Source organism: Cupressus sempervirens, chromosome 3, assembly GCF_028749045.1.
Source record: "Cupressus sempervirens isolate cs-2001-9-10 chromosome 3, ASM2874904v1, whole genome shotgun sequence".
Taxonomy (NCBI): Eukaryota; Viridiplantae; Streptophyta; class Pinopsida; order Cupressales; family Cupressaceae; genus Cupressus; species Cupressus sempervirens.
The window spans coordinates 125956974-126029062 of NC_143120.1; positions in this window are offsets into that span (position 1 = coordinate 125956974).

Consider the following 72089-nt stretch of genomic DNA (forward strand, 5'->3'; position numbering starts at 1 on the left):
ATCACTTTATCTTGTCAATGTCTAACTAATTAAGTGGCCATTGTAGTTTCTTCTCAAAACTCAACCTTTCCTCTAGGTGCTTTTGTTATGACCAAATTGTCAAATCCTCTTCATCAATAATCTAGATATGAAACTCAAATAAGATAGAAAACTATCTTTTCAATAAGGTTTGACATCAATGAAAACATAACAATTTTTCTAATTGTAGTTTCTAAAACTTATGTCTAGTAGGGTTTAACCATGGAGGAAACTCCGTAGTTACACACGATCAAGTTGGAGTAGTACTAGGATGGGTGACCTCTCAAGAAGTCCTAATGCTTCACCCCTATGAGCATCACCTAGATCCAATGAGTGCTAAATGTTCCATTTATTCTCATGAGAGATGTATTCATGTTGAATCACTACTCATGAAACATGGGTCAATGAGTTTGACTCAAAATCACACAGTTAAATCTTGATAACAATATCATAATTTGACTTTCTATGGAAAATATCTCCTACTTATTAGCCATTGGCTTGCTAACTAGCCTTGAATTAACCATCACAAAGGTTTTTAGTATCTCCTTGATGTATTTGGATTGAGTAATATAGATACCTTTCTTCATCTAATATATTTGTAAACCAAAAAAGAATTTGACTTCCCCAAACATAGATATTTCAAATTCATTTTCATTCTTATTAAAAAATGATTTTCATATTTATGTTGTCCTCCAAATTTGATATCATCCACAAATATTTTATCTAATAGTACCCCTTTACCACCTTCAATTTTCAAGTACAAATTACTATTATCATTCATTCTTGCAAAACTATTTTTTACCAAATAATTGTGTACCATTTCGTACAATGCTCTAGGGGCTTATTTCAATTCTATAGAACTTTGTGCAGATTACATACCATGTTCTTCTTGCTAGGATCAAAAAATCCTTATGGTTTTTCAATGCAAACCTCTTCTTCTAGTATTCCATTTAGAAATAAAAATTTGACATCCATTTGATAAACTTTAAATCCATTATAAGCAGAATATGCAAGTAAAGTTCTAACTCCATCCAATCTTGCAACTAGTAAAAATGATTATGCATAGTCAATTTCTTCTTCTTGTGCATATCCTTTGCATACCAATCTAGCCTTTTTCCTTAGGACCTCACCTTTTTCATTCAGTTTGTTCCCAAATAACCACTTTAATACAATAACATTCTCATCTTTTGGTCTAGGTACTAGTGACCAGGTTTTGTTCTTCTTATTGACATTAAGGTCAATTTGTCTATCAGCGACTCAACACTTAGTCAAATGGTTACATTACTACTAAGCTCTACAATTTATACCAAGCCTATTATTCAGTTTGTAGAGTTAACAAAGTGATTCAATTGCTCCCAAGCCAAGTAGTCAAATAGTGTCAACTGAGAACCTAAGTTAGTTTGTAGTGTTTTCTGAGCTACACAGTGATTGGTGAGCTCCATACAAAATGTACAGTACAAACTGAGCATAGTAGAAGCTACCTAGCTATTCCATAGAAGTGAATAACATTATAGTGTTAATTGAGCTATGGTATGTTAACCAAGTTATACTTTGTCTACCAAGCTTGTGATGTTAATAGTGCGAATCTAGTGTTGACAGAATCATGCAGTGTCAACCGAGTGATTCAACAACTACCAAGTTTCTTAGTGTTCATCGAGTCACATAGTGCTAACTGAGTTCAAGCTACTTGGAAGTGATTAGTATGGACTGAGCTTCAAGTTTAACTGAGTGCTAAAGATTGTTGAGCATTGACAGTGTTTTTTGTGTATCAAAACATCATCAAGTATGTCTTCAGAACCCGAGCTATAGTAGTTGGGCCGACTTTGTGAATTATGATGAAATTGGTATTGTAGTTGACTCTAGTAAGTCATGATTTAGATTGGCATATATGTAATGCATTATATAATATCTAAGAATATATGTGAAGAGGTATAATGAGAAGGAGTGAGAATTGAGTAAGGCTATAAGTAGTATGAGGGATAACAAAGATTTATCTATCATAGTTAAGTGATCATTGTAATACAAGAAATCTCATTTAGCAAATTAGAGTTGTAGATCAGAGATTAGCCACTGGTTCATCCTAATAGGTGCATCAATCAAATCCATTAACAGGGTAGACTTAATAGTCTTTTGCTAAATTTCCTAACTGAGTGCATACTTCATTATATGTTTGTAAATCTTTTAACAAGGTGGATCTCGAAGTCCTTATTGCTCCTAATAGGGAAGATCACTAGAAGTGGTTAATTGTAAGTATTAATAGGTTAACTTTATATTGTAGTACTAAAGCTTGTGGGTATCATCCTTACCCCAATTTTACTTTCTAATTGGAAGGTTTCTAGGTTATCATATCTTTTGTCAAAGTGTTATGAATATTTATTTGCTTTCATTCTTTCTTGCATGGAATTAGATCAACATATTATATGAAGGATTAATTGGTGAAGTAAGATAAAGTTTTATTGGTTCCTGATTCACCCCTCCTATCTCACTAACCTTTCCTACCTTATATTTCCAACAATTGGTATTAGATATTTTCAGGTTCTCACATCAAAAGTTTAACACCTTGAGACAAGATTAGAGGCAATAGAGGTATACAAGCTAGATAAGGCTATTGACAATGAAAATTTGGATCTAGAATTGGCTATTAGACAACTCAAGAAAGAAAAGGAGCAACTCTCTCAATCATTGAAAAGAAGGAAAGATCTTGTAGAGCAAATGAATGAAAATATCTACACTAAAGAAATAATTGAAGACATATGTCCAAAAAGAAATTTAGATGAAGCTGATGAAGCAATCAAAGATCTATTAGAAAAGAATTACAATCTTCAAGAAGAAGTCAGAAAGTTGAAAAGAGAACAAAAAATCCAATTAGTGAGATTATGTGAAGTCATGGAAGAAAAAGACAAAGCCAAATAAGATATAAAAGAAAAGAACAATGAAATTCAACAACTATCCCTTCAGCAAGGAGACTTCATTGATCAACTCACTAATGCAAATTAAGAGCTTATGAATCTAAGATCAGAGAATGAAAGATTATGTAATGATCTCAACATTGAAAAATAAACCTACTAAGGAATGATGAAATCTTAGGAAAACATGAATCAATTGAATGAACAAAGTCAATATAGACACAAAGGAAAAGTTGGAATAGGATACACAAAACAAGGCGAATCATCTCAGCAATGAGCTCAAAAGAATAAAAGACCTACTTGTAATCATTGTGGTAAGATAGGTCATACATCAAATATATTTTGGAGTAATGGTAAAGCAAAATTCAATTGAAAGTGTTACATTTACAATAAGTATGGTCATAGAGAAGGTAAATGCAAAGAGAAACCTAAGTTTGAAGGTAAATGTTACAATTGCAAGAAACAAGGACACAAATCTTTAGAGTACAAAACCAAGTAGTGAAACCCAATAGAACAAATTTTGAAAGAAATATTTGGATTAGACTACAACACATGGTGTAGATGTCACTATTGTGGTGAATTTGGGCACATTGGAGAAAACTGTGTGAAACATCATATGAGGAAAATAGATTCTATAAAAAAAAGTTTTATTTTTTTAGAACTTAGACATCTTGGTAAGAACTATATGAACAAAGGTAGAATAAAAAATGATAAGAAAGCCAAAGTTGACAATATTAGAAAGAAAATGAGGTAGATATAGTTACCAAAATCTCTAAAGAATGCAAACCAAGATGATGAAGTGAATGACACCCAAGTCAATGAGTTGGGTGACTCAATCATTTCAACTTAGTTCATTATGGAGATCACTAGAACTGTGATACATAAAAGGTCATCCATGATCAATTCCAACTAGCAAGTAGAATGATCCAATAAACATTCAAGATGCACAAGGATTATGGAGTATGATGGAAAGCAAGAGACCTTATCAAACAAGGTCGGGTCGTAAGACCTTACCAAGCAAGGTCGGGTCACAAGACCTTACCAAGCAAGGTACGGTTGCGTATTGTTTTTGGTTACAGAAATAGAGTTGGTAGTTCCTACCAAGTGTTGGTGACTCTACCGAGCTATAGATTTCTCTCGAGCATTAAAGATTAAATTGAGTGAAGGACAACTTGTCTTCCTAATGAACTTAGGTGGGGAATAAAACCTTGATGGGAAAATGCATAGAAGAATACCAAGGACATTTATGAGTAGGCCTTGAAGCAACTCATGCCAAATCTTAGTAAGAAGGAGATAAAGAAATCCTTGAAGAAAAATGAGAAGAAGTTCACTCTCAAGTTAAACACTTGTATGATATTGCTGAAGGGCATTAAATATGTGGTGAATACAACTAAAACTACATGGAAAAACACCTATCAGTTGCATCAACCCAGTGAATTTGTTGTACATGTTAACGACAAAGATGATGGAGGTGAGGAAGACGATGTAAAAATAAAAGATGATGAGTTAGATGATGTCAATCTAGATGATGAGGAGGAAGAATAGGGAGCTACTAGAAGAAGTCTTCCAGAGATACAAAGCATTGAGAAAAGTGATGCTGAGAAAATTGAAGCAACGGTCATGACCTCATTTCCTCACTCTCTGAGCACAACCTTAGCACACTATGGCTTAGAGAAAGCTTGTACTGAGTTGGTTGTGGATACCACTACTATACCAAGCACCCAACCAAGCTTTGGCTCTATTCTACTCAGTGTTTCATTGATTCACCTGCCAAACAAAAAGGTCCTCCATCATCAAGCTTGACCGAGCAACAACAAGATATTCTTATTGTTGGTACCATTTCAACATTTGTTTCTAGTCCATCATTTTCCTCAATTATTTCTATTCTATGTGTATCCATAGCTAGTACAATGGTAGTTGATAACCAGTCTCAACCAAGCACTGAAGTCTTAAATAAGGGAAAGAAAATTGTTTGTATCATTTTAAAGGACAAGGACAATGGAAAAAAAGCAATTGATTTGGATGAGGATATAGTTATTCCAAATTGGGATATCTCCACCCTCACCCCTAATCAAATGATATCATGGGTGAACTACTAAAGAATAGAGCCAAGTCACAAAAGCTTAGAGAAGAGAAGAAGAAAGAAAATCAAGTTCTTGAAGGCATATTTAGAGCATATTTGTTGATGCTCTGAGTATTGAGGTTGATAGTTAAAAAACCCATTCTGGATGAGTTAGAACAAAGTTTTCACAAATACAATGAAGAATTGAATGGACAAGATAAACTACTGCAAAGAGCTAAAATAAAATTTGATAAGAGAGTGTTGGAACAAATTGTACCAAGAATTGCAATAGATCAAGTAGAGTTAGCTACTATTCTTGGTTCACTAGAAACATTTGTTAATAATGTTGTTTCATTATTTGTCAAGTGACACATCTATCTTTACAAGGGAAATCAAGGATAAGCTATCCAAGATAGATGAAGACATAAAGGAAAGTGCACACCAATTGTCACTTGACCCAAGCCATAGTTCTACACATTACACAAAGATCAAATATCTGAAAATCTATAGGCAAAATTATTAAAGGAAGAAGCTAGGATCCGAGCCACACTTCTAGAAACCCAAGGCATGATTCTTCCAAACATGGATGCATTGCAGAAACACATTGTACATGCAAAGGTACTCATCCATGATGAAAAATTCTCCATAGTTGATCACATGATGGAATTATCTACAAAAGTTTAGATTGCATTGCATTCAAGTAAGGTACTTCAGGAGAATTGAAACAAGAAAATGGTACTTATTTTGAAGGTACATTTTGATTTCTTGTCACATTTTGGAATTAACATATAGATGTAATACACCTTTGGCATTTATGTCAAAAGGGGGAGAAGTATTATGTAAAGGAGGAAAAGTATACTATACTCCATTTGTATGTATATAGGAAAGATATATGTATGGCGGAGTAGTATAGTATCATAATGATACTTGTATAGATAAGAAAAAAATATCTTTACAAAAAATATTTTGAAAATTCAAAAAAATAGAGTATTTTACTAAGCTATAACTTTAGGAATTCAAAACCAAGTTGAAGAAACTAGATGATGGCAAAGGAAGTTTTTGACTTATAGTTTTGAAGTTCAGATTTTTGGTTTGATAAGTATTTTTATCAATAATGCCAAAGGGTAAGATTATTGACATTAAGGTCAATTTGTCTATCAGTAACTCAATAGTTAGTCAAATGGTTACATTGATACTAAGCTCTACAATTTCTATTGAGCCTATCATTTACTTTATAGTGTTAACCAAGTGATTTAGTTGCTTCTTGTTAACCTCATAATGGTTTTTGACACTTGAGTGCCAATAAACTTAACCACTTTCTATATTGGAGCCGAGTACACCATGTATGCTGAGTCACAATATGAGCCGAGTGATCTTCAGGTGCCAAGTAGCCTTCAGGTGTCGAGTGAAGATCAGGTGCCAAGTGAAGTTCAAGTGCCGAATGACTTTAGGTGTCGAGCATGATACAAGTGCTGAGTGATATTTAAGTGTTGAGTCATAGATGATGCCGAGTAATACATAAATGCAACAGGAGTTGAGTAAGCTAGTTTGTTATTAGTGCCGAGCATTTGGAATCAGCAAGTGTCGAGTAACACAGAATGTACATATGAGTTTGTAACTTCATTGATTCATATGTAAACCATTTTCATGGCTGATATATGATGAATCTCGAAGGATTAAATGATAAGATCCAATATTTTGTATTTCCTATGCAATATACATGCAGCCAATAAGAAAAATGGAGAAGGCATGCAACCAATAAGAAAAGTGCAAGGAATGAGTGGGAAGAAAAGATTCAATATGGATCATAGATCCATACCTAACCCTAAGTCTTTGAATGTCTTTATAAAGAAGAAAAAATCTCATTAGAAGAAGAAGTGGATGTACAAGGGTGTGAAAGGAAAACTATTTCAGAGTAAAGAGTATCAGATCTCAGAGGATCAAGATCAAAGAAAGCAGATCAAGTGCCTGTATTCAACAATCAAAGGATTGTAAGCTATTAGGTTTATTGTACCTAATACTCTCTAGCAATTGTATTAGAATGAAAACCCTATGGTGATAGTTTAGCTTAACAAATATTTTGTAGATCCTTTAAATAGGTGATTAAATCCTTTAACAGGGTGACACTTCATGTAAAGTGTTTGTAAATTATTTAACCAGGTCACTATTGATATAGTGTAAAGCCTTTAACTGGGAAGGCCTTTAACAGAGTAGACCATCAAAAGTGGTTAAAACTTTATTGCTGCAGTAAATTTTTTGGGTATCATTCCCACCCTAGTTTTACCTTCTTATTTCTGGAGGGTTTCTGGGTTACCAAAATCTCAAGTGTTATGTGGTGATGCTTATGTGTTTCTCATAATTGTTTGATATATTTATATGCATGCAATCTACTTTCAGTTAAAAAGTTTTAATGGTCAAGATATAGTACTTCTGATTCACACCCCCCCCCCTCCCCCTCAGAAGCATTCTTTCTATTTGAATATTCCAACACTTCTGAGCCAAGTAGTCAGAATATAGTCTCTACTGAGCACCTGATTCAGTTTGTAGTATTTTCCAAGCTACACAGTGTTTACTGAGCTACACAATATTTATCAAGCTTCATAAACAATGTGTAGTGCAAATTGAGCATAGAAAAAGCTATTGAGCTATTCATTGGAAGTGAAGAAGATCATAGTGTTAACTGAGCTATAGTATGTTAAGCAAGTTATATTGTGTCTACCAAGCTTGTAGTATTAACAATATGAATTTAGTGTTGACCGAGTCATGCAGTGTCAACCAAGTGATTCAACAACTATCGAGTTTCTCAATGTTCACCAAGTCATATAGTGCTGACCAAGTTTGAGATACTTGGAAGTGATTGGTATGGACTGAGCTTCAAGTTCAACTAGGTGTCAAAGATTGTCGAGCATTGACAATGTTTGTCATGTATTAGAACATCTCCAAATTTGTTTTCAGAACTTGAGCTACAACACTTGGGCCAACTTTGTGAATTATGATGAAATTGGTATTATAGTTGACTCTAGTAAGTTATGATTTGGATTGGTATATATGTAGTGCATTATATTATATCCAAGAATATATGTGAATAGGTATAATGAGGAGTGTGAATTGAGTAAGGCTACAAGCAATATAAGGGATAATAGAGATTTATGTATCATAGCCAGGTGATCATTGTAATACAAGGAATCTCATTAAGAAAATTAGAGTTGTAGATCAAAGATCAACCCCTAGTTCATCCTAATAGGTGCATCAGTCAAATCCTATAATAGAGTAGACTTAACAATCTTTTGCTAAATCTCCTAACTGAGCGCATACTTTATTGTATGTTTGTAAATCCTTTAACAAGGTGGACCTCAAAATCATTGCTTTGTCTATTAGGGAAGATCACCAGAAGTGGTCAATTATAAGCCTTAACAAGTTAACTTTATACTGCAGTACTAAAGCTTGCGGGTATCATCACCACCCCAGTTTTACTTTCTAATTGGAAGGTTTTTGGGTTATCATATCTTGTGTCAAAGTGTTATGAATTTTTATTTGCTTTCACTCTTTCACGCATGCAATTAGATCATAATATTATATGAAGGATTAATTGGTGAAGTAAGATATTGTTTTATTGGTTCCCGATTCACCTCTTCCCTCTTAGTAACCTTGCCTACCTTATATTTTCAACACTTCTCTATTTGTTTAATTTCTTCATTCATTGCTTGAATCCAATCTTCATTATCCAAAGCATCTTTTATTTTTTTAGGCTCAAAATTACAAATAAAACATGTATCACTTCTTGGTATTTTCCTTGCATGGCTCTAGAGTCTCAAATACATGATCTCTTCTCATATATTTTGCTAGTATAGGTTCTTTTCTTGTTTCTTCTTCTTCAAACTCATCTTGAAAATTTATTTTAAGTTCATTTTGCATCTTTTCTTGAGTTTCTAGTTACTCTACACTAGCTTCCTAGTGTTCAACATCTTCTTCTCATAACTTGACATCAATTTGCTATTGCTTGACACCTTCAATTTTTTGTTCGACAACTATTGTCTTGAATTTTGTCACCAAAAAATGTAGGTAATAGTACAAAAATTTTCCCAGATATTTTTTTATTTCTCTAAGCTTATTTCATTATTTAACTAGTTTGTATTGATCAATCAAATGACATCACTTGATATAACAAATCATTTTACTAAAGGCTTTCGTCAAGTCTTTTTCATTTTTCTGATTGTCGAGCCTATGCTTGATTTTTGAGGCCTTCATCATACTTTATTTCTTTTTTGAATGTGTGTTTGTTGGTTTTTAGTCCTTTGGTTTTTCTCAAATCATTACTTTTGGTTTCCCCTTCGATTTGAGTTAACCTAGAGCTTAATTAGAGTTGTCAGTCAAAAGATATGACCATTTTAGTGCCCAAAATGTAGACCTTTTTGATGCAATAACACAGATTAAAAATATCATGTTATATTTTTAATTTGACATTCACTTTTGAAAAATATAACTTAAATTCGCTTTATGTTATGTTTTTAAGATACTTTATCAACTAGCACTTGCACCCAAAAGAAGCTGCAAGGGTAGCTGATAGATTTTTTATTTGAAAGAATAATTAATTCAATAGTTTAATTCAGAAAAAAATCTAAATATATAAAAAATCATTAAGTAAAAAACTACGTCTACTCTTATTAAACTATTATGTATGTAATGCTATTCTTGATTTTGAATCTGACAAAGTGCCAATTTTTTTTAATTTTTTGAATGAATAAACAAAAACAATGCTAATTTCTAGAGTTTCCCTGAAATAGTCACAGGTAAATAATAAAGTACATTTCTAGTTAGAGGATCAAAATGAATTTTATGGGTCACATCCTTGCTAAATCCAACATTCAATAGGGTAACTATTGAAATTTTAGTCAAGTTTGTTTATTAGTGGCACACACACTTATTCAAATGGTTAGCAACTACTAATCTTATTGTATAGTTAATAGTATTAACCAAGAAATTTAGGCTTTACCAACTCCTACAGTTTCTATCAAGTTCAAGGAACATCATTCATTTCACTCCGAACAATATCTACTAGGTAGGTAATTATCAGTGTAAACTAAGATTTATAATGTTTACTGAGTTTCTTAGTACAAATTGAGTTGTATAGTGCTTACTGAATTTGTAGCTTTAGTAATGTGAATTTAATGTTGACCAAGCTATACAACGTCAACCAAGTAATTTAGTTTATATCAAGCTTGTAGTGATAGTGCTTACTGAGCTATGCAGTGTCAACCAAGTGATTCATTTTATAAGCCAAGTTTCATAGTATTCACTAAGTCACTAGTGTAGACCATGTTCAAACTACTTAGAAGTGATTAGTATGAGTCGAGCTTCTATGTCTACTAAGTGCATGACAATGCCAAGCAATTGACAATGATTGCCAAGTGTTAGAACCTCAGTGAGTTTGGCTTCAAAATCTAAGCACCTGTAATTGGGCCAACTTTGATGAACTATAAATTGTATTGGTATATATGTAATATATTGTATCACATCTAAATATATATAGCAAGTATGGAAAGAAGATTCTTAAGTAGAAGTGTGAAGTAAAAAGGCTACAACAGTATAAGGAGTAGCAAATATTTATCTATCATAGCAAGGTGATCATTACACTCAAAGGAATCTCATTCAACAAATCAAGTTGTAGATCAAAGATCAACCATTAGTTCATCCTAATAGGTGGAATAGTTAAATCCATTCACAAGGTAGACTTAACAATCTTTTGTAAATCTCTTTATCAAGTGCATACTTCATTGTACTTTCGTAAATCCTTTTGCAAGGTGGACCTAGTAGTCCTTATTACTCCTAACAGGATAGATCATTAGAAGTGATCACTGTAAGCCTTAATAAGCCAACTTTATACTATAGTACTAAATCTTGTGGGTATCATCCCCACCCTAGTTTTACTTTCTATTTGGAAGGTTTCTGGGTTACCATATTGTGTGTCAAAGTGTTATGAATGTTAAATGCTTTTAGTTTATCATGCTTGCAAATAGATCAGTATACATATGAAGGATTAATTAGTGAATAAAGAATAAGTTTTATAAGTTACTGATTCACCCCTCCCCTCTTAGTATTTTAGCTTATCATATATTTCCAACAATTGGTATCAGAGCTTTTTAGTTCTCAAAGAAAATTTTTAACAACTTGAGCAAAGATCAGAGGCAATGGAGGTATTTAGACTTGATAAGGTTATTGATAATGAAAAGCTAGATTTGGAATTGGCTATTGGGCAACTCACAAAAGTAAAGAAGCAACTCTCTCAATCCTTGAAAAGAAGAAAAGATCTTGTAATACAAATGAATGAAAAACTCTACATTGAAGAAAGAATTGAAGATATCCATTTAGAAAGTAATTTAGATGAAGCTAATGAAGCAATCAGAGAAATATTAGAAAAGAATGATGCACTTAAGGAAGAAGTAAGAAAGTTGAAAAGAGAACAAGAAATCCAGTCAGTAAGATTATGTGAAGTAATGGAAGAGAAAAGAAAGATAAAAGAAGAATTAGAAGGAAAGAAAAATGAAATTTAGCATCTATTCCTTCAACAAGAAGACTTTATTGATCAGCTTACTAATGAAAATGAAGAAATCATGAATCTAAGACAAGAGAATTAAAGATTGCAAAATGATCTACACACTGAAAAGAAAATCAATAAGAGGATGATGAAATCTTAAGAAGACATGAATCAATTGAATGAGAAAAGTCAATATAGACAAAATGGAAAAGCAAGAATTGGATATATAGAAGAAGGTGAATCATCCAGGCAAGGAGCTTAAAAGAATCAAAGACCTACTTATAGTCATTATGGTAAGTCAGGTCATACATCAAACAAATGTTGGATAAATGGTAAAGATAAATTCAATGTAAAATGCCACAATTTCAATAAGCATGGTCATAGAGCTAATAAATACAAAGAGAAACCTAAATTTGAGGGCAAATGTCACAAATACAAGAAGCATGGGCACAAATCTTCTGAATGTAAAACTAAGATATTGAATCCAAAAGAGTAGATTGTAAAAGCTATATTTGGTTGGGACTACAACACATGGTACATATGTCATTACTGTGAAGAATTTGGACACATTGGAATAAATTGTGTAAAACATCACATGAGGACAAGAGACACCACTAAAAGATGTTTCATTTGTTCATAACTTGGTCATCTTGCCAATAATTGTATGAATACCAGAAGAATTGAAGATGAAAATAAAGCCAAGGCTGATAACATCATAAAGGAAATGAGACAATAATAGATGTCAAAATCTTCTGAGAATGCAAGTCCAAGAAATGAAGTGTCACTCAAGAATTGGGCGACTCAAGCATTTCTACTTGATCTCCCACAAGGATAACTAGAACTAAGATTCTAAAGAAGACACCTTACATCAATTCTAGTCAGCTGGAAGGAAAGGTCCATATCAGCATTCAAGATGCAAAGGGATCACTGAGTATCTATAGAAATTCTGGACATTACTGAGCAAGGTTAGGTTGCAAGACTCTATTGAGCATTGGGAGTAACTAAGTTGTTGTATGGACACTAAGTCATGAATGACTTTGTTGAGAAATTAATTCAAGCTGAGTGGAAGATAGTCTATCATTAACCAAGCAATCATACAAAGCATTTATGGCAATTGAAAGGCAAAATTTGTTAAAAAGGAAAAAATCAAATTCATTTGTCACCATGAATTTTTAAGAGCTATTTTTTAAGAGCGATTTCTGTTCATCTGAGTGTTCTGTGCAAATTATTGTTAAAGTTTTCCATATTTTCAAAAACCTCACCTAGCAATAGCATCCTCCAGTAGCAAGAAAAAGAAAGGGTTTGAGATGTTAGTTCAAGGAGTCAAATGGAAAGCACTAGATTTCAAATTGAGTCTCTATTGCAAAAAACTCTTGATCCAACTGGAGCTTGGTCTCAAATTCCATCCAAGGTACTATTGGTTAATGATATTTCCTTGTATTTTTTATGTTTGATTCAAGATATAGAAACCATAGAAATTGATGAAACTTTGGAGAAATTGTGTGTGAATGGTATTATAAAACCCGAGCATCAACACTTGGAAACCAAGGGTTTAACCCACATTGCTCACATGCCCTAAGATTTCAGATTAAGTTTATAAGGTTTATCCTTTTTCATGTGTACAATGGGTATCTATGGTTGGAGCAACCTATTCCCATAACAAAGAACATGATTCATTGGATCATAGGGCTCCCGATGCTAGCCAAGGCAAAAACCACCAAAACCCTAAGTTAGGTAGAACTAGAGAATGGAGCTAAAATTTAGAATTCATGTAATTGCACACAAGATATACAACTCCATTTGAGTCAATAGTGTATCATGTGAAGCAGTGGATCTTGCTTTCAAAGTGGTCAAGAACAACATGTCCTTTGACCTTGTTGAGTTGATGTTGAACCAGTTCAGCAAAAATATGGAAAGCATAAAAAATTCAAAGAATCACCCTTGTAAGTTTGGTTCACTTTTAACCTATTTATTTTTCTTTATACAAAAGTTTTTCCTCCCAAAAGGTACAATTATATGGAGAAAAGATGTGCCTATTCTTTATCAAATCAATGAGTATAGGACAAACATTTTGATGCATTCAAGGATAAGATGAATAACAGATTTAGAATTCTAAAGAAACTTGTACTAGACTATAAGGATGATATTTTTTTATGATGGATTGTGACAAAGTGTATATACAAGCAATCAAACTGAGAATTGTATAGGTCAAGCCACTAGGTTATGAAGTTAATATTGATGACAACATGGATATTATTAAGGCATTATTAAATGAACCTATGGATCCAAAGGTTACATACTTTGGTACATTTGATGAAGCTAAAGAAAAAATTGAATTAGAGATACAACTTTCTTAGTCTATCAACAAAGGAAAGAAAATGATAGCTAAATTGAGACAAACTAGCTCTACTCTCATATTGATAGAAGGTAAAGGGGATGATATAGAAGAAAATGATGCAGAAGATGAGGAAAAATTAGAAGAAGAAGAACCAGTCAAGAAGAAAGGTACAATTATCATAACCAAACCTACCAAGTCATCTAATACAGTGTTTACAAGAAGGGCATCTAGAAAGAAACTGAAATTGGGTGAAGAAGCAGTAGATGTGATTTTCAAATGCCCCCAACCACATTCCAAGAAAAAATGAAAGAAATTGGTTCTAGAGTTGGCATGGAAAATTTCAAATCATTAATGTATGAGACCAGAACTATAGAAGAGAATAAGCAAGTTGAAGACATGGTTGTGTCTAAGATAGGTAAATGGAAATATTCTCCAGACCAATTTGCACAACAGATTCCCAATCAATTAATAGAGAAAATTAACCCAAGATGGGATCATGCCATGAAAACTGCCAAAGACATATATGAGTAGACTCTGAGGCAACTCATGCCAAGTCTAAGTGATAAAGAAGTGAAAGAGTCCATCAAGTAGAATGAAGGGAAACTTAATTTGAAATTTAACACTTATCTAATATTGATCAACAACATTGAACATGTGGTAAGGAATGCCACTAACACATGGAAGAATATTTATAATCTTCATAAGAAAAGTGATTTTTTTGTTCATGTTAGTGATTAGGATGATGATGGTGAAGATGCTGAGGAAGAAAAAGGCAAAGATGATGAAGAAGAAACAAATGATGAGAATAAAGATGATTAGGAACAAGAATAGGAAGCCACCAAGGAGAATCTCCCTGAGATTCAAAGCATTGAGGAAATTGACCCTAAGAAGATTGCAACAGTGGTTATAGCCTCACTTCCTCACTCTCTAAGAAAAGATTTAAGGCCATCTAACTTAGAGAAAGCTACTACCGAGTTGGTTGTGTCAAACACTAGAAATCCAAGCACTCAACCAATCTTAACACCTGGTTAGCTCAGTACTTCATTGACTAATGTGACCAACACTTCATCTACCAAGTAGTCAGTGCTTCCTTCATCAATTTTGGTCACTCAGCAACAAGGTATTTCTTCAATAAGTGCAATATCTACTTTTACTACTAGTCCTTTCATTTCCACTATTGTTATAATTTTGAGCATGCAAATAATAAGTACTAAGATAATTGAGAGCAAGCCTCAACCGAGTACAAAATTTCCTAGTAGAGGCAAAGAGAAGGAAGAAGACATTGATCTTGATGAGGATATAGTTATCCTAAGTTAGGATATCTATACTCTAAATCTTGATCAAATGCACATAGTAGGTGAGCTATTATAGGAAAAAGCTAAGCAATAGAGGCTTAGAGAAGAAAGAAGTAGAGAGCATCAAGTGCTTGAAGATGCAAAGAACATTCTTGCAGAGGAAATTAGCATTGAGGTTGATACTTCTCAACCTATTTTGGCTTAGTTAGAAGAAGTGGTCCAAAAATTCAATGAAGATTTGAATGGACACAAGAAATTGTTGCAAAGAGTAGAGAGGAAATTTGAAAATAAAGTATTGGAGCTAGTAGTACAAAATATTTCACTATACCAAGTAGACTTGTCTACCATTTTAGGCTTATTGGAAACCTCTGCCAACAATGTCACTTCTCTATTCGATAAACTCTGTGATACATCCATCGTCACATAGGAAATCAAAGATAAAATCTCCAAGATAGACAAAGATCTAAAGGAAAGTGCACACCAGCTATCACTTGATCTGAGCTATAGTTTTGCTCATTATACTAAGATCAGATTTTTGATTGATTTACAAGTAGAATTGCTAAGGGAAGAAGCCAAGATAAGGGCTACACTTGTAGATATACAAGACATGATTCTTTTGAACATGGATGCATTGGCAAAAAACATTACACATGCTATGATTCTCATCTATGATAAAAACTTCTCTATTGCTGATCACATGATGGAATTATCAATAGAAGTTCAGATTGCATTGCATGCAAGCAAGGTGTTCCAAGAAAACTAGGACAAGACAATGTCACTAATTCTAAAGGTACATTATGATTAATTGTCACATTATGGCATTACCATGTAGCATACACCTTTGATATTTATGTCAAAAAGGGGGAGAAGATGTATACATCATGTAAAGCATAAGGGGGAGAAGATGCAATATAAGATGTGATATAAAAAGGGAGAAGATGAGAAGATGTATATAGCATGTAAAGTAGATTGAATATATATGTATGGGGGAGCATCATAATATTATACATGTACAAATATTCAGTTAAACATCTCTTACAATTTTTTTTTTGAAAAATCTAATAAATAGAGTATGTCACCGAGTTGAAGACACAAGATGGAAACTAAAGATTATTTTGAACTTTTTGAGAATTTAGTTTTAATTGATAAGTTTTTTTGTCACTAATTCCAAAGTGGGAGATTGTTGACATTTCAATCAAGTTGGTTTATTAGTGAGACACACACTTATTCAAATGATTAGTAGCTACCGAGCTTATTGTATAGTTAACAATGTTAACCAAGTAATTTAGGCTTTATAGAGTCCTACAGTTGCTATCGAGTTCAAGGAACATCATTCAGTTCACATCGAGTAGTATCTACCAAGTTGGTGATTGTTGGTGTAAACCAAGATTCATAATGTTCACCAAGTTTCTCAATGCAAACTAAGTTGTACAGTGCTTATCGAGTTCATAAGTTTAGTAATATGAATCTAGTATTGACCGAGCTATACAATGTCAACCAAGTGATTTAGTTTATATTGAGCTTGTAGTGATAGTGTTGATCGAGCTATGTAGTGTCAACCAAGTGATTTAGTTTATATGCTAAGTTTCACAGTATTCACTAAGTCACTAGTGCAGGCCAAGTTCAGACTACTTGGAAGTGATTAGTATGAACCCAGTTTCTACATCTACTAAGTGCATGACAATGCCGAGCGATTGACAATGGTTTCTGAGTGTCAAAACCTCACTGAATTTTTCTTTAGAACTCAAGTACCTAAAATTGGGCCAACTTTGTGTATTTGGTGAAACTTGTATTGTAGCCAAATTTGATGAATTGTAAATTGGATTGGTATATATGTAATTTATTGTATCACATCCAAATATATATAACAAGTATGAAAAGAAGATTTTTAAGAAGAAGTGAAAAGTAAAAAGGCTACAAAATATAAGGAAAAGAAAAGATTTATCTATCATAGCAAGGTGATCATTACAGTCAAAGGAATCTCATTCAACAAATCAAGTTGTAAATCAGAGATCAACCACTAGTTCATCCTAACAAGTGGAACAGTTAGTTCCTTTCACAAGGTAGACTTAATAATCTTTTGTAAATCTCTTTACCGAGTGCATACTTCATTGTATGTTTGTAAATCCTTTTGCAAGATGGACCTAATAGTCCTTATTGCTCCTAACAAAGAAGATCATAAGAAGTGATCATTGTAAGCCTTAACAAGCCAACCTTATACTGGAGTACTAAAGCTTGTGGGTATCATCCCCACCCCAATTTTACTTTCTATTTGGAAGGTTTTTGGGTTACCATATTATGTTTCAAAGTATTATGAATGTTTTAATGCTTTTAATTTATCATGCATGAAATTAGATCAATATACATATGAAGGATTAATTGGTGAATAGAGAATATGTTTTATAAGTTACTGATTCACCCATCTCCTCTTAGTAACTTAGCCTATCATATATTTCCAATAGTAACATTATAAAGTTTAATTGGCATTGACAATATTAATTTACCTCCCAACAAAGTGATTATAGTTGCCTCTTATTCTGCAATGACTTTTCCAATTAGTAAAAGATGCTCTTGAAATTGCAAAAATAATAACCAAATATCAAGTTATTGATATCACAGAACTCAGAAAGTCACATTCACATTAGTGTTAACTACTCAAAAAAACAATATAAATAAAATATAAATATCACAATGAACATATATTCAATGCCAACAAAACTCCTGGATCAACCATAGAGCTACAATAATAATAAATATATGATAGAAATTTATAAATTAATTAATAGCAGAAAACATAGCTCTCTATCAAGGAATGCATTGACAATGATATTAGTAGGAGGCCAGAATGCAAAACAAGGGCAAAAAAATAGCTCATGTGGGCTATAGCTTCCCTAAAGTGAAGTACAATAAAGCATATTTCTAGTTATTTTTAAACCTACTATATTATAGCAAGAATTTTCCCTAGTTGATGTTGAATCCTCTTACTTGCCATTGTAAGTCAACTTTCCTTGAGTATTTGAAGTGTATTTTATGTGGCTATATGAGTTTGCAACCTACCTAATGGGATTATAGGGATGTAATCAATTGATCACAAATACATAAAATCACAAAAAATGGAAAAATATCATAAAACATAGACATGGAACACCAAATAGTAAACTAGGAAAGAGACTAAATCTTTCACAATAAGCAGGCATTGTAGTAAGCCTAAGATTAAATCTATAGGGCATAAGACAAGAATTCTAATACTTTGAGAAGCACTATGATCCTTGTTCCCCATCCACCACTTAAAATTTTTTTACAATGATTTGTTTTCTCCAACTTAGCACATTAAAAATTAAAATAAACTACATGTTGAATTGTTGTGTGTTAGTTGGCACAATTCAAAAGTCTATTGTTGCTAAAATATAAATCAACACCCTATACCAATTTATACCTAAATACCAACCAGATTTAGGCAACATATTATAGACTCTACATGCCCTTATATGTTTTAAAAATTTTACACATAAGCACAAACATGCAAAAAAAAAAAAAAAAAAATGTTTAAGCAAATAAAATTGGGTTGTAGAAAATCAATGTTATGCTTGTAAAAAAGGAAATAAACCTATGAACAACAAAGTGGAGTCTTTGCCTCCTGAAAGCATGATCTTTAGAATATCTATTTGCAGAATGTGGGTTTGAAACAATTGAATTCAAGTGAGTCTTATTAAAAAGCATAATGTGGAACAATTTCGTCAAAATTACAGGCTCAGATCATGGGTGATGAGTAAAAATGATCATACCCTCTATGGCCTCTGTAAATATTTTCCTGTCATTAAATTCATGTTTTGATGTGATGTTTTCTATAAATTTTGATGCCAATTATGCCACTCATCTTTGAGATGACATTTCAATGATTTTACAATTAGCATTGTTTGGTCAAGACTAGGTATGCATTGTGTCCATGGCTTAATTCATTGTGTACTACTCATATTGGAACAATTTTTTATCTGTGATGTGATTGAACTTTAGTTTAAGTGATGATCATATGGAAGCACCCACTTTGAAGCCAATGCAAACCCTCATCTTGCAAATCGATTATAGAGGTAGATATTTTTCATAATGTTGAGTAGTTTTTATTTTTATTATTTTACCCTATTGTGGGGTTTGGTTGTTGATTGTCACTAAAAGTTTAAAAAGTTCAAGCACTGATGATTTCAGTTTTCTTGCTACAATTTCAATGATTAATGACAACTTTTGTATTCTTTTGTAGCTTGGATGACAAATAGAGACCCAACATAATAATGGTGGTCTCCTCTATTCATCCACCATGCCTACATAATATTGTATCTCATGAACTTCATTTGGGCAATGAAGAAATTATCTATTTTGTGTTTCATGAAATTTCAATTGGGTAATTAAGAAATGTTGATTTTTTATTTTTTATTTTTAAATATATTTATGAATCAAGAAGTGGGTTGTTTGACATGCTTATATACTCTAGAAGCAATAGGATTTGGATGTATATAAAGATGCATTTGTGTTGTTCACATCTTGCTTCATTAGAAGGCTTTTCTATTGAGAAAATTATGTTTCTATGGTTATTGTCAATGATAGTAATAGAAGTGCATTCACTATTATTTCCATAATATTTCAATGGAGATTTTTGGCTATGAATTTAGCACATAGAATTCATTTTTATAAGATATTCTTAAAACCTTTTTAGTCGCCAGGGAAAAAAGCTAACAATGAATAAGTAGTCATTACAAGCAAGACATCCCTTTCCTTGAAGCCCTAGTTGAACAAAAAGTATAAAATAAGATACAAGCTAAAAGATCCACAAACTACACAACATAAATTCTAGAAATAGGGCAGAATGATGGGATCAATCAAATAAGTGTGAATCAACTTAGTCGTTGTTGTCTAAAACCAAATAGAATGATAAAAAGGAATATATATTTGGTTCTAGGAGTCACGAAACCACATCTTTGATAGTTATTGTTTCTACATTCAGTTGTGTGTCATTTTTTTCACCAACATTTCACACAGCTTTCATACTTGATCTACAACCATCTCATACTTAGGAGTCTCCATACCCATTCCAGCCAAATTTAACAAGAGACTTGATTATTGCAAAAAAAAAAAAGAGTTATTTGTTTATTACACATGTCCATTCATTTTGGCTTCAAATTCAACCCAAGTTATAATCATTTTCACAAATAAAAGCTCCAACAATGATTTCTTTACCATGATTTTGGATTAGGGTCAATATTATTTTGATAACTTTTCATCTTGTAAGCTTTTCTCCAGCTATTTTTGAAGCTCAATTTTTTTTGCCTAATTTGTAGCCTGCATAATCTTCAGGGCCTTCAAAGTGCTTTGAAGAACAACTGTACCAAAGTGACATGTGGCCTCCCCGATGTCCATCTTTCTAGCAATTTTCAACACTATTTTGCCTTCCATCCTAAGAATTGTGAGATAGAGATTTTGGAATTGTAAAAAAAATCTATCGACATTGGTATTTTCTAAACCTTCTGGCTTTTGATTTGAGGTGGTCTTATCCAAATTCCTTTGGTGAAATGCAAGATGAACACAAATGGGGAAAGGATTGAAATCTCCATTGACAAACTAGACATAGAGAAGAAACCATAAATGAATTCTATCACTATATTACCAATACATCCAATTTATAGGATATTACATTCAACAGTTCAATGAATATTATATTATGCTAGATGGCTAAAGACATCCTTGGAAAATGCACAATATTTAATGGACTTGTTGGATAGTAAATGGATATGCAAAGGTCGGTTGAGGGGGTTGGATGGTGTGAATGGCATGTGATGGCAGAATGTAAACATCATGGCTTGTGGTGGAAATACTACCCATTAACAACATGAACATTTAATGAAGTGATAGTACACAATGATTTCAATGAGTGATATGATTTAATTTTGACATGTATAGATAAGGATTTGACATATATTCTAATCTATGATCACAAAACTATTTGCTAATAGCTCTAAACTATTTAAGGGCACCTAAATTATTTGTAAGAAATTGTTTTTAGGTGTGAGACAATTTCCGGTTGCAATCAACCTCATAGGAGAAGCCTATCGGCTAATTAAATTTTCACTTAAAGTAACAATAGTGCACTTTAAGTTATATTTCTAAGTTGAGTTTACTTTAAGATTTCTCACTTAAGTGACTATATTAACTATATAGTTCAATTTAATTTTTAGCATTTAAATCAAATGCTCTAGTAAATATTACTTTTTAAATGATATTTACATCTTATATTGATAATATGATGTGTAAATATAATTTATGTCCCATTTAAGTAATATTTTAATGAATTCAATTTGACATATGATAATTGAATCACTTAGAGTCATCAAAAGTGGACCTTTTTCATATCGCATGTAAAATTCAACTTAGAATGTAAAGTCACTCAAATGTAGACCTTTTTTATGCCATTTCATGTAAAATCATTTGAAATGTGTAATGCTATAAAAAAGCTAAGCTTTATAACTTAAATACACCATTGCACTAAAACATTGAGTTTTCATTTACAACATGCATCCACATAAAAAATGTGAGCTTTACACTAAAAGTGAGTCTTTAATATATTCTTTAACCTCCAAAAGGCGAGTTTTGCATCTTAGCATGCTTTTAAAATATAGATTGACCATAAAAAGGTGCATTTTTGAAATCTCATGTTCTTGCCCTTCTATAACCCATTTTCGAGAAAAACACAAGCAAAGAACTCTCAAGAACTTGTTTTTGAAGATTTTGATTAATTTCCTTTCATGGTTTCTCTTGAAATATTCTCCAATAGGCTCATTTTTGCCAATCCATGGGTTTTCAAACAATGAATGTGGATTTTTCTTGCTAAAAAATATTATTTTTAACTCCTTTCAAGGGCACATTTTTGAGAAAAAAACAAAACATCTTCATTTTTGGCACATGTTTTGGCAAGAGGAGGAATAGATTTGGCATTTTTAGTGATTTTCATTGCATCTTGGCTCACTTTTTGGTGTTTGGAAGTCAAAATATTTTTGTTTCATGCCTTTTATGAATCACATTTTTGCTAAAAGAACCTAGAAAATTAGGGGTTTTCTCCACTTTTATGTGTTTTGAAGTCACTTTTTTGCATTTGGATCCATGTATTAACATTTGGGGAAGCTGTTGTTGGAATTAAAAGGGGAAAGAGTAAAATTTTGGAGGGGGGGTGGGTGAATCAATAGTTTAAACTTGGACCCATAAAACTTTCACCATTCATTCATCATATGCATACGTAAGCTGAAATAACATGTAAAGCATATGCATCTAGATCATATAACCATGTAAGCATTGACACACATAACACCAGATATGATTACCTAGAAACCGTCCAAGTGAGAAGGTAAAACTGGGGTGGGTATGACACCCATAAATCTTCACTACTATAGTAATAAAGTGTATCCAATGAAGGTTACGATGATTTGACCATGAAACATGATCTACCCTGTGAAAGGTCTACCTTGTTAAAGGCTTACAAAGACTATTAGGTCTCACCTTGTTAGAAGATTTCAACAACATGTTAGAAGTGTGCCTTGTTAGAGGACTTCAACTTACAACTAAGTAAGCACCCTGTTAAAGGTTTCATACAGTCTGTTAGGACTACTCTGTTAAGAGATTTAACTGAAATCACATGTTAAAATGTCTCAACATAGATCCTATGATTGGAACTTGCTTTCTATCACCTCTAAACAATAATCTTATTGATCCTTCACATTCAAATGTCTCAATGCTGTATCCTTTTATCTATCCTTTGTTCTTCTCAAACTGATTCTACAATTCACTCTATAACATCTAAGTCACCTTGAATGCTTTGCAAACTATCCTGTTCACTCCTTCAACTCTCCATACCATTCACTCCTCTATTCATTCTTCATAAAGAGTTTAGGGCTTCATCCTCCTTAAGAAGACTTAGGTGGCTTAGGGTTAGGTATGAATCTACGACTGAGATTCATCCATTTTGCCACTTAATACTTCCCATTTTTTGATTGGTTGCATGTAATTGCATAGGGAATCCAAATAGAGATTCATCCTTATCTCCATAATATCAAAATATGATCTTAAGATGACTTAAAAATGGTCTACATAATTGTTTGTGCCATTACAAACAAGTATGTCAGAACTGTGTCACTCAACATATCAAGTCTTTGATGCTTGGTATGCATTGTTTTGTATACTATGTCTCGAAACTTGCATTACTTGGCATTCACTATTTACTCAGATCCTAAATCACTTGACATGGTCTATCTTCTTAGCACCTGAGTGACTCGGTACATGAGTGACTTGACACTCATTGCAACTTGGTATGGTCTAATATTTACATGTTGTACTCGGCATGTATTACTAGTTTGCATGAATTGAGTAAATGACTTAAGTGTGTTGAAACTCACTTGTCAAAACCAATCTAAGATCAACAATCTCCCCCTTTGACATGAGTGTCAAAAAAACTTGAATATTCCTGATCAACCTTAATCCCTTGAGTATAACATATCCATAACTTGGCTTATATACAAAACTTCAGAATTTCAAAATTTTACACTAACTTGTATACCTCAAAATTTGATAACTCCCTTTGAGTTAATAGATCTATTCTGTATCCAAAATCTCTGCTCCTCTCTAAGTAAATGTATCTTTGCTGATACATTTTGACTTCAATATCTGATACTCTTTCATTTGATATGCTCTCTCTTAGCTGATATCTTTTCATAGTATTTTTCCCCCTTTCATATATCTCTTCTTTTCTTTATCTACCTTATATTTTCTATCTTCTCCATACTCTTTATCTCCCCCTTCTTTATCTTCCCCCTTTCTGACATTTATGTCAAATGGGTTATACACTTGCGTGTTTTTCCAAAAAATATTTATGGACATCCATTATTATCCTTAGAGCTGCATCCTAGTTATCACATGCAACATCCAATGACTTAATTTGGATTGCAAGCTTGGTAGCAAGGTGTACTAGACCATCTAAAGTAGAAAGATTGGGGTCTTTCTTTAGTAAAGTCTCAGCATAACCTAGCTTCTTGTGAATTATCTCCATATGTGGGGTGAGGGTGGTCTGGATACTTGTTAGTTTGGCTCTAATATTAGCCTCATCTACTGTTAAGATAGATAATTGACTTTGTGTCTTAAGCAATGTTCTAAAATTCTTCTTGCTTTGAGTTGGATTTAATGGTAGGCTTGCACTTGATGCAGATATTTTTCTCTCTAGACTTAGAATGTGACTTCTTGTCTCTTAGGTGAAGAGTGTAGGATTGCATAGTTTTCTGTACAATGAGAATATATTCTCAAGTACCTTCTTCACATCCTCAACCTTTGTTGCCAATACAACTTATTGCAGTGCTATCTCACTGGATATTTTCTCATTTACCTTTCCTTGGAACTTCTTTTCAAACCATTCTAAGAGTATTGCATTTGTATTAAGGTCTTCATTAGTGACCTTTTCCACTATATCAGTCAATTGTACACACCAATGCTTCCTACCTTGAAATTGTAACATTTCCTCACATCTTGCATCATTATCACATTTGGTGGGATCATTGACAATGCACTAGAAGGGTTTTGTATATAGGCGATGTCAGGAATGACTTTAAATATAAGCTGCTTAACTTCATTACTGACTAGATGAACATTTAAAACTTCTTTCCCTTGAACATTTTTTGAACTAGATTCCATCTTGTCAAACTAGTGTTAATGAAAATTAAAACTATGTAGCTTGCCTTCTGATAAATATCTTTGAAAATATGATAATGAATCTCTACACAAATATTTTATAATCACTTCTGAAAAATTTGAGGTCACTATTGGCTCTTCTCACTCTTTCTCGATTTCAAAATAATGAAAAATGAGCTCAGATCAATCATATACCCTTCAAAAACCTTGCATTTAATGCTAAGTTCTTACACAACTGTAAGCTCAGAAATAACCAATTTCAAGTTGATTCAAAATCCATTGATATTTCCACCACTCAACATCTACTATGAGCTCGACATTAACTAGATAGTCTAGTAGCTCGACATCAACTAGTATTCCACTAGACATACATAGGAAATGTTTCATACTTGACAATAACATGGAAAATTTAAAGATTTGTCTTGGATTTCTAACAACATCTTGCATCTTTATTCATGCTAATTTAGTTTTTTCAGTACAATATACTTTTGGAATTGATGTATGATATAACATTTAAATATCAATCCCACATACCTCTTGTTTCCCTAGTTTGATGAGGTATGATCACCTGACCCATTGGATGAAGTAATCCGTTCTCCATTTGATGTGATGCAAATATCTTTCTTTTTATATGTCTTGTTCATATCATCTCTGATGTGTTCAACATCTGCCTTGCCTTTACCTTTATCAAATTCATAACTTAGTGCCTTTGACCTAGTTGGACAATATTTACTAATGTGATCAGTCTTCAAACAACTAAAACATGTAGTTTGACTTAACCATCTTTTGTAATTGCCACTGAAATGTGTCCTAATACAATTCTCAAGAACATGTCCATATTCTTGACAATGATGATAGCTATATCTTGTGCTATAATCCCAATTGCAAGAGTTCCCATTGTTCTTACCTTTGTTGGCTTGTTTGATGACCACATGGATTTGGATCTACATTCAAAGACTCTATGTCCATAATAGTTGTAGCAATAACCTTCAAATCTTTGTGTATGCATGGTCCTAGTTCTACATTCATGTGCTTGATGACCTTGCTTGTTGCACTGATGACAATGAGTCATGTTCTTAGGCTTTACATTCTGATTTGTACTTTTTCTCCTACACACATTAGTAGTATGTCTTTTCTTACCACAATTATGACAAGTAGGTTTGGAGTTCTTACCTTTGATGTTCTTTTCTTCTGCAACTTTGGATGATTCTCTTTTTTTTAGTGCTTGTGTAACCCAATCCTGATGTATCATTGTTGGATCTAGGAGATCTCAATAATTGCTCAAAGTATTTGATGGCTTCATTTGACTTGTTAATTTTTTTAGCAAATTCCTTTTCTCTCTTTAGGTCACTCTACAATTGTTCATTCTACAACTTTAATGTACTTATCTCAATGTCCTTGACATTCAATTCATAGTTGGCATTCATCATTTGACTTAGAGTATCCAATTGCACGTTGGAGTCTTAATTAACTCTATTGACTTCTCTTCCAATATATTGGCCAAAATTATTTTGTCTTCTTCAATCATGGCTTTGTCTTCCATAGCCTTCTTCTTTTGTTCAGTCACCTCACATAGTAGTATAGTTTGTGATTCTTGCTCTAGCTTGAGATTTATGATTTCTTCAGCTTGGATTCTATTCTTTTCCATTAGATTTGTAGCTGCTACATCAAATTCATTAGACTCACCATCTGCAAATAGCTTGATAGTGTCTATCTCTTTATATAGTGTGTCATTCTCCGCAATAGCAATCTCTTTGCTTCTCTTCAAGGATTTGTTTAGTTCCTCTCTTGCCTCATTCAGTTGATGTAGTATAAGATGTATTTCAATCTCCTGTTTTCAATAGTCTTTCCCAACTTGTAGACTTCCATTTCAAGATCTTTTCTCAAAGCTACAAAGATTCTCTTTTAGAGAACAAGGCTTTGATACCAATTGTTGGAATTACAAGGGGAAAGAGTAAACTTCTGGTTGGGGGGGGGGGGGGGGGGTGAACCAATAGTTTAAACTGGGACCCATAAAAATTTCATCATTCATTCATCATATGCATAAGTAAGTTGAAATAACATGTAAAGCATATAAATCTAGATCATATAACCATGCAAGCATTCACACACATAACACCATATATGATTACCCATAAACCCTCCAAGTGAGAAGGTAAAACTAAGGTGGGGATGATACCCACAAATCTTCACTAATATAGTAATAAAGTGTATCCAATGAAGGTTATAATGATTTGACTATGAAACATGATCTACCCTATGAAAGTTCTACCCTATTAAAGGCTTGCAAAGACTGTTAGGTCTCACCTTGTTAGAGGATTTCAACATCTTGTTAGAAGTGTGCCTTGTTAGAGGACTTCAACTTACAACTAAGTAATAACCTTGTTAAAGGTTTCATACAATCTGTTAGGACTACTATGTTAAGAGATTTAACTAAAATCACCTGTTAAAATGTCTTAGCATAGATCTTGTGATTGGCACTTGCTTGCCTCATAATAGATCAACTCTATACAATAATCTTGTTCATCCTTCATGATCATAGGTCTCAATGTTGTATCCTTTGCTCTATCCTTTGTTCTTCTCAAATTGATTCTACAATTCACTCTATAACTTCTAAGTCACCTTGAATGCTCTACAAACTATCTTGTTCACTCTTTCAACTCTCCATACCATTCAATCCTTTGTCCATTCTTCATAAAGAGTTAAAAATTTTATCCTCATTAAGAAGACTTAGGTGGCTTAGTGTTAGGTATGAATCTATAGCTAAGATTCATGCATTTTGCTGCTTAATCCTTCCAATTTCTGATTGGTTGCATGTAATTGCATAGGGAACCCAAATAGAGATTTATCCTTATCTCCATAATATCAAAATATAATCTTAAGTCGGCTAAAAAATGGTTTACATAATTGTTTGTGCCATTACAAACAAATATGTCAAAACTGTGTCACTCGGCATATGAAGTCTCTGATGCTCGACATGCACTATTCTATATACTATAACTCAGCACTTACATTACTCAACATTCACTATTTACTCAGCTCCTGAATCACTCGACATGGTCTATCTACTTGGCACTTGAGTGACTTGACACATGAGTGACTCAACACTCATTGCAACTCAAAATGGTCTAATATTTACATGTTGTGCTCAACATGTATTACTAGTTTAGCATGAATTGAGTAAATGGCTTAAGTGTGTTGACACTCACTTGTCAAATCCAATCTGAGATCAACAGTTATTTTTACATTCACAATTCAAAAATGACTAAAAAACATGCATTTTTTGGCTACATTTTTGCAAAATCAACCTAGATTTTTGCATTAAAAAGTCACATTTTTGTTCAAAAAAATTCAAAAAATGGCATTTCTAGCCCATACATTTGATCAAAAGGGGTCATTTTGAGCTTTAAATGCATGCTATTGTCTTTGGAGACTATGTTTTTGGCATTCTCATGTCAAGTTTTCCCATTGAATATCCATTACATGCAAGTACAAAAAAAGTCAAAAAGTTGTTTAAAAATCTAGATTTGAGGAAGAATTGATCTTCAAAGTCTACGATTATTGCTATTTTGGCTCATAACCTCCAAGTAAGTGGAAAATTACAAACTTTCTCATCAATTCATGCTTATCTTGCTATTTCCATGCATATTATGGCTTGTTATTGCACACTTGTCCATATATATGTCATGAAAAGTGCATTTTCCTTTAAAAATGATGAAATGGTTCATTTTCATGTTTTTGGTTTTTTCCCAAATCCAAATTCAAATTTGCATGCTGAAATGGTTTTCTTGTTAACATGTTTGAATCTTTTGGCAAAGATATATTTCTCTTTTTTGTTTGTGTTTTGCTTGTTTTCTTTTTTGTTTGTCTTCATTTTGGAGAAGTTGCAGGTGCTTTCCCAATAACTTGGACATGTTTCACTTCACTCCACCTTCTATTTTAAGCAAAAGCATCATCACATTCCATTTCCATCTTTCTATGTCACAACACTTTACATCTCATTTGTCAAATGTGACTACATGTATTTCATCCCATCCATCATTCACATATACATGTAATCTCATTTTCCACTTCCATTTTTACTCATCTCACTTTTCGCATCCACTCACACGACACAATTACATAAAAATTATTATGTGTAATTGCATCTCTAAAGCTCATTTTTAACTTAAAGACACTTTTTAAAAGGTCAAAAATATCATTTGCATGTTTTCCCATGTACTTTGAGTTCACTTTTCCACCAAGACAATTAGAAAGTTCACTTCACCTCAAGTTACATTGTATTCATTCCTTACATATGCACTTTTCCAAGAGAAAATAAAAGTCATTTCACTTCCTTTGTCATTACGCATTTCATCTCATCCTTCATACATACTTACATGTAAGCTCATTCTCCATCCACATCCACATGTCATCTCATTTTCCATTCCTCATTACATGTTGCATTGACACATAATTCACTTTACATGTAATGACATCCAAAGAACCCATTTTTTACTAAAGGTTATAATTTTAAACCCAAAATTTGTCATTTGCATGCATTCCTGTGCACCAAGAACTTTACTTTTAAAAAAAGAGTTAAAGGTGTTGACATAAATTTATTCTGGGTTTACATCTGAACATTCGCAAAAAGGTTTTCAAAGTGTAGGAGAATCTAGAATGTGCCAATCTACAAAGGAGAAATCACGAAAACTTGAACAAAAAATACTTGATCACATCAAGATTTTAAATGAAAATGAATAATTCATAAAAGAGAGTTAGAGCTTATCAAAAGATGCAACACCATGATTATCAAGGTGAATGCAATAACACGAAATACATGAACTCCCAATCTTATTATCATCTTAGATTGCATAACCAAGTACAAGGCCCTTCAAAACAATCCCTAGGATTGTTTCAATTCTCTTCCATCTCTCTTATTCTTCTTCTTTCATGTTTGTAATTGAAGAGGATGTATTACATAAAAATGTCTAATTACATGTAATGTGAGTTGCACATGCAGTTGTATACAACTCAATAATTTCTCTCATTAGTTAGACCAGGTCAAAGTTGGTTGAGTTGCTCCCACTTTTTTCTCCACTTTTTTCTCAACTCCTTGGCCTATATAAATGAGTGTCTTCTCATTGTAAAAATCATCTTTTATTGTATGCAAGAAATCTTTGCCACATTTGTGCAAGCATAACTTTGATTGTGTAATACAAAGTTGGGAGAAAAATGAATAAAAGAAGCAATTGGATTCAAAGCTTTGACTAGAAGCAATTATGATAAACAAAATTTGAAGCTTTGACTATAATTTATGCCTATTATCATTGATTCATGTTATTATCGTGTGTTCAATAGTAGAGCATAGTGATTTAAGAAGCAATCAAAGCTGAAACTTTGACTAGGAGCAGTTGTGGCAATACACAAACTAGGAGCTTTGACTATAGCTTGTATTTGTTGACATAAAGGTCAGTTTGTCTATTCATGACTCAACACTTAGTCAATTGGTTACATTGCTACTGAGCTCTATAGATGTAACCAAGCTTGTCATTCAATTTGTAGTGTTAACCAAATGATTCAATTCTTCTTGAGCTAAGTAGTCAAAATATAGTATCTATTGAGCACCTAAGTTAGTTTTCAGTGTTTGTCAAGCTACACAGTGTTTACCAAGCTTCAGAGACAAAGTTTAGTCCAAATCAAGCATAGTAGAGGCTACCGAGCCAATTAGTGGAAGTAAAGATGATCCTAGTGTTAACTAAGCTCTATAGTGTTAACCAAGTCCAACAGTGTATATTGAGCTCACAAGGTTAAAAAAGTGGATCTAGTGTTGACCGAGTCATGTAGTGTCAACCAAGTGAACTAGTTGCTACTGAATGTTTTAGAGTTTACTGAGTCACACAATGCTTACCAAGTTCAAGCTACTTGGAAGTGATTAGTATGGATTGAGCTTTAAGTTCAACTAACTGCCAAAGATTGTTGAGCATTGATAGTGTTTTCCCTGTATCAAAACATCCAATGATTTGATCTATAGGATGGTGTCTTTTAACATATTTGGATAGTCTTGGCTTAGTTCTTGTGGCTGCCTTCTGTCTCTTAGCTTCAGTATCACTATGTGCATCTCTGTTAGGAGTTTCGACATCCCTTTCATGTGTGCTAATCTTAGAGTCAAATTGTGCATTCTCCTCATTCTGCAACTCGACATCTGAATGCAACTCTGCATTTATAGGATGTGAATCGATAGTTGTTAAAAGTTGCTATTGGTTTGCTACATGATTTATAGCATCTTCTTTAGTAGGAATTCCTTCATAATAGTATGCAAATGTCTTGTAATCTTCTGATCCTTTGGTAGTTTCAGCCTCATGTGCTTCTGTAAACTCATTAAAATTCACATTTGCACTTTCCACAATTTTGTTAGTGTTAGTATTTAAACACTTATAAGCTTTGCTTCTTCTGAAGTAACCAAGGAATATACCTTCTTCACTCTTTACATCAAACTTTCCACTCCTAACTTCTTTAAGAATATAGCATTTGCTTCCAAATACCTTAAAATATTTCACATTAGGTAGATGACCAGACCATAGTTCAAAAGGTGTTGAGCGACTACCTTTCTTTACTTGTACATGGTTCAAGGTGTATACAATAGTACTTACAGCTTCTCTCTAGTATTTTAGAGAAACATTTTTCTCCATCATGAGTGTTTTGGCATAGTTCATTATTAACCAATTTCTTCTTTTAGCAATTCCATTTTGTGGAGGGGTCTTAGGTGCTGATGTCTGTTTCTTGATTCCCCTGTCATTGTAAAATGTCTCAAATTCATGTGAAGTGAATTCATCTCCTCTATGTGATCGCAAACATTTCAAGCTCTTACCTATTTCTTTCTCAACCCTTGCCAAGTACCATTTAAACATTTGAAAAGCATTTGATTTTAGTTTTGGGAACATGACTATCATCATTCTAGAATAATTATAAACAAGTAGCATTATATACATGTTTCCTTTGTAACTTTGCAGTTCAATTGGTCTACATAAGTCATTATGAACAATTTCAAGTATTTCTTTAGAGGTATAATGTTTACTTTTAAAGCTTGACTTTTTCATCTTGCCTAGCTGACATTGTTTGTACATTATATTTTCTAGTTTCTTCAACTTAGGAAAACCTCTAACTCTTTTCATGTTGCTGATACTAATCAAATTATCAAAGTTAACATGACATAATCTCTTGTACCAAAGCCATACATCATCAAATTTTGTAATGAGATAAGTAGCATCTTCTATATCCAAAAAGAATAGATTACTCCTAGTTTGATCACCTTTTCCAATCAAGTTTCCATTTGCATCATATTTCTTGGTTGATTTGTTCTCAAACTCAACTTTGCAACTTAAATTATTCAATTGTGACACACTTAACAAGTTATAATTCAATCCTTCAACATAGTAAGCATTATCACATGAAATCTTGTCTGTGAGTTTGATAGACCCTTTTCCTTTTATTAAACATGGTGCATCATTACCAAATCTTACACTATTTTCATCATAACAGGTTAAAGTAATGAACTTACTTTTGTCTTTAGTCATGTGATGTGACCATCCACTATCAATGATCCATTTGTCATTCTTGTTCACACAAGTCATAAGTATAGTAGCTTCATCCTCATTTGATTCATCCTTTGTTGCAACATATACCACTTCATCATCATTTTCATCAAACTCATGTTCATCAACAATGTAGCATGACTTCTTACCTTTATCTCTGTAGTCTCTTCCATCATCTACACTTCTATTTTTGTTCTTGTTCCCTTCTCTAAAGTTCTTCCTCTGTGTACATCTTGCTGCAATATGACTAACTTCATTTCAATTAAAACAAATGATAGGAAGCTTACTTTTGAATTTATCTTTTCCTCTATGAAATCTTCTTGCTAGCAATGCTTCCAATTGTTTAATGTCTTCCTCATCTATACTACTATCACTATATGCATACTTTATCTTTCTTTTCTTCTTCTTTAGCTTTACCTCCTCAAAATCCTTTAGTAGCAATTTTTCTTTGAAAGCTGATTCAATACTCTCCAGTCTGTAGTTTTCAAAATTAGATAACTCAAAAGCAATGAGTCTCCCTACCAAACCTTCAAGGTTTAGATATTTTCCTGGCGTACATCTTAACTCTTGGATTGTAGACACTCTAATGGCATACATAGGTAATAGTGTTCTCAAGACTTTACTTAGCACAATATCATCATTTATTTTACCTGTAGCAACTTTTATTGCAGTAACAAATTCTTTTATTCTAGCAACATATTGACCAATATTCTCACCTTCTTCCATTCTCATGTCATCAAACTTACCTCTCAGGCTCTCTAACTTGGCTCTTGGAACATTTTTGTCTCCTCCATAGATGGTGTCTAGGGCATCCCACATCTACTTTGCACTTTTAAGGTCTTTGATATCATTAAACTCAACATAACTTAGGTCAGAGGCAATCTCCAACATCACCTAATTGTGTTCTTTGTTTTTCTTCAAATCTTCAGCAATTAGGACTCATGTTGGATCAACATGTGATGCAGGCAAATGGATGAATAACTAGGGCCAAAGACTCACCCAGCTATCCAAACCACCCTGCAAGAGTTAACACAATGGAAACAAACACAAGGAATAACAACCAAAGGAGGAAGAAAATAGATGTTTTTATTGATTTATTAAAATATCTTCATACATGCCTAGCTGTAAGGCCTTCTGGGTTACAACCAATTACAAATACATTCACATTCAAAGATCCAACTTCAAATTCACTCTTTTAGTTCTACTCTTAGAATTCCTCTTCTCAAAAACTTGCCTAACTCTAAACCTAAACACTCTATATATACTTGCCAAAATTGCTTACAGATTATTCAAGAACATTACATAAGAGGAAGGCTAATCCAACAATGGTCTGGACACATCCTAAGAAAAGATCTTAACATAAATTTCACAATTAAAATAAATCTGCAAGTTGGCTAGCAAAAATCATGTCCAAATGCTAACACTCGACATTCGCTAGGCAACTTGGCACATGAAGAGTCACTAGGCATACACTGGGTAACACAACACATGAAGGAATTTCTACAGTAACTCAACACATGAAGGAATTGCTACAGTAACTTGGCACATGAAGGAGTTGCTACAGTAACTTGGCACATGAAGGAATTGCTAGGTGCATGAAGGAATTGCTACAGTAACTCGGCACACGAAGGAGTTTCTAGGCACATGAAGGAATTGCTAGGCACTAACTTGTAGAATGAACAAAAATGAATAGGATAACAAGGCAACCAGGATGCTCCTACATCAGAGAATTAGGGTTGAAAGAAATGATTCTCCTAAATCATTGAGATGTCACAACTTGAGCTAAATCCAACACAAATTGAGAAATCCATGAAGCATCTTCAATAGGTTTTTTCTTCCACTTCATCAAATATTCATAGTAATCTTTTCCTCTTGTGCTTTTGCCAACTCTCTAATCTAGTATCTGTTCAAGTTCTTCAATTTGCTTCTTAGGATAATCATTTGATACAATAACTTCATCCTCTGACTCATGATACTTATACAAATCAGCAATATTGAATATAGGAGATATATCCATGTCATCAGGTAACTCAACTTCATAAGCATTACCACTTTCAAACTTCTTCAAGATCTTACAAGGTCCAAATTTCTTCATCTTCAGCTTACTATATGTTCCAACTGAGAATATTCCTTTCTTCAGATGAACCATCACCTCATCACCAACTTAAAAATTATGGTGTCTTCTAGATCGATCAACATTCTCCTTATACTTCTGATTACTTAGTTCCAACCTCAACTTCAGTTCCTTATGCAAAGACTCCATAAAATCAAAAAATTCTTCTCCTACAATGCTTTTCTTTTCTTCACCAACATCTCTCAAATTTGATATATCTCTAGGATGCATCCCAGTAACAATCTCAAAAGGTTTCTTCCTTGTACTCCTATTCATAGAATTCTTATATGAAAATTTAGTTTGTGCCAATATCATCTCCCAATTACTTGACTTATTCCCAACTAAACATCTCAGCAAATTACCCAAGCTTCTATTCACAACCTCTATCTGTCCATTTGTCTGTGGATGGAATGTAGAACTAAACTTCAGCTCAATACCCATTTTCTTCCACAAAGTCTTCCAAAAATAACCAACAAACTTACTATCTCTATTAGAAATATTATTTCATGATAATCCATACAATCTCACAATCTTTTAAAAGAAAATTTCAGCAACATGCTTAGCATCTGATGTTTTCTTACATGGTATGAAATGAGCCAGATTAGAAAATCTGTCTACTACAACAAATATGGAATCATACCCTTTTACTGTCTTAGGCAATCCAAGAAAAAAATCCATACTGATGTCAATCCAATGTTTCTTAGGAATAGTAATAGGTGTATACAAACTAGTATTTTGACTCACCCCTTTTATAACTTGACAAACTCCACAACTCTTGACAAATTTTTGAACATCTTTATACATTTGTGGCCAATAATACTTCTCTTTCAAAAAACTCAATATCTTATCAATTCTAAAATGTCCAGCTAATTCATCACTATGCTTTTCCTTAATCATATTCAACCTCATAGAACTTTTAAGAATACACAACTAAATACCTTTGAACAACATGCCTTCTTGAATGAAATATTCATCATACTTATTTATGTGATCTGTTAGATTTGGTGCTCTGCACTCTCTCTATGCCTCATAAAAATCAAGATCAACATCACAAAACTCTTTTATTTCATTAAAACCAAGAACTTCAACCTTTATTTCAGTCAACAAGGAACATCTTCTACTCAATGCATCAACAACTTTATTAGTAACTCCACTCTTATGCTTGATAAAAAATGTAGAACTTTGCACGTACTCAACCCACTCCATATGTCTTTGATTCAATTTATGTTAACTTCTCAAGTATTGTAAATCTTTATGATCAATATACAGTACAAACTCTTTAGGAATCAAATAATGTCTCTACTTCTTCAATGCCTAGACAATAGCATAAAATTCTTAATCATACATAAAATATTTCCTTTTAGCATCATTCAAATTTTCACTAAAGAAAGCAACAGGTTTACCTTCTTGACTTAATACGGCTCCTATTGCATTATCACTTGCATCACATTCAACTTTAAATACTTTGTTGAAATCAGGCAAAGCTAGTACAAGTAATTTAGCAACTTTTTGTTTCAAAGTCTCAAAACTCTTATCAACTCCATGTGTCCACTTGAAATCCTTTTTATCTCTCCTCATTGTTTCAGTCATAGCATTACAAACAACATTGTAATTCTTTATAAACTTTCTTTAAAAACTAGCCAAACTATGAAATGATCTTACCTCACCCACATTCTCAGGTATAGGACATTCCAAAATTTGTTTAACTTTCTCAAGATCCATCTTCAAGCCTTTAGCTGAAATCACAAATCCTAAATACACAATTTCCTCTTGCATGAAAGAACACCTTTTAAAGATTAATTAGCAACTTTTCCTCTTTCAACCTCTACAATACTTTTCCAATATGGTCAAGATGTTCTTCCTTAGTCTTGTTAAATATCAGAATATCATCCAAGTAAACAATCACAAACTTACCCAAAAATCTTTTCAGAACTTCATTCATCAACTTCATGAAAGTACTAGGTGCATTAGTCAAACCAAAAGGCATAACCAACCATTCATACAAACCATCTTTTGTCTTGAAAGCAGTCTTTTGATCATCACCTTCTTTAATTATGACTTAATGATAGCCACTCTTCAAATCAATCTTGGTAAAATACTTTGCTCCACTCAAACAATCTATTATGTCATTCATCCTCAACACAGGAAACCTATATTTCACCGTGATCTTGTTAATAGCTCCAAAATCAATACACATTCTCCATTCTCCATTCTTTTTAGGTGCTGATACAATAGGTACAACACATGGACTCAAGCTTTCTCTAATCAAACCTTTCTGCAACAACTCATGCACTTGTCTATTAAGTTCTTAATTTTCTATAGATGTCAATCTATATGGTGCTTTGTTTGGCAAACTAGCTCCAGGAATCAGATCCATACAATGACTTATACTTGTTAATGGAGGTAAACCATCAGAAATATCACTAGTAACAATATCTTTGTCCTCATTAAGAAATTCTGCAATTTTTTCTATCACCTTATCATTACCAACTTCTACTACTTGGTCATTACTACCAACACTAAGTCCTCTAGGAACTATGGAAAAACATACTTGATTCTTCTTCACTTCCTTTTCAAATTGTTTCCCATTAATGATGCAAACTTTTATTGTAGTGTAACTAACCTTGTCTAGACTTTCAATCAAAGGCAACAGTGTTTGTTTCTTCTCATTTACCCAAAGAGTATATTGATTCAATCTCTCATCATGTACAACATATCTATCATATTGCCAAGGTCTACCCAAAAAAATATGACAACAATCCATGGGCATAATATTACACAAAACTTCATCAAAGTAATGTTCACTTTTGAACTTCACAAGGCATTGCTCACTTACCAATATCTTATGCTCATCTTTGATCCATGAAATATGATAAGGTTTGGGATGTTTTAGCCTCTATAATTGCAACTTGGTAACTAGCTCTTTTGATACTAGATTTGTAGAACTTCCATAGTCAATGATCACTTTACAACATTTTCCAACCATCTTAAATCTTGTCTTGAAAAGAGTTCTCCTTAAAATAGGTTACTCATCACTTCCCTTATTATATAAGGTTCTTCTCACCATCAAATTTTCTCTAGCCTCAGGTCCACTTGGTGAACCCTCATCATCTCCTTGTATCACAACATTTTTGTTACCTTGCCCACTTTCAGAGGATCTACATTCAAAAGATATATGTCCCTCTTTACCATATCTAAAACAATTACCATGAAATACACCTCTAGAATAAGAATTACCTCTTCCTCGATAAGAATTAGTGCATCCTCGGTAAGAATTACCATTTTTTCATTCGGTCTTGCTTTTTCATCATTCTTCCATTCAGATTTGCCTTTATCCTGCACAAAATTGTTAGATTTTCTACCTTCACCATAAGATCTACCTCTACCTCTTTAGAATCTACCACCTCTACCTCTTTGTCTTTGTTCATGCTTCTTTGTCAAGATCTCCTCAGCTTTCAAGGCATATTGATATGCTTTTTTTACACTTTCCAACTTCACAAAACTTATTTCATCCTGTATTCCCGTTCTCAATCCATTAATGTACCTTACAATTTTCTCAACATGATCATCCGCATGTCCGGATCTGATGTCCAATCTATAGAATTCTTCAATATATTCTTTTATAGTCATGTCCTTTTGTTGCAAATTTTGCATCTTTCTCAACAAGCTAACTTGGTAACCAATAAGAAGGAATTTGTTCTTTACCTTGTTCACCATCTTTGGCCAAGCTCTGATCTTCTCCTTTCCTCCTCTTTGTCTATTAGTTTGCAAGTGCTCCCACCATAGTGATGCATGACCTTTCAACCTGGTAACTACAATCTTCACCTTTCTATTATCAAGAGTGTTTTCATACTCAAAGAACTTCTCCATATCAAAGATCCAATTGAACACAACATTGGTATCCAATTTTCCATCATAGGGAACAACTTCTACAATAGGCTTTGAATTTTCCCTCGACAACACTCGCAACAATCTTTCCTCATCTTGATCTTCTTTAGGTTCTAGATTATGGTTTGGTGTTGATGCATCATCATCACTTACATCATCAAGATGTGCTCCTCTCCTCTGGGTTGTCTCCAAAACATGTAATCTAGCTACAATTTGTCTCAACTAGTCCAATATAGCATTGTCAACATTATTTCCTCTACCATGAACCATCTTTACAAATTAGGTTCCTGTAAGATCGTAACCCTCTACAAGTTATAGGTCAAATTCATAGATCTACCACCCTACAACCAAATCCAAATCAAAGTTCTACATGATCCAATCTCCACAAGGATGAACCTCAAGATTTGATACCAACTGACACAGGAAAAGGGATAAATAACTAGGGTCAAAGGCTCACCCAACTATCCAAACCACCCTGCAAGAGTTAACACAACGAATGCAAACACAAGGAACAAAAACCAAAGGAGGAATATGATAGATATACTTTTACTGATTCATCAAAACATCTTCATACATTCCTAACTATAAGGCCTTCTGGGTTAGGACCAATTACAAATACGTTCACATTCAAAGATCCAATTGCAAATTCGCACTTTTAGTTCTGTTCTTAGAATCCCTCTTCTCAAAAACTTGCCTAACTCTAAGCCTAAACACTCTATATATACTTTCCAAAATGATTTATAGATTATTCTAGAATATTACATAAGAGGAAGGTCGACCCAAAAATGGTCTAGACACATCCCAAGAAAAGATCTTAACATAAATGTTGCAATCAAAATAAATCTCACAAGTTAGCTCACAAAAATCACATCCAAATGTTGACACTCAACATTCACTGGGTAACTTGATACATGAAGAGTCACTCGGCATACACTGGGTAACTTGGCACATGAAGGAATTGCTATAGTAACTCGGCACATGAAGGAATTGCTATAGTAACTCAACACATGAAAAAGTTGCTACAGTAACTCGACACATGAAGGAATTTCTAGGAACATGAAGAAATTTCTATAGTAACTCAGCACATGAAGGAGTTGCTAGGCACAGGAAGGATTTTCTAGGCACATGAAGGAATTTCTAGGCACCAACTTGTAGAATGAACAAAAATGAGCAAGACAACAAGGCAACCTAGGATGCTCTTGTATCAACATGTTCTACTGAAATGCAAGATTGTGCATAATCTCCAAGTCCTTCAAGGTGTAGCTTCATCAAACTTTTTCATGTAGAAGAGTTATCTCTATTTAGCTTGGGTACCTCTCTTTTTGACATCCTGATCTTTATATTTTTAGTACTTTAAAAGTAATCTTCTTAAGCAACTGTGCTCTGATACCAATTGTTAGAATTCTTTTATAATAACTAAGAGGGGGGGGCTAAATCAGTTATTCAAGGTCCAAATGTACAAAATAAAAAATTTCACAATTCAGTGAACCCATGTAACTTTCTTAACGATGCATGCATTCATTGTGTATTAACCAAAACTAATATGTTATTGTTACATTAACATGCAGAAGTATAAACCATAAAAGATAACACATCCATCCGTACACTTAACACAATGATTTAACATGGAAATCCAATTTGGAAAAAACCATCAGTAACATGCTACTCTTTTTTCACTCTTCTAAAGTGATGCCTTGTTAAAGGTCAACCCTGTTAAAGGTTACAACACACACTGTTAAATGTGACTCGATTAAGGGATTTCAATCACCCTATTAAAAGTGAGCCTTGTTAGAGGACTTTAGGCCATTCATTTGGAATGTCACCCTGTTAAAGGATTTTTCAATGACTTTTAAGTCAACCTTTCTCCAAAGGATTTATCCTAATCTAATACAATTGTTAGAAAGTAACTGTAGAGCTTTGATTTGATACAACTTACAACCTTACTTGTAGATTACATATCACTATTTATTCCTCAACTTTTCTTGGCTTCCAATCTTTGTAGCTCTGATAGCTTGTTCACTCTTCAAGCATTCATCCTATTTAAGCCTTCATTCTTAGCTCTCCATTGTAGACTTCTTCTCTTGGTTCACTTGATGAAGCAAACCCTCTTCCTTCTCCTTGTCAAATTTTCACTTCCAAAGCTCTCTAACCTCTATGCTTCATGACTAGACATACCTACATATAGGAAATTAGAACTCTTTTCCCGCTCATTATCCATCTCAAAAATTAGGTTTTTTGATGGATTAGGTAAGATACAATGTATTTATCCCATATCTTGTCTTCTCTAGAACTTCTCCTAGAATCCACTTGAATTCACCTCCAAAATGGTTTAAATAAAATTCTATGCCTCTAGCTCATCAATCTTATCTCCCTCCTAATTCACAAGTTCCAAGAAAATAAACTTGTTTACTTTTATTTGGAAAATCTTTGATCTTTTTCATAATGTAGCAGCTCTACTAATGCTTGACACATACTATGTTACCTGACATCTACTGTAAAATCACTTGGCATCAACTAAAAATCATTTGGCATCAACTATCTTGTTCGACACCTACTAAATTTCTTGACATCCACTAGGAATTGCTTTCACTCGACTCCAACTAACTTTTTTCTCGGCTTGCACTAACTTTTCTTGGCACCTTCTATCAACTTGGTCAAGCTTAGAAAATGAGCTTTGTCCAACCTTTTTTCTTCTAAACTTAATACATTATGTTATTACTGTCTTAACTAATTCTTGCACTTCAATACATAATCGTAACTCAACCTTTCCTCTATGTACTTTTGTTACATCTTATTGATCAAATCCTCCTCATCAATAAACTAAGTGAGAGTGCTTAAAACATATAAGAAATTGTCTTAACAACATATGACAGATTTGACATCAGTGACAAAACATTGATTGAAACACTTCTTCTTCTCTCAAATGATCTTTTAAATCATATATCAACACTTCCTTAGCCTTATACTATGTATTTATCTTTATGATGTGCTTCCTTACCTCCTCATGGAAATTTTTCAAATGTTCAACAAAATCTTCTGCTTTAACACTACTTATCTCTCCTTTATCCAACTACCTCAATTTCAGAAGCATTTTTAAGACTGCTCCCATATACAATCTATAATGATGATTTACCAATACTCCTATTGATAGAATTATTATATGCAAATTCCACCTATGGTAAAATCATATCTTATCCTTTTGGTTTATCTCCAACCAAGTACCTCAGCAGGTTTCCCAAATTGCAATTCATAGCTTCTATCTATCTATCAATCTGTGAATGATGTGATCAACAAAATTTCAAATCTATCTTTAACTTCTTCCACAATGTACACCATAAATACCTAAAAAATTTGGTATCTTGATCTAAAACTATACTCTTTGGCAGACCATGTAATCTCACCACTTCTTTGAAAAACAACTCTACTACATGAACAACATCACTAGTCTTTTTGCAAGGAATAAAATGTGCCATCTTTGAAAACCTTTCAAACACCACAAAAATAGAATCATACCCACATTGTGTCTTCGGTAATCCAAGAAAAAAATCCATGCTAACATGCTCCCATGGCTTCTTTGGTACAGGTAATGGTTGATACAACTTTGTATTCTATTTCACTCATTTTGCCATCTGACATACTCGGCAACTTTATAAAAACTTTGTCACATCTTACTATAACTATGGCTAGTAATAATTTTCAGCAACTAAAGCTATAGTTTTATCTCTACCAAAATGTCTAGCCAATCCTCCACTATGCTTCTCCTTGATGAGGTTCTCTCTCATTAAACTTTTGGGAATGTACAACTAGCTTCCTTTGAACAACATACTATCCTGGATCGTAAAATCCAACCACTTTGTCCTATCAAGTGTAATAGGTTCTATACAAGCCTTCCACACTTCACCAAAATTAGAATCATCTGAATACAAAGTATTGAGTTCCTTGAACCCAACCACCTCTATTGACATTTTTGTCAACAAAAGTTGTCTTCTATTAAGAGCATCTGCAACTTTGTTAGATTTTCTACTCCTATGTTTCAAAACAAATGTACAAGTTTGAAAAACTCAACCCACTTTAAATGCCTTTGGTTAAATTTTCCTTGACTATTCAAATATTGCAAAGCTTGAATATTAGTATACAAAAAAAACTCCTTGGGAAGAAGATAGTGTCTCCACTTCTTCAATGCCTGAACTATAGGATAAAATTCCTGATCATAAACAAATTTTTTTTTTTTTGTATGATTCAACTTCTCACTAAAATAAGCAACAGGTCTAGTTTCTTGGCTCAAAATAACTACTATTGCAATACCACTAGCATCACAGTCTACTTGGAACACCTTATTAAAATTAGGGAAGTAGTAAAATAGGCTACTCAGTAACCTTTTGTTTCAATAGATTAAAAATATTATCTGCTCCTATAGTCTACTTAAACTCTTTCCTATCCCCTCTCATTATTTCAGTCAAGGGTCCACAAATGCTGCTAAAACTTCTTATGAACTTTCTATAAAATGTAGCTAGTCCATGAAAAGATCTTACCTCTATCCCACTCCTTGGAGTAGGCCATTCGAGGATAGCTTTCACTTTTCCTAGGTTCATTTTTAGACCTTCTTGTGAGACTACAAATCCCATATACAATAACTCTTTCTTTACACAACTGCACTTCTTCAGGTTTATCAACAACTTTTCTTTCCTCAACTTATCAAACACCTTGCAAATATGAATCAAATACTCCTCCAATGTCTTACTAAAGGTTAATATATCATCTCGATAAATAATGACAAACTTACCTAGAAACTCCTTTACTACCTCATTAATGAGCCTCATAAAAGTGCTCAGTGCATTAGATAGCTCAAAAGTCATGACAAATGACTCATACAATCCTTCCCTTGTCTTGAAAGTAGACTTCCACTCATCACCTTCTATAATACAAATCTGATGGTACCCACTCTTTAGATCTATCTTTGTAAAATACTGAGCTTTGCTCAAACAATCCTTAATATCATCCATCTTTGGTAAAGGAAATCTATACTTGATAGTGATCATGTTGATAGCATGAGAATCTATTCACATCCTCCATTCTCTATTCTTCTTTGGTCCTAACACTATTGGTACAACACATGGACTTAGATTCTCTCAAATCAACCCCTTCTGCAACAACTCATTAACTTGCTTGTTCAACTCTTCAGTTTCTATTGGTGCCATTCTGTGTGCTACTTTGTTTGGAAAATTTGCTCCTAGAACCAAATCCATCTGATGACTAATCTTTCTCATTGGGGGCAATCCATTAGGTACATTATTTGATACAATATCAAAAAAATCTCCCAACATATCTGCAACTTATGTAGTTACCTCTTCTACTTCATCTTACTATTTTTAGGAATTATAGCAAAATACATGTTCTCATGCTTCATACCTTTAAGAAAGTCTTTTCCATCTAGCAGCACTACATACCTTTTCTTCTTTATCCTTCAATGGCTTCAACTTATGTTTCACTCCATCCTTAGTTAGAGTGTAGGTATTTTCTTTCCCATCATGTACAACATGCTTGTCAATCTACCACAGCCTATCCAACAACATATGACATATGTCCATAGGTATGATATCACGTAGTACCTCATCCTAGTAGCTTCCAATCTTGAACTTCATTGAGCACTGCTCATTGACCATGACCTTGTGTTCATCTTGCACCCAAGCAATATGGTATGGATGCAGGTGTTTTTGCCTCTTCGGCTTTAACTTGGTGATGATCATTTCTAATACCAAATTTTTAGTACTTCCACCATCAATGATCACATCACAACACTTATCTTCACATTTACACCTTATGCGAAACAAGCTCCTTCTTATTCTCTCCACTTAGCATGACTCTTTAGTTAACTAGGACTTCTCCTCTTTTAGCATCTTCAGAATGTGAGGATCTGACATCTTCGTCAACGCGTGCAATTTTGGCCTAGCATTCTATTCTTTGATCTATCCTTCCTTGGCATTGGGAACATTCAAATTCTCTATGCCCTTCTTCTCCATAGTTAAAACATTTCCCACGGAAGCCTCCTCTTCCAGATCCTTGTCCTCTACCTCTTCCTCTCTGATCTCTATTGTTTTGATCATGGAAACAATTGGAATTTTTTCCCCTCTACTTTTGATTGCTACTTTTAGCCTCATCATTGTTCTTTTGATCATCATTGCGACCACCATAAAATCAATCCACTAGATCTTCCACCATGACCTCTTCCACTGTTCTTATTGTCAAACTTCTTGCTTAGTTTCTCCTCGACTCATAGGGAAAACTGGTATGCCTCCTCAATACTTCTCATTTGAACCAAACTTAACTCATCCTAAATACTAGGCCTTAATCTATTAAGATAATACACAACTTTCTCCTTATCAGCTTCTACATGGCCAATTCTAATGAGAACTTGGTAAAACTCTTTGGTATACTCTTGAATAGATTTTCCCACTTGCTTCAACCCTTGCATCTTCTTCAATAGATCAAGCTCATAATCCACAGGAATGAATTGTCACTTTAGTTTATCTTTCATCCAATCCCATCTAGTGATTTTGTCCTTTCCCTTTCTATTTCACTCCAACTAAACCTCCTGCCACTAGATCTTCGCATGTCCCTTCAATTTTTCCTTCATAAACTTGACCCTATCAGGATCATCAATATCTTCATACTCAAAGTACTCCTCTAGTTCATTGATCCAATTGATTTGCTCTTCTGGATTAAGATTTCTCAAAAATGTGGGAACCTCAAGCTTATGTCTTTTTCCAATCTTGAAGATGGCCCTAAAGATCCTCTCTTCCTCTAGATTTAGAACTTCCTCTACTTTGGCACTTTCTTCTACTTCGTCCTCATCTTTTCTTTCATCTCTTATAGAAATATTTATTCCTCTTCACATTTGTTCTTCCAATGCTTACATTTTCCTTTGGAAGGCTTGGAAACCCTTAGTGTAACACCTATAGCTCTTCTACCATGCTCTCTTTATGGAGGCATTTTCGCACTTCTACTGAAACCCTAGTGCAAATTTTCTCACAATCAACAATGTGTCCACACACTCAAGAACTCTAGCTTTGATACCACTTGATGCAAGGTGCTCCCCTTAATACCATAAAATCATAACAGAAACAAAGAAACAATAGAAAATGTGAGAAAAAAATATGGACATTTTATTTGCACTACAAATGTAGAATTAGATAATTCATAAATACAATATGCTAACCTACATGGGTACCTTGAATATACTAATTTGCAAGAAAATCTATGAACTATCACCCAGAGTTGTCCTAGACAATGTTTGGAACTTTCTTAAATAGGTAGTTTTATGCTGCCTAGGAAGGTTCTAGATGCTCAAACTTAATACCTAGGGCTGATAGACCCTAACAAAAAATATAGAGTTGGCCAAAGACATCTTTGATAATTATTTTAGAAGTTTTAGGTAGCCCAACTTTGAAAGGTCGTAACTCATGAGCTATTACTTTGATTGGCTATTATAACCACTTTTTGGAAACACCAGTTCTTGATCAATAGCCTCAGAATCACACTAGTGCCCTTCCATCAAGTTTTCAAACCTCATCCAAGCACTCTAAGGCCTCCAATGGTGAGCCTAAATATTTTTTTGCAAATTGTTCTACCAAAAATCTGCAATAACTTCTTCAACACTTACACTAGAGCAATGAGATTTTTATGGTAGGCTTATATCTTTGAAATGAACCTTCCTGTAGAAAATGAGAACATTTTGAACTCATATGACAAACTTGCTAAAAATAGCAAGTTCTTATAAATAGTAACCACCCTGTCTACTAGTCCTTATTAAAATAGAAAAGACTAAAAATAAAATATTTTTGGGTGATGCAAAATTGCCTTTACACCCAGGATGCTCCTGCATCAACTTTATACTACAATACTAAAGCTTGTGGGTACTATCCCCACCCTAGTTTTACTTTCTAATTAGATGGTTTCTGGGTCACCATATCTTGTGTCAAAGTGTTATGAATGTTTATTTAATTTCATTCTTTCATGCATGCAATTAGATCAAAATATTATATTATGGATTAATTGGTGAAGTAAGATAAAGTTTTATTGGTTCTTGATTCGCCCCTCCCATCTCAGTAACCTTGCATATCTTAGATTTTCAACAATTGGTATAAGAGTTATTTAGGTTCTCACATCAAAAGTTTAACAACTTGAGAAAAGATCAGAGGCAATGGAGGTATATGGGCTAGATAAGGCTATTGATAATAAAAATTTGGATCTTGAATTGGCCATTAGGCAACTAAAGGAAGCAATGGAGAAACTCCCTCAATCATTGAAAAGAAGGAAAGATCTTGTAGTACAAATGAATGATAATCTCTACATTGAAGAAAGAATTGAAGATATATATCCTGAAAGAAATTTAGATGAAGCTGATGAAGAAATAAAAAATCTATTAGAAAAGAATTCAAATCTTCAAGAAGAAGTCAGAAAGATGAAAAGAGAATAAGAAATCCAGTCAATGAGATTATGTGAAGTCATGGAAGAAAAAGCCAAAGCCAAAGAAGAGATAGAAGAAAAGAATAATGAAATTCAACATCTATCCCTTCAATAAGTAGACTTCATTGGTCAACTCAGCAATGCACATGATAGACTTATTAATCTAAGATCAGAGAATGAAAGACTGTAGAATGACCTCAACACTAAAAAGAAAACCTATGAAGGAATGATGAAATCTCAAGAAAGCATGAATCAATTGAATGAAAAAATTCAATACAAACACAAAGGAAAAGCTAGAATAGGATATATAGAAGAAGGTGAATCATCTCAACAATGAGCTCAAAAGAATCAAAGACCTACTTGCAATCATTGTGGTAAGATAGGTCATATATCAAACAAATGATAGAGCAATGGTAAAGAAAAATATCATGAAAATTTTTACAATTCTAATAAGCATGGTCAAGGATAAAATGAATGTAAAGAGCAACCTAAGTTTGAAGGTAAATGTCATAATTACAAGAAACAAGGACACAAATCTTTGGAGTGCAAAATCAAGTAGTGTAACCCAACATAACATATTGTGAAAGCAATATTTGGATGGTATTACAATACATTGTGTACATGTCACTATTGTGGTGAATTTGGACGCATTGGAGAAAATTGTGTGAAACATCATAGGAGAAAAATAGACACTACTAAAAGATGTTATGTCTATATAGAACTTGGCCATCTTGTCGAGAACAATATGAACATAGGTAGAATTGAAGATGGAAAGAAAGCCAAAGCTGATAATATTAGAAAGTAAATGAGGTAGCAATGAGTACCAAAATCTCCAAAGAATGAAAACCAAGATCATGAATTGAATGACACCCAAGTCAATGAGTTGGGTGGTTCAAAAACTTCAACTTAGTTCCCTATGGAGATAACTGGAACTATGATTCAAAAGAAGTAATCTAACATTAGTTCTAGCTAGCAGAAAGAATAGTCCAATCAACATTCAAGATGCACAGGGATCACTGAGCATAATGAAAAATAGAAGACCTTACCGAGCAATTTTGGGTTACATATTATTGTAGACTCAAGTTGGTAGTTCCTACCAAGTGATGGTGACTCTATCAAGCTATAGATTTCTTCCAAGCATTAAAGACTAACCAAGTGGAGGAAAGCTTATCATCGAGAGAGTATGAAGTACTAAACATTAATGACTATTGAAAGGTGGAAATTTATTAAAAGGAAGAAATTGAAGGAATTGTTTCATCGTGAATTTTTCAGATCTATTTGTGAAGAGTGAATCTAGAGCCTCTAAATCATTTAAGTGTTTATTGTCAAAGATTTTTGAAGTTTATAAAAATCCTACGAAGAAACAACATCTTACAGTAGCAAAAAAAAGAAAGGTTCTGAAATATTAGTTCGTGGAGTTGATTGCAAGGCACCAAATTTCAAGTTAAGTCTAGTGATTACAGAGGCATTTGACCCAGCTAGTGCACAATCTCAAATTATGCCTAAGGTATTACTTGTGCATGAAATCCATTCATTTTATCACTCCTCAATCAAGAAACTCAAAACCCTAGAAATGAATGGGGCATTCAGAGAATTATGTGCGGATGGTGCATTGAAACCTGGACATCATCATTTGGAAATCAAGAACTTGACCCATATCTCTCATATGCCAAGAGAATGCTAGGTCAAATAGATGAGATATATTATAAGTTGTGTACATAATTGATAATTATGATTGGAACAACCTATTCAAATAACCAAGAAAATGATTCATAGAATCATTGGACTCCCAATGCTTAATAAAGAGAAGAGAACCAAAACCCTAGGTCAAGTAGAACTGGAAAAGTGAAATCTTAACAAGTGGGATGGAAGAGGAATAAAGAGTACAAGTGTAATTGAAATAGAACTAAATTTTGACATTCATATCATTGCACATAATATTTACACCTCGAGTAGATTAAATAGTATATCATGTGAAGCTATTGATCTTGCTTACAAGGTTGTAAAGAATAACCTATCCTTCGACCATGTTGAGTTGTTGTTGATTCAATTCAACAAGAATATGGAGATCATCAGAGAATCAAAGAATAATCCATGTAAGTTTGGATCTCTCCTAACATGTTTATTGTTCTTTGTTCATAATTTTTTCCCTTCCAAAGGTACAGTAGTATGGACGAAAGATGTTCCTATTTTGTATCAAATTAATGAGTATATAGTAGAGATGGGTGAAAATTTTGAAAGTATCATGGACAACCACTTTGAAACATTCAAGGAGAAGATGAATAAAAGATATAGGATCCCTACGAAACTTGTTGAAGATTACAAAGATGATATCTATTTCATGGTGGGCTATGACAAAGTATATATTTGAGCAATTAGACCTAGAGTGGCATGGGTTAAGTCTCTAGAGTATGAGGTTAACATTGATGATACTAAAGATATCATAGATGGTCTTCTAAATGAGATTTTGGATCCCAAAACTACATAGTTTGGCACATATGATGAAGCTAAGGCAAGAATAAAGCTTGAGATTAAGCTATCTCAAGTGGTAAACAAAGGAAGGAAAATAGTAGAGGAGATATTAAAAGGCACAAGGCAATAAAGTTCTACTCTAATGCTTACCGAGGGAAAATCTGATGACATAGAAGATGATGATGTAGAGGAAGAAGAAGAAGAAGAAGAAGCAAAATATGAGGAAGAAGAGCCTTAAGGAAGAAAGGTAAGGTTATAATAAGAAGACCTAGCAAGTCATCCCTTTTGTGTTCACTAGAAGGGTAGCCAAGTCAAGGAAGAAACTGAAGTTAGGTGAAGATTAAACCAAGAAAATAATCTTCAAAAGAGATCCACCTACACTTTAGGAAAAATTAAAGAAAATTGAAGGAGTTATTAGAAACGATAGTCCACGAAGATAACCAGGGGGGGTGGTGAATCAATTATCCAACAATTAAAATATTTATCTTCTTTAAAAAAACTTAACCAGTCAACCAAAGTAAACAAAACCCATATTAAAATGCACATAGACAATTACACTAAATATGTTGACTAGGGAAACCCTTGATCAGAGGGAAAACCCCTATGGGAATGATGCCCACAAGATGATGTACTAAAATAAATATTCCTTGTTAGAGGATGGACCTTGTTAGGAGTCTACTACAACATTTAGTACAATGAGTCCTTGTTAGGAGACTTTGAATCCCTATTAGAAGGTTTCAACCTTGTTAGGAGTTGTAGTACAATGTATGCAAGAAGAGCTCACTACCCAAACATGCAATTTCAATTACAAGAAGAGCTCACTACTCAAATAAGTAATTTACTATTATGTTCATCTTTCCTTTGTTCTATCAACCAAACCAATCACTATCAGACCTTGTAGACTAGGTCATGAACCTTAGATCCAAATATCAGACTTCAGATCACTCAGCAAAACCTCGGCAATGAAGTTTCCTTCACTTTTGCATTGCTCTACCCAACTTTGCATTTCACACTCTCTGCTACATCTAAAAAACATATAATTTCATTTCATGATAAAGGAAAATGTCCTTCCTTTATACCAAGTCCTCAAAACAATTTCCTAAGTCAATTGTTAGACCTTCTCAATTAATTAGTATAGGATCACATTAAGAACATGTTACACTTAGCGATAACATTAATTTTTCACATTGCAACTTGAATAATTTTTCATACACTCAATATTAATATGAGTGAGCTTAGCCATGTCATCACCAACATGTTTTCTTCATGTCGTCAACCTCAATTCTCAGAATAATAAATCTACTAAGAGATATAACAAGTTTACCAATACATGCCTATGTAAACTCTATCATAGAATAGACATCACCAAAAATCTTGTAACTTCTTCTATACTTATCATTCCTTCTTTCAATGTTAACTACATATACCAGATATTCATATCTCTCATAATCTTAGATGTTAGAGTGCTCAACTATCTGTCTGTACCAACTTGATCTTTTTGCTAATCTTTTGTCATATACCATAAAGAACTACTATGTTGATATCGATGAAAAAATCAATCATGAATGTAACATATCATCATAGTAACATGTCTATGATACTCCCCCATAGTAATATCATTAGCATTCATGCTTGCAACCAATCTTCTAACAATCTTCCCCTTTGGCATTGATGACAACATAAATGAAAAACATCTTGTTCAAAGAATACCAACAAAAGACTGTTAATCTTCTTTTTCAAATCCTCTTTATCAATCATTCTCCCCCATTGATATATCTCAATGTGCTTTTTGTCAAACTATCATTCCATGTTGTTTCTCATACAATACTTCTACCTCTACATAATTTTTTACATGCAATATTCTCCCTCATTGACATCAATGTCGAAGGTTTCCAACAACCAACATCTCTACATCAAACTCTGCAACAACTAATTCTTTCTAGCTTGAGTGTCAAAAGCCACTATTTAAAACAACATTCAACAAGTGTCCTAGATGACTCTATCCATCAAAGATACTCTCCCATATAGGAAGCATCAACATTCAGTCTAGACAAACAATGGTGCTCTGTTACCCTAGACTGATGCACTCTTGCATCTTCTACTCTAATGTAGGAAGAGGCATAACCCCAAGCATATCTCGCAAATGCTCAAAAGTCTCTTTGGGAAGAGGCTTAATGAATATATTAGCAATCTACTCTTTAGTGCTCACATACTCCAATATGATTTCCTTTTCTGTAGCTTTCTCTCTCAATATGTGATACTTGATAGAAATGTTCTTGGTCTTAGAATGCAACACTAGATTCTTAGACATATTTACTGTACTTGTGTTATCACAATATATGACAATAGGTTCACTAATTTATATTCTTACATCCTTCAACATCTATTTCATCCAAATGACTTGATTATAATTATTTGTTGTTGCAACATACTCTACTTTAGCTGTACTTTGTCATGTACAATCTCGCCTCTTATTTAACCAAGAAACCAATCTTCCTCCAAGAAAGAAAGCTCCTTCATTCTACAAACCATTTTTAGTCTCAATAAATACTTCATCATTCCTTGTGTTAGTAAAAATATCATCATCTAAACTATAATCAACTATTCTCTCTTGTATTGTAAATTTTTCATCAATTCTCACATTTGTACTTTCCATAATAGTCTTAGTTCTCTAATTATAACATCTATAGGCCTTTCTTTTCAATGAATAATCAAGAAACATACCTTCATCACTTCTAGCATCAAACTTACCAATATCATCATCTCTTTTGATATAACACTTACTCCCAAAAATTCTAAAATACTTAATTGTAGGTGAGTGACCAAACCACAGTTCATAAGGGGTCTTGTTTGTGTCCTTTCCGACTTGTACTCTATTCATAGTGTAGACTACTGTATTTATAGCTTCTCTCCAAAATGTCTTGGATACATCATTCTTTGCTAACATAGATCTTATAGCTTTTGTAATTGACTTGTTCCTTCTCTCTGCAATGCCATTCTATTCAAGGGTTCTCAGAGCTGAAAACTGTCTCTTAATTATATTTTCTTCACAAAACATGTTGAACTCATTTGAAGTAAATTCTCCTCCTCTATCTAATCTTAAATATTTAATCTTCATATCAAATTCATTCTCAAGTCTATTCTTGAATATCTTAAACTTATCAAATGCCTCAAATTTCTCTTTAAGAAATGCAATCCACATCATTCTAGAAATATCATCAACTAGAATCATAAAATACCTTTCACCATAGAATCCTTTAGTCTTTGTAGCACTGCTGAGATCTATGTGAACAATCTCCAACTTAGCCGTAGTGGTAAACTTCTTGTTGGGAAAGAAGTTCTATTATGTTTAGCAAAAACACACTCCTTGCAAATTGCGTTAGTAGGCTTTATAATCTTTTGTAAATCTCTAACTGCAAACATTCTACTAGTCTTCACAATACTGTCAAAGTTTATATGACAAAATCTCTTATGCCATAACCAATTTTCATCTACCTTTGCAACCAAACATGCCATTTTAGTAGAATTCAACTAAAATAAATTACCTCTAGATCTAGTTCCTGATCTAATTACCTTTCCATCTTTGTCTTTAATCATGCATTTCTTTTCTGTGAGCTACAATTGGTAACCTTTTTCTACTAATTGTCCAACACTCAAAAGATCAAGTGCTTTAAACTATCAATAAATTATACATCTTTAGTGTTAGTCTTACCATCAAGAGTTATAGATCCAATACCTTTAACTTGGCATGCTACATGGTTTCCAACTCTTAAAATTCCTCTACCCTAATTTTTGAAATAAAAAAACTTGTTCATGTCACCAGTCATATGATGTGAGCAACCATTGTCAATTATCCAATTAGATTTCTTCTCAACCTATGATACCAAAGCTACCTTCTCTGGACTTTCTTCTTTAATTGCCACAAATACAATTTCATCATCACTAGCATTTAATGCTTGTTCATCAGAATAATTATCTTCATTTGCATACAAACACTCTCTATCCTTTTTAGGTTTATGATTTTCCTTATACTCTTTCTCTCTTTTAGGACACTTAGATGCATAGTGACCATATTCATCACAAGTCCAACATTAAATTTTTTTCTTACCTCCCTTTTCTCTTCTTACTAAAAGGGCTACTCCTTCAATCTTTCTGTCCTCCTTAGATCTACTACTGCTAGAAAAATCTCTTCTAGCACTTGTGTTCCTTGATAAATTTGGTCAAATATTCAAGGCACTAAAAGCTATCTCTATTTTGATTAATTCTTCAGATTGTCTAAGTTCATTCTCAATTGCTTCAAGTCTTTCAAGCAATGTTTTCTTTGTGAAATCTTTGGTACAAGATATCAACAACTGTATCATCTGAACTGCTGACTTAAATGGTGGTGTTAGAGTCTATAGTATCTTCCCTATAACCTTATCATCTTCTTTGCTTCCTCCTTGAGCTTTGATACCAGCAATAAAGTCTGATATCTTGCCTATATATGTTCTTATAGATTCATCTTCCAACATTTTAGCATCATGAAATGCAGAAATCCAACTTTGTAGTCTCAACTTATTAGAATGTGCATCACCTTAAAAACTATTTTCCAAAGCTTTCTAAATCAAATGTGAAGTAGCAAGTGATTTTACCTGATTGTACTCAATTTTAGAAAGTGCAGTCAATAGTGCTTCTCTAGCTCTCATGTTGCACATAAAAAGATATCTTTTTACCTCAATGCAAGTTTCCAAGTCCTCTTCAGTAATGATTGTCTTCTCTAATTTTATCAAGATCCAATATCTTGGACCCATACACAACATATGTGTCTTCATCTTTTCTTCTAGCTATATTAATTTGTTCCATCGAACTTTAGACTATCTTTCCTAAACATATTCACCATGGATCTCCCGAAGTTGTTAAACTTTATCTTCAAGGACCAGATGCTCTATTACCAATTGTTAGAAACAATAGTCCACCAAGATAACTGAAGGGGGGGGGGGTCAATCAGTTATCCAATAATTAAAACATGTAACTTCTTTAAAAAATTTAACCATTCAACCAAAGTAAACAAAAACTATGATAAAATGCACATAGATAATTACACTAGATATGTTGAATAGGGAAACCCTTGATCAAAGGGAAAACCCTAGTGGGAACGATGCCCACAAGATGATGTACTAAAATAAATATTCCTTGTTAGAGGATGGACCCTGTTAGGAATCTATTACAACATTTAGTACAATGAGACCCTACTGGGAGACTTTGAATCCCTATTAGGAGATTCCAACCCTACTAGGAGTTATAGTACAATTTATGCAAGAAGAGCCCACTACCCAAACATGCAATTTTAATTACAAGAAGAGCTCACTACTCAAACAAGTAATTTATTATTATGTTCCTATTTCCTTTGTTGTTTCAACTAAACCAATCACTGTTAGACCTTTTAGACTAGGTCACAAACCTCAAATTCAAATATCAAACCTCGGATCACTCAACAAAACCTCAACAATGAAGTTTTTTTCACTTTCGCATTGCTCTGCTCAACTTCACATTCTACATTCACTGTTTCTTATAAAAAACATATAATTTCATTTCATGATAAAGGAAAATTTTCCTTCCTTTATACCAAGTCCTCAAAATAATTTCTTAATTTGATTGTTAGACCTTCTTAATTAATTATTATAGGACCACATTAAGAACATGTTACACTTAGTGATAACATTAATTTTCCTCCTTGTAACTTGAATAAATTTTTGTACACTCAATATTATGATAAGAAAGCTTAGCCACATCATCACCAACATGTCTTCTTCATGTCCTCAACCTCAATTCTCATAATAACAACTCTACTAAGAGATATAACAAGTTTACCAAAATATGCCTTTGTAAACTCTATCTCAAAATAGACATCATCAAAACTCTCATAACTTCTTCTATACTTATCCTTCCTTCTTCTAACATTAACTACATATACTAGATACTTAGGAGTATCTCTCATAACCTCAAATGGTTAGAGTGCTCAACTATCTGTTTATACCAACTTGATCTTTTTGCTAATCTTCTGTCAGATACCACAGAAAATTGCTATGTTGACATCAATGAAAAACTCAATCATGAATTTAACATATCATCATAGTAACATATCTACAATACTCCCCCATAAGAATATCATCATCATTCATGCTTGCAACCAATTTTCTAACAAGATTTGGCATGAAAAATTTCAAATCTCTCAAATATGAGACCAAGAATGCATATGAGAAAAAGTAGATTGAGGACATGCTTATGTCAAAATTGGGCAAATGGAAGTACTCACCAGATCATCTTGCATGAAAAAATCTCAATGAAATTCTATAGGTAATAAAAAATAGATGAAAAAGTGCAACAAATATTGTCAAGGACATCTTTGAGCAGACCTCGAAGCAACTCATGCCAAACCTCAGTAAAAAGGAAGTGAAAGAATCCTTGAAGAAAAATGAAGAGAAATTTACTCTTAAATTCAACACATGTATGATATTGATAAAAGACATTGAATATGTGGTGAAAGTAGATACAATAACATGGAAGAAAATCTATTAGCTACATAAACCTAGTGACTTTATTGTTCATATTGAAGACAAATATGAAGAAGATGAGAAAGAGGACATAGAAATAAAAGATGATGAACTTGATGATATTAATCTAGATGATGAGGAGGAAGAACATGAAGCTACTAGAGGAAGTCTTCTAGAGATACAAGGTCTTGAGGAGAATAATGTAGAGAAAATTATAGCAGTAGTCATGGCCTAATTTCCTCACTCTCTGAGCACAACCTTAGTGCAATTTGGCTCAGAGATAGGTTCTACCAAGTTGGTTGTGGATAACACTGCCACACCATGCACCCAACCAATCTTTGAATTTGTTCAGCTGAATGTTACAATGAAAAAAGTACCTAGCACTTCATCTACTAAGCAACAAGGTCCTCCATCATCAAGCTTGATTGGGCAACAACAAGAAATTCATGTTGTTAGTGCCATTTCAACTTCTATTCCTAGTCCATCATTTTAAACCATTACTTATATTCCAAGTATATCCATAGAAAGTGATATGATATTTGAGAAAGAGTCTCAACTAAAAATTGAAGTCCAAGACAAGGGGAAACAAATTGTTTCCACCATTTTGAAAGAAAAAGAGACTATCAATCTTAATGAGGATATAGTTATTCAAAATTGGGATATCTCTACCCTCACTCTTGATCAAATGAACACCATGGGTGAATTATTGAAAAGGAGAGCTAAGAAACATAAGCTTAGAGAAGAAAAGAAGAAAGAAAACCAAGTCTTTAAAGACATAAAGGGCATATTTCTTGATGCTCTAAGTATTGAGGTTGATAACACACAACCTATTTTGGATCAATTAGTAGATAGTGTCCACAAATTCAATGAAGACTTGAATGGGCAAGAGAAATTACTTTAAAGAGCAAAAGGAAATTTGAAAACAAAGTGTTAGAACAAGTTGCACAGATAATTGCAATAGATCATGTAGAGTTAGCTACTATTCTTGGTTCATTAGAAACCTCAGTCAATAATGTTGTATCATTATTTCTCAAGTTAAGTGACATATCTATCTTTACAAAGGATATAAAAGGGAAATTTTTCAAGATAGATGAAGACATGAAGGAAAGTGCACACCAGCTATCACTTGACCCAAGCCATAGCTCTACACATTATTCAAAGATTAGATACCTGACCAATCTATAGGAAGAACTATTGAAGGAAGAAACTAGAATCAAGGCCACAGTTGCAGAAATCCAAGGCATGATTCTTCTAGATATGGATACATTGCATAAAAATATTACACATGCAAAGAAACTCATCCATGGTAACAACTTCTTCATAGATGATCACATGATGGAATTATTAGTAGAAGTTCAGATTGCATTGCATGCAAGCAAGGTACTATAGGAAAATTGAGACAAGACAATGGTACTCATTCTAAAGGTACATTCTAAATTCTTCTCACATTTTGGTATTATCATATAGATATTATACACCTTTGGCATTTATGTCAAAAAAAAAGAGTAGTGTATATAATATGTATATATATATATATATATATATATATATATATATATATATATATGGGGGAGAAGTATAGTGTAGTGTGAATAAGCAAGGATAACTTTACAAAAGCAATTTTGAAAAATAAAAAAAATAGAGTATGTTACCAAGCCACAATAGATGGAAGTCAAAATCGAGTTGAAGACACAAAATGATGGCAAATGAAGTTTTGCCTTATAGTTTTGAAGAATCAGATTTATTTTTATAATTGTTTTTGTCAGTAATTCCAAAGGGGGAGATTGTTGACATAAAGTTCAATTTGTCTATAAGCGACTCAAGACTTAGTCAATTGGTTACATTGCTACTGAGCTCTATAGTTGCAACTAAGCTTATCATTTAGTTTATAGTTTTAACCAAGTGATCTAGTTGTTCCTGAGCTAAGTAGTCAGAATACAATATCTACCAAGCACCTGAGTCAATTTTTAGTGTTTTCTGAGCTACATAGTTTCTACTGAGCTTCAGAGACAAAGTTCAGTGCAAATTGAGCATAGTAGAGGCTATCGAGCCAGTTAGTGGATGTAAAGAAGATTGTAGTTTTAATTGAGATATGTAGTGTTAACCAAGTCCAATAGTGTCTACCAAGCTCACAAGGTTAACAAAGTGGATCTAGTGTTGACTGAGTCATGTAGTGTCAACTGAGTGATCCAGTTGCTAGCAAGTTTCTTAGTATTCACTGAGTCACAAGTGTTGACTGAGTTCAAGCTACTTGGAAGTGATTAGTATGGACCAAGCTTCAAGTTCAACTAATTTCCAAAAGTTTCTGAGTGTTGATAGTGTTTTTTGTATATCAAAACATCATTGAGTTTGTCTTTAGAACTTGAGTTATAGTATTTGGGCCAACTTTGTGAATTATGATGAAATTGGTATTGTAGCCAACTCTAGTAAGTTGTAATTTGGATTGGTATATATGTAATACATTGTATCATATCAAAGTAATATATGTAAAGAGAACATGCTAAGAAAAAGTGTAGATTAAAGAAGGGTACAAATAGTATAAGGGACAACAAAGTATTATCTATCACAATAAGGTGATCATTGAAATTCAAGGAATCTCAACCAATAGATTAGAGTTGTAGATTAGAGATCAGCCACTGGTTCATCCTAATAGGTGCATTAGCCAAATCATTTAACAAGGTAGACTTAATAGTATTTTCTAAGTCTCCTAACCAAGTACATACTTCATATATGTTTATAAATCCTTTGACAAGGTGAATCTCATAGTCCTTATTTCTTCTAATAGGGCATATCACTAGAAGTGGTCAATTATAAGCCTTAATAGGTTAAATTTATACTATAGTACTAAAGCTTGTAGGTATCATCCCCACCCTAGTTTTACTTTCTAATTGAAAGGTTTTTGGGTCATCATATCTTGTGTCAAAGTGTTATGAATTTTTATTTACTTTCATTCTATCATGCATGCAATTAGATTAGAATATTATATGAAGGAATAACTGGTGAAGCGAGATAAATTTTTATTAGTTCTTGATTTACCCCTCCCCTCCTAGTAACCTTACATACCTTATATTTCTAATAGTATTACCATCTCAAATTTATGAAAAACATTTAGAATTCCATACTTTTGGAAGTCTTTGTATCCCAATGGTACAGGTTATTCTTATAAAATAGGTTACAATAGGACTTAGAGCCAAACTAGTACTCTTTTAGCTAGCCTTTGAGTTAGTTTTAATTTATTGGCATCACTATTTACAACTTTATATAGAAGTGTACTTTGAGGTTTCATCTTGCCCATTACTCACTCTACGAGTAAGTGGATTCTCTCTTGAAAGCTAAGAGGAAAGGATATTGGTAACACCGCTTACAAAATCTCTCAACTTCTTTCTTACCTTGAGTTGATCCAAGGAACACTGAGAATGGGGAGCTTTCCTGTTAAGGTAGGAGAGACTCTATCTCACACATTATGGCTGGTTATTTTATTTTGCAACTGGATTTTACTAAAAATTATTGGTTGTAAAGTATCCACCCAACAGTAGCCTACTACTATAACTCACCATTCATAATATGTTCATGACTGGTAGCCTTGTTCTCTAGCTCAAGTAGGGTGTAGTGCACACCTTCATTGACAAATATGAATGTGTTGTAATCTTCAAGTTTGTCTTGCATTCAACTTCATTCTTTTCTGCATATTCATCAACATTCACTTTTACACTTTCCACAACTTTGTTAGTGTTAGAGTTCAAACACTTATAAACTTTTCTTTTAGTGGAATATCCTAAGAATATGCCTTCCTAACTTTTAGCATTCAGTTTTCCATTTCTATTGTCCTTTAGTATATAACATTTTCTTCCAAAGACTAGAATATTTCACATTAGGTGTATTGCCATACCATAACTCAAATGGTGTAATATTTGTACCTTTCTTAACTTAAACTCTATTCAAAGTATAATCTATTGTACTTATAGCTTCTCTCCAATATTTTTGTGACACATTCTTCTCCATCATCAATGTTCTAGCACAATCCATGATTGATTTTTTTCTTCTTTCAATGATTTCATTTTGGGGAGGGGTTTTAGGTGTTGACATCTATCTCTCAATTCCTCTATCATTGCAAAAAATGTTGAATTCATTAGAGATGAACTCTCCTCCTCTATTAGATCTCAAGAACTTTAGAATTTTACCATTTCCTTTTTAACTCATGACAAATACCACTTAAGAAATTGAAAAACATCATATTTTTCATTAAGAACCATCACAGTCATCATTCTAGAATACTCATCAAAAAATTGAAAGAAACATTTATCTCCATAGTAGCTTTGCACTCCAATAGGTCCACAAAGGTCATATGAACCAATTCAAAAATATCATTGGATGAATAGGTTTTGCTCTTGAAACTAGACTTTGTCATTTTTCCCAACTGACATTACTTACACATAGCTTTATCATATTTCTTCAATCTTGGTAATCCTCTTAATCTTTTCATCTTACTAATGCTTACCAAATTATCAAAATTCACATGACATAGCCTCTTATGCCATAACCATTTATCATCATATTATACAAACAAACATGTTTCATCAGATAAATCTAGATATAACAAGTTACCTCTTGTCTGTTCTCCACTTCTAATTAATTCACTAGTAGCATCAAATGTTTTGGCCTTCCTGTGATAGAATTCAACTCTATACCTTGATTTGTTTTAACTATGAAACACTTAATAAATTTCAACCCAATAATATTGTCACACTTGATCTTATCAGTCAATTTTGTTGATCATTTACCATTCACAAGACAAGATATTGTTCCATAGTTTCAAATTTACTTTTATCAGTAGTCATGTGCTGTGAGCAGCCAATATCAATTATCCATCTATCACCTTTACTCATACATTAAATTAATTTTGTTTTCTCATCTTCATCATAATCTTTTTTCATCGAAACATAGAAAACTTCTTAATCATTACTATCAGACCCATTGTTGGTTTCTTCTTTAGAAATATAACAATATTTCTTACCTTTGTATTTTTAGTCCTTGATTCTTTTGTTGTCTCTATCATATCTTCTTCCTTTATACTTTCTTTCCCTTCTTTCATCATTGTCTTCTCTATCCAAACATCTTGCAATAATATGACCAACATATTTATATGAAAAACATATTGTAGGAAGTTTACCTTTGCTTTTGCCTCCATGTCTTGGAAGTTTTCTAGCCATAAACACTTTAAGCTCATCAAGATCATCATAAATGATATCACTATCACTATTCACACACTTTCCCTTTCCTTTCTTATAAGAACTAGTTGAGATTTGAAAGAAAATTCAATAGTAGTAGGAGTAAAATTTTCAAAGTTTGAAAATTTAAAAGAAGTGATTCTACCAACTAATCCTTCCAAAGTCAAATTGTTACTAGGTGTACATCTCAGTTCTTATATTATAAAGACTCTAATAGAATAAATAGGAAGTAGGGTTCTTACTACCTTACTAATCACAATTTCATCAATCTTTCCTTTAGACCATCTTATAGCATTCACCACCTCTTTAACTCATCCACATTGTTGAGAAATGGTTTCACCTTCTTTCATTCTCATTTCATCAAACTTACCTCTTAAACTTTCTAATTTTTTTCTCAAAACATTTGTGTCTCCTCTATAGATAGTCTATAGTTTATCCCATAATTTATTAGTAGTAGTGCACTCCTTTATGTCATCAAACTCAGTATTGCTTAGGGCCGATACAATTTCCAATATAGCCTAATTATGTTCATGCTTCTCTTTCATCTACTGAGTTGTCAAATGTCTTGGTATCTCTACATACACATGTTCCACATAGTGTATTGCACCTTCTCCAATTCTTGCCAGATGCAACTTCATCAAACTCTACCATATAGGAAAGTTATCCTTGTTTAGTCTAGGTACCTCCTTTTTGATCTTGATCTTTAGGTTCAAGTACCTTCAAAATTTTCTCTACAAGTACCAATGCTCTAATACCAATTGTTAGAAAGTTTTAGAATAATTGAGATGGGTGTGAATTAACAATCCTCAAGTCTAGATGTACTAATTGAAGTTTTAATCACTTTGCAAATATATATCACAATTCAGTCGAATAAATGATGCATTGACTAGCCTCCATTAACATTTCCATCAATGTTTCACTTGGAAACCCCTCAGGAAATCACTCTTCTCCTCAACACTTCACCGTTCAGCCTTTTACTCAAGTTTTCCAATCAACATAATCAACAATTGCTCCAACCTTCTTAAGGTCTTCACTATCTCTACTAACCTCTATTAGTTTAGCCCTTGTGCCTCCTTAAATAGGTATTTTTGATAATTTTTTTGCTTAAACATCAACGTAGATTTGAGGGTTTTGATCAAATTTAACATATGCAATGAATCTATCCACCTTCTCATTTACCTTATTCTTTTTCTAGAAACTTCTCTTTTAAACCAAGCCTTTAATCACTTACCAAACCCTTTCCTTGCATTAAATAATCTAACTCATCGATCCTTATCTTCAACATGTTTTCCATATTCCAAGAATTTAATTGTGTTTGCTGGAAATCAAGATTTCTTCATAATATGTAAAATGTTGTCACTTGGTAACACTGGGTTCTTACACTTTGTCATCATTGAATTACTCTATTGACACTAACTATCCTATTCAACATGCTTTTTGATACCTGATTGATATTGATGTTCGACCAACATTGTATTTTTCTTGGCTCATAATATTGCTTGGTCAACTCTAGCATCACTCAACATATACTTCTAGTTCCTTATGTTGGAAATATAAGAGGAGTAACTAAGAGGGTGGCATGAATTAGTTACTAATAAAATAAATCTCAGATCCCTTAGATGTTAATTATAAAATTTAGACTGATAAAACTGATTACTACTGACACTCAGTAAACACATATAAATTACTGTAACTCAATAAATGCAGAGTGTGAATTACCCTAGTGAATCTAAAGACATTATTAGTAATTACTTGAAAACATGAAAGAAATAACATAAACACATGAGATACGAGGATTTAACATGGAAACCCAATATGGAAAAAACCACCAATGTAACTAGTTACTACTTTTCACTCTTTTGAAGTGAGCCCTATTAGGAGCCAACCCTATTAAAGGTTACAAAATACACTGTTAGGTGTGACCCTATTAAAGGATTTAATCACCCTATTAGCAGTGGCCTTGTAAGAGGTCTTGAAACAATTCAATGAAATTTCCACCTTGTTAGAGGTTTTACAAATGGTTGTTAAACCAAATTTGTTAAGAGATTTTAGTTCACTGCTACAATAGTTAGAGAGTAACAATGAAATGACCTGATTGTAATGTAATTGAATTGTTGATTACAAGTCTACGCTCTGGTTCATACTTGATCCTTCTTGATCAAATAATACTTTTTTTCTCCACAAGGATAACTGCTTATCCATCAAGTTCGCTTCCTCTTCTTATCTCTTTCAACTTATTCAACTTTCATCTCACCCTTTGAAATCACAACTTGACCTTTTACTTATACCTTTTAGATTGTCAAGTTGGCTCAAATACAAATTAGAATAACCAATATTCATCACCTCAATTGGCTAGAATCAATAGATAAAATAATTAAGCTTTACATGCCAAAATAAGAAAATCCTTTGGTAACTGACCCAACTCAGTAGAAACTAATTTTGAAGTAATTTCATGTATTAACCAACAGAAGCTCGATTAACACTGCAAACTTAAAAAAATTCTTTGGTAACCAAGTGAACTTAGTTAGCACTAACTCTATTCAACTTTCCCTTTGTTAATCAAGTGAGCTTGGTTAACACTCTTTTCTGCTTAACTTCTTTCGATGCCTGAGTGAGCTCGGTAGAAACTACCTTCTGCATAGAGTAAACTCAAGAATGCTCGATAGACTAGGAAAACTATCTTTATTGACCAAGTGAGCTCAGTATGTGCTGACTATCAACTAATATGACATTTGTATAACATCAAAGAAAACACACAATTAACCAATTGTATCCAACAATCTCCCTCTTTGGCATTGATGGCAACACAACATGTCGTAGCACAATGAAATTTTGAGAACAAGACTCCCTCTATTAGAAAGTTTCTCCCTCTTAGATTTTATGTAGAAAACATCTCCTATAGTGTTATCCCTTTGTGAATAAATTTCTTAACTTCTCCCTCTACAAAATTTTAGAAAAATATGACAGTAAACTTCTCCCTCTTTGACAACACATGCCAAAGACAATTTTGATTAGTGCCATGTACCTTGAGTACAAATTCATCTACAATATGTCCTTGACAATACTGCATCAACTGATTGATCTTCAACTTGGTTCTTGTTGATACATCACTAAATTTTTTATTTAGTGAGCTTCTGATAGGGGAATGAACCAAAGCTTACCTCTTAAATACAAAAATGCATCCTTAGGTAATGGCTTGGTTAATATATCTACAATTTGTTCTTTTGTATGCACATATTCCAATATGATTTCTTTATCTTGTAGTAATTCTCTTACAAAGTGATATTTGATAGCAAGGTGCTTTGTTTTGGAATGCATCACTAGATTCTTTGATATGTTGATTGCACCGGTGTTATCACAATACATCACTATTGGCTCTTTGATTTCAATCTTCATTCCTTCTAACTATTTGAACCAAACAATGTTAGGACAATTCACCGTTGTTGCTACATATTCTACTTCTTCTGTGGATTGAGATGTGCAGTTTTGCTTCTTGCTAGTCCAAGATACCAACCTTTTACCAAGAAAGAATGGTCCACCACTAGTGCTCTTTCTATCATCAAGATTTCCTACCCAATTAGCATCAGTAAATAATTTTAGATTAAGGTTGCCTCCAAGTTTGTACCATAAGCCATAGTCTTCAATACCTTTTAGATATCTCAAGATTCTTTTTATTGTCATCATTTGGTTTTCTCTAGGTCTAGCTGAGAATCTTGCCACTATCCCAACTACTAAGGTAATTTCAGGCCTTGTATGTACCACATACTGTAATTTCCCAATCATTGATCTGTATAAGGTCTAATCTACTTCTTTGGAGTCATTATCTTTTGTAAGCTTAAGTCTAATACACATGGGGGTTCTAACTAGTTTTGAAGGTCCTCCATTCCAAATTTCTTGAGTATCTCTTTGATGTACTTAGATTGAGTGATATAGATACCATTTTCATTCTATTATATTTTTAATCCAACAAAAAAAATTATTTCACCAAACATAGACATTTCAAATTCTTTATTCATTTGTTCTAAAAATATTTTGCATAAATCATCATTTCCTATGAATAGAGTATCATCCAAAAATATTTCTACCAATATAATCATTTTTTCTAATCCTTCCTTGATATATAGGCCGTTATTATCATTTGTTCTTTGAAAATCAATCTATATCAAATAGTTATGTAGTCTTTCATACGAGGCTCTAGGAGATTGTTTAAGACCATATAGGGCTTTGTGTAATTTGTAGACCATGTCCCTTTTTTCTGGATCAACAAAACCTTTTGGTTGTTCAATGCAGACTTTTTCATCAAAATTCCATTCAAGAATGTAGATTTAACATCCATCTAATATACCTTGAATCCTCTATGAGCTATATAAGCAAGTAAAGTCCTAACACCTTCTAATCTTGCAACAGGGGAAAAAGTTTCACCATAATCAATATCTGCTTCTTGAGAATAACCTTTACATACCAATCTTGCTTTGTTTCTTGACACTTTTCCATCTTCATCCAACTTATTTCTGAATACCCACTTTTTACCAATCACATTTTTATTTTTGGGCCTAGGTACAAGAGTCCAAGTTTTATTCTTTTCTATATGTTCTATTTTTTTCATTCATAGCCTCAATCCAACTTTCATTTTCCAATGCATCTTTAGCATTTCTAGGTTCAAATTCAACAAGTAAACATGTACCTTTTCATTTTCTTCTTGTCATTGTTCTATCTGATTTGTCTACAATGATCTGATTAGGTGCATGATGCCTTCTGACATATTTTGCCAATACAAGTTCTTTGACTTTTCAATAAACTACACTGTCTTCATTTTGAATTTCAACTTCTAGCTCAAGTCCTTCTATTTGGGGCTTAGGTTCTTTAGACTTGGTATGCACTAACTCAGTAGCCTCTAAATGTGACACAAGTACCTATGACTTGATTTGCACTTCCTACAAGTCAGTAGTTGATAGAGATTTGGAGAGCTTGGGAGATCAATTCTCCTTTTTGTCAAATGTGTTTGAAAATTATCAAGTTTGTAGTAGACAAATCTTCTGTAATCTTCCAGCTCTTTTTTGCTTTCTTCTTCAATCTTTTCTACAAACTCATCAATTCTCACATGCGCACTTTCTATGATTTTGTGAGTGGACAAATTCAAACATTTGTATGCTTCACTTCTACAAGAATATCTTATAAATATACCTTCATCACCTTTTACATCAAATTTTCCTTTTCTAGATTCTTTCAAGATATACCATTTGTTTCCAAATACTTTTAAGTAACTTACATTGGGTTTGTAACCATACCATAGTTCATAGGGAGTTTTGTTTGAGTCCTTCTTCAACTAAACTCGATTCAAAGTATGAATTGCAGTGCTGATAGCTTCCTTCTAGTATTTGATAGCAACATTCTTTTTAATCATTAGTGACCTTGCATAATCCATGATGGATTTGTTTATTCTTTTAGCTATTCCATTCTGCTTAGGAGTACCAGGGACCAAAACTTGTCTTTTGATTCCTCTTTCAATGCAGAAATTGTTGAATTCATTTAAGATGAATTCACCACCTCTATCTGATCTTGAGCATTTCAATCTTTTTCTAGTTTCCTTTTCTACTCTAGCTAGATACCATTTGAATTTCTTTAAAGCTTTTGATTTTTCTTTGACATACATAACAATCATCATTCTAGAATAATCATCAACGAAAAGAATGAATTTTTTTTCTCCATTATAAGTTTCTATTCCAATGGGTTCATATAAATCAGTATGCACAATTTTCAAGACATCTTCTGACTGATAGTTTTTTCTCTTAAAACTAGTCTTTCCCATTTTACCAGTTTGGCAATTCTTACATAATCCAACATTAGGTTTCTTCAAACTAGGAAGACCTCTTACTCTTCTAAGTTTTCCTATCTTGACCATATTATCAAAGTTTACATGACATAGTCTTATGTGCCATAGCCAACTTTCTTCTATTTGAGCAATAAAACATGAACAATCACCAAGATCAAGATAAAATAGGTTACCTTTTGTTTTCCTACCTAATCCAATCAAATTTTCTTGATTATCCAATAGTCGTGCCTTGCCATTCATGAATTCTACCTTGAATCCAATGTTGTTCAGTTGTGCTACACTCAGTAAATTATGTTTTAGTCCTTCAACCCAATAGGCATTGTCATATAAAAGTTCATTGGTTAATGAGATTTGACCTTTTCCTTTTATGCAACAAGGTTCATTGTTTCCAAACCTTACACTACCTACATCCTAGTGTTCAAAATGTTCAAACTTAGTTTTGTCTCTAGTCATATAGTGAGAACATCCACTATATATGATCCATGTGTCATTTTTGCTAACATGAGAGACAAGTGCCATCTTATCTCCTTCATCATTAGATTCATCTTTTACAACAATATACACTATTTCATCTTCACTGTTATCAAAATCTTTAGCCATAAAACATGTTTTCTTACCTTTTTCTTTGTAAGATTTGTGACCTTTGAATTCCTTCTTGCCTTTGTACTTGTGTCTTTTCTTTTCTTCCTTGCCTTCTTTGTTTTGACACCTAGCAGAAATATGACCAATTTCTTCACAATAGAAACAAATTAGAGGGATTTTACCTTTTTACTTTCCTTTGCTCCTAGAATATTTCTTTGCAAGTAGAGATTTAACAATTTCAAGATCATTATCAAAACTTACTTTATTTTCTTCCTCACTTTTTGATTGATTATCTTTTATTTTCTTTCCTTTTTCTTTGAGTGAGAGTTTGAATTGAAATGCAAACTCAATATTCTTGGAAGCAGGAACATAGTTATCAAAGTTGTCTAGTTCAAAAGCTGTCAATCTTCCTACTAGGGCATCCAAACCTATCTTTTTATTTGGATCACATCTCTTTTCTTCAATAGCAGACACTTTGATTACATAGATGGGAAGCAAAGTTCTAAGAACTTTCCTTACAATAATTTCTTCTTTGATTTATCCTCTAGATGCTCTGATTGCACTAACACTAGCCTTGATCCTTTCCACATATTTTGCAAGATTTTCATCTTCTCTCATCCTCATTTGATCAAATTGTCCTCTAAGGCTTTCTACTTTGGCTCTTCTTACATTGTCAACTCCTCCATAGATTTATTTTAGCTTATTCCACATATCAAAAGCAATTTTACAGTCTTTGACATCATCAAATTCAGCATAACTGAGAGCAGATGCAATGCTAGTCATCATGATGTTATGGTTCTTCTCAGCAATATCATCAACTGATAATATTTCACGGGAGTTTTATATTCTTCATTAAGATATTTCCATCCTGAATCACTGATGGTAGCCAAATGAAGCTTCATAAGTCCTTGCCATGCTGCAAAGTTGTCTCTATTTAGCTTTGGAATCTTTCTCTTGTAAGGCATCTTGATCTTTAGCTTAGGTTCTTGAAACCTTCTCTGCAAGCACCAAAAGCTCTAATACCAATTGTTGGAAATATAAGAGTAACTGAGAGGGGGGTGTGAATTAGTTACCACTAAAATAAATCTCAGATCCCTCAGATGTCAATTATAAAATTTAGACTGATAAAATTGATTACTATTGATACTCGGTAAACACATAAAAATTGTTGTAATTAAGTAAATGCAGAGTGTGAATTACTTTAGTCAATCTTAAGATGTTATCAGTAATTACTTGCAAACATGAAAGAAATAACATGAACACATGAGACACCAGGATTTAATGTGGAAACCCAATTTGGGAAAAATCAGCAATGTAACTAGTTACTATTTTTCAGTCTTCTGAAGTGAGCCCTTTTAGGAGCCAGCCCTATTAAAAGTTCTAAAACAAATTGTTAGGTGTGACCCTATTAAAGGATTAAATCACCTTGTTAGGAGTGGCCTAGCAAAAGGTCTTGAAATAATTCAATAGAATTACCACCTTGTTAGAGGATTTACAAATGGCTATTAAACCAACTCTATTAAGATATTTTAGTTCACTGCTACAATGGTTAGAGAGTAACAATGAAATGACCTGATTGTGATGCAACTAAATTGCTGATTAAAGATCTTCGCTCTGGTTCATACTTGATCCTTCTTGATTGAATAATACTTTTTTGTTCCACAAGGATATCTACTTATCCATCAAGTTTACTTCTTCTTATCTCTTTCAACTTATTCAACTTGCATTTCACCGTTTGAAATCACAACTTTAACTTAGAAATTGGTAAGACTAGAGCACATAAGTTAATTTGAATGGAAATTGGTAAGACCAGAGGTATTAGCCTACTACTTGACTCACAAAGAAGTTTCTATAGTTTCCACACCAACTCATCATCACTATCATCAAAATCCTCACCTTCTACTTCATATAACATTTGATTGTTTGATGTGTTTTATTCAAATCGTTGTCAGTATGCATGCCAAAGTCAACTTCATCATCATTGCTTCCAATATCAATACATCAACCACTACTAGTGCCATCATTTATGATATTGCCATTGCTACTTATATTTGAAATGTTGGCCAACCTTCTTCTTTGACATTTGTTTCTCCAAATGCTTAGAGTCCTGTCATAAGGGAAATTATCTACCTCATACATAGAAGTATAGAGCCTCAAACAATTACCCAATTTTTTTTAAATTTTTTTTCTAACCTTTGACTTTAGGAAGCCCAAAGTACTAAAAAATATCTCATCCTCCAATGAACCCAATATCATTGTCAAACATAAATTGACAAGCTTGAAATATTTTGGTACTGACTCTCTCAATTGATTGCTCTAACCGAGGTTTTTCTAAAGCCTTATTACTACTCCCTCTTTATTTGGGTTCTCCATAAGATCATATTGTTGCCTCATTAAGTTCACAAGATAATATGATTGATCTCTCAATCAAGATTCGTCTAAAAGTCCATTTATAGTTACTCCATTGATTACTATACTTTTGAAAAAAAATTAGTCAAAGTCATCATCCTTATTCAAAAATTATTTAGACTATCAAAGACCAATATTGAGGAAAAACAATAAACATTGTCTCAAGCAGTTCCTCTGGAGGGAATATGAATCTATTTTATGAGGAAATACTATAGAAAACTTGCTTGATAGATTATTTAGCACAAATTCGGCGATCTTCTTGAAGTCTTCACTTTTAACACATGAGAGTACCTTCTTTGGTTTGCATCTTGATTCATCGGGGTTAGACTCAGGGTTGACATAGACATAGTATTGCATTGCACCACAGAAAAATAATAAAACTCGCTCAACATGTACCATGGCCACATATGTGATGGCAACACCTATTGGTGAGTATATTCTAGAACATGTTTGTAGTGGGATCAACTGTATTTGATCTTGCTAGATGGGAACAACTCATTGTTTGTTTTATTGTACCTAATCTAATGACAGTTCTACAAGAAATTGTAATCAATCCTACTAATCAACAACTAGACCCATTTAATTGGGTTATGGCTAGTTTCTTTCTAAAAATATCTTCTATGATATGTTTTGTAAAATTTCTTATGAACTTTGCCCATTTTTTCTTGGTCTGGATTATTTGTGTGCATGATTTTGAGGTAAGTCACTTAGCACTTTAAAAAATATCTCTCTATATATACATGTGTACATACATGTATGTATATATATATATATATGTATGTATGCATGTATATATGTATGCATATATATATATATATATGTGTGTGTGTGTGTGTGTGTGTCTATACTTACCCTTGTGATCATTGCATTTTGTTTCCATGCCCTTGTGATCTTCGTATATGTATGTATGTATATACATATGTATATGTATATATGTGTGTATATATACATACAGACACACACATATGTGTGTGTCTATGTATGTATGTGTTGAAAATAATTATTCAATTATATGTTGTCTTTGATGTTACACAAAATGTCAAGCCTTTATCGAGTAGTCAATGATAGCCGAGTTCACTCAAGCATCAAAGGTAGTTTCATGTGTATGTCAAGCATTCAATTATAACCAAGTTTAGAGATGATATTGATCGAGTTCAGTCAGTTATTGAAGAAAAATTTGAATTGACTAAGTTTAGTTGGTTAATGAAGCAAAGTTTGTATCAACCAAGTTCAGTTAGTTATCAAAGGAAAGTCAACATGAAGTCAGTATTAACCTAGCTGGGTTGTTTAACATTAGAACTTTTGTGTTAACCGAGTATTCAATTCTATATTAGCCGACTAATTAAGTCTGATAAATTTATTGGTTAATACAAGCTGACTTAAGGGATGATAATTATTTGATTAATAGAGTGTTCAAGCCAACTTGACAAGGTGAATCATATAAATGAAAGGTCAAGTTAAGGATTGAAGTGTGGAATTGAAGATGATGAACAAGGAAGTGAATTTGGAAGGATGTCTATAAGAGGATAGAGTATTCGAGTTGACCAAGCTGAAAAAAACATTGTGATCAAGGAGGAACAAGTAATCAAGCCAAAACTAAGATCTAAATTAGCAAAGTTATTTGCATTAGCAATCAGGTCAAGTCATTGTTACTATCTAATAATTGTAGTAGTGAATCAAATCTCCTAACAAAGTTAGCCTAATAGCTATTTAGAAAATCCTCTAATAAGATGGCATTTCTAGATTGAAGTTTTTAAAGACCTCTAACAAGGCCACTCCTAATAGGGTAAATTAAATCCTCTAATAGGGTCACACCTAATAATGTGTTTTGTAACCTTTAATAGGGTTGGCTCCTAATAGGGCTTACTTCAGAAGAGTGAAAAATAGTAACTATTTGCAATTGGTGGTTTTCCCAAATTGGGTTTCCACATTAATTCTTGGTGGCTCTTGTGTTCATGTTATTTCCTTTATGCTTTTGAAACTAAGTTATTTATGGTTAAGCACATTAAATATATTAAGATCTAATTATCTCTATGCTAATCGAGTGACAATATTAAATCCAGTGTTAACTGAGTATCAGTAAGGATTTGATTTAAAGTTTTGTTGACATCTTAAGGGACTTG